This window comes from Protopterus annectens, chromosome 14.part0 (genome assembly GCF_019279795.1).
Source record: "Protopterus annectens isolate FY-2018-M chromosome 14.part0, PAN1.0, whole genome shotgun sequence".
NCBI lineage: Eukaryota > Metazoa > Chordata > Ceratodontiformes > Protopteridae > Protopterus > Protopterus annectens.
Genome location: NC_056748.1, coordinates 1,147,937,056 through 1,148,009,144, shown reverse-complemented (window position 1 = coordinate 1,148,009,144; position 72,089 = coordinate 1,147,937,056).

Below are 72,089 nucleotides of genomic sequence, written 5' to 3'. Positions count from 1 at the left end.
GCTACACCACCACCACCTCTTTTACTTAGGCGGTCAGATCGGAGAGATTGATATCCGGGGGGAAGGAATTCTGAGTCGGTTATGTGTGGTTTTAACCAGGTTTCAGAGATAGCTACTATGTCAAGTGAATTATGAGCCAGGCATGAAAGGGGGTAAGTTTATTAGCTAAGCTTTGGGAATTGATGGTGAGGAATTTGAGGTATTTACTAGATAGGTTTGTTGTTGGAGCTAAGGTTTTTTGTTTGAGAAATGCTTGGTCCAGGGTTGGGATGAATGTCGCATGCTAAGCAGAGGTAAAAGAGAAGGTGAATAAGTTTGTTAGGATTGTGTTTGGTTGGGAATGGATGGTAGGGGTGGGTTTAGGTTTGCAGAATTTAGTAGGGATATGGAAGAGTTTTAATGTTAATAGAAGGGTGGGGTGAAAGGGAGTTAAAGAGGCAGAGATATTGTGGAAGTGATTTGTAAGGTGGGGGTGTGGAGGTAGAGGTGGAGGGTGTAGGTGGAGGGTTGGTATAAGAGGTGGCATGGTACAGAGGAAATAAAATGAGGAGTAGGAGTAATGTAGGTGTAAGAATTGTAGTGGGAAAAGAGAGCATCGTGGATGTAGTCTGATTTGAAGTGAAAAGATGTTTAGGTCAGAGAGAGTTAGGTAGGGCTGGTGGGTGGGGAAGCAGAGTGCTGTATAAGGTGTAGTTGGTGGAGAGGGAGGTAGTTGAGGATAAATGGGAGGAGCAATATTGTGTGAAGATTGGGTGATGTAAGAGGGAGGGAGTATGGAATGACAACAAATGTAGGAGCACTGGGGGCTGGTGGGAATTGGGGGCAGGGTAGGGGAGTGGAATGAGCCCACATGGCAAACGGAGCGGGATAGAGCAACAGGGCAGAAGAGTCCAGCTGAAAACGTATCATCCACTGCAGGTTAGAGCAGAGGTAAGTAGGTAAAAGTACAGCAAGACTGAGTGGAAACAGATTAGAGTTTGAGCAACACAGGGGAAAAGAAAATTATAAGGGGAGTTATGTATCTTAGTTAGTTAGAAAGGATGGGGAGGTTACCAAGTGTAGGGAAAGTAGAGTAAAGTTAGGGAAGGGCTGTGGCTTTAGAAGTATTTAGAGGTAAAGCTGGATTTAAAATATTAATAGTGCCTTTTTTAGGCAAGGCTCAAATTCTAAACCTACCACCCTAGAAAACAAAAATGGGAAGAAACTAAGGGTAATGCTGCTCAATGCCAGAAGTCTAAATCTCAAAATGCACGCACTCGAGGCCCTTCTCAGTATGGAGAACATCGATGTTTGTGTTGTGACTGAAACCTGGTTCAAGGCTCCTGAGAGCACCCCGGCACTATCAGGTTTTACCTCATATCATGCGTTCCGGCCCCAAAACCCGGACCACACCACAAAAGGAGGGGGTGTATCCATATTCATCAAGGATACCCACACCTCCAGGTTGGTGGAAATGCACGAAGCATCGGAAACCATCCAGGTGCAATTAACCATAGGCAAAACTGCTCTACAATTTGTAGCATGCTACAGGCCACCCTCTCAAACTCAGGAACCCCACACAGCCTTCCTGAAGACACTGGAGGGTATAAATGTATCTCCAAACACCATTATATTGGGTGACTTCAACTACCCGAATATAGACTGGGAACATTAATCAAGCCCAAACTTTCTAGCCCAAAGGTTCCTGGAGTTCATAAATTTAAATGCCATGGAACAACTAGTCACCGTTCCCACAAGAGGAGAAAATATACTAGATCTCATCATCACAAACATGGGGACAAAATGCTCCACACCGGAAGTATATCCCTCATTGGTGAGATCAGATCATAAACTAATCTCACTGGATATCCACATCCCGCCCCCACCCCAAACAAAAAAGACCACAGTGAAGAACTTCTCTAAAGCAAACTTCACACTACTCAAGACTGGTGTGGTATCTTTCAAGGCCCCCGAACCGGAGGAAACCACAACCCAAGCCGCGGAAGCCCTTACAAATGCCTTCTACAAACACCTCCAGGACTGCATGGATCAGGCAATCCCTAATAAAACCAAGACTCTTTCCACCAAGGGCAAACGTCCAGTCTGGTGGACCCCAGCCATAAACAAACTTTACAATAAGAGGAGAAAGCTGTTACATGATAGAGCAAAATCCATAAAAGAGAAGACACCTTTGATCATTATTAGTAAAAAAATACGAGCACTCATAAAATCATCCAAGGCCAACTTTGAGAGAAAAATTGCCATAGATTCAAAAGACAATCATAAGGCCTTCTTCAGCTATGTTAGAAACCTGGGTGGAAACTCCCAGATATGCTCAGAATTAGTCCAAAATGATACGAAAATCACTGAACCCACAGACATTGCCAACATACTGGCAGACAGGTTCAGTGCAAACTTCACCCCTCCCCCTCAAAAGGAGAGATAACTATCCCAGCGGAGTGCAGCCTCCCAGACATCTCCAATGCGCAGGTGAAAGCTGCTCTCTCTAAAGCTAAAAACACAGCATCAATGGGACCGGATGGTGTCCCCGACTGTGTGCTACACGAACTCAATGAGGAACTAAACCCGCACATAAGGCAGCTGTTTAATCTTAGCCTTACCACAGGATACGTGCCCAAGGAGTGGCGTACAGCAACGGTGGTCCCACTCCACAAAGGCGGTGCCTCTACGGACCCTGGTAATTACCGCCCCATAAGCTTAACAAGCCTGGTCTGCAAAGCTATGGAGAGGATCATAATGGAACTCATAAACAAAGACATAGGAGACTTGCAGACATTGGACCCGACCCAGTTTGGCTTTGTCAAGGGCAGATCATGCCTTTTGAACTTGGTTGACTTCTTCGAAACAGTCACCAAGGCCATTGATGAGGGAAAGGCAGTCCATACAGCCTACCTTGACCTTGCAAAAGCTTTCGACACAATACCCCACTCGGTTATTATAGAGAAACTTACCAGCTTAAATGTAAACCCATATGTCACAAGATGGGTTGCAAACTGGCTAAAGGACAGAACCCACAGGGTTAGAGTAGCTGGCGCCATGTCAGACTCCAAGCCGGTCACACGTGATGTCCCACAGGGCTCAGTCCTTGGCCCCCTGTTGTTCGGCATCTACTTCTCAGAAGTACAGGCTAACATAGGAGGACTATGGCTGACAAAGTTTGCAGATGACTGCAAACTGGGAGCCATAGTGGAAAGTACATCGGACACAATATCCTTCAGAGGGGTCTCACGGAAACTGATAGCTGGTGCCAGAGCCATGGCCTGAAGTTAAATGCCAAAAAATGTATAGTCATACCCTTCGGGAAAAACAAAGTAACCCCAAGCTACCATATAGGTGGCAATCCACTAGGCACAGAAGAGGTTATCAGGGACCTGGGGACCCAGGTTGACAGTGGCCTTTCTTTTGACACTCACATTGCTAAAGTGGTTAGAAAATTACATTGCCCACCTGATCATGAAAGGATTCACATCCAGATCAAGTGAGGTCATTGTTCCCCTGTACTCTTCACTTATCAAACCAATGATCAAGTACAATGCCCCATTCGGGATGTATCTCACCCGACACCTGCAGCAATTGGAGAGACCCCAAAAGTTCCTCACCAAAAGGATAAAGGGACTCCAAAATCTGTCATATGCTGCCAGACTGAAGAAACTCCAGCTCTATTCAGTCGCATACCGCCTGCTCAGAGGTGACCTGTGCCTGACATACAAGGCCATGTCCAACCCGGAATTAATGGACATGCTCCACCTCAAAAAATCCAAATCTACCAGATCCACTAGAGCAAGCGACTTAAACCTTAGCACGGATATAAATAGGACATGCTGGAGGAATAGATTTGTCACCCAGAGACTCCCTATGTTGTGGAATAAAATCCCGGTCCATGTGAGGGAGAGCACCTCGCTGGCTCTGTTCAAGAGAAATCTTGACCGGTGGATGGGAGATCGTAGGTTTACCCCGGGAATCATCTCTGTGTCACTGCTGGACAGAGGCACAACAAACTAATGGGCACAGTATTTTTTAACATAAGGGGTGGCGTAAGCCACAGAAACTCTGGGCTAGGCTTATAAATGCCTTAGGGCAGATAGCCTAGTATAAACCTATGAACCTATGAATTAGAGCAGGCAAAAGGTGGAATGGTGCTGCCACCTAGTGGAGAAAGGAGAAATGGCAGGCTGAGTAGGATAGGGAGAAAAATAGAGCAAATGGGCAAGTCTCTAAGGTAAAGAAAGAAGATAGAAGTAAAAATAAAGTAATGAGGATAAGTCTCCAATGGGATAAGAGGCTGGAGGTCAGCAAGTACCAATGGGAGAGGGGAGTTTTAGCGGTCTGCGGTAGGCTGCTGAGTCACACACGCTGAGGGACAGGCTAACAAATAAGGATGTTTAGATAATAGAGTTTGGTGTAAGGCTACATACATTTACTGAGAAAAATAGGTAAGGGAGTCCACACTGAGGTTCTTTTCTGGTAAGCCCAGACTAGTGAGCAGGAAGAGTCCACGTAAACAGACTGAGCTTTTGCAGGATGTAGTCTGTATATTCAGGAGGTAGAGAGGGACCTTCAGGAGTGGAGTACTGTAAAGAGAGACGGTAAAACAAACAAAATGTAAGTATTAAGGGAGAAGAGAGGAAGAGGAGGAATGTACGTAATAGACAGTAGGAGTTAGTGTAGATATGGAGGGATGTATGGAAGAAGGTAAGGATAGATCTAGAAGAAGGGTATATTTTTGGGAGAGTTTAAACTGAAGGGAAAGACAGAGTAAAACAGCTGTTGAAGGAGAATGCAGGAGAAGACGGAGAGATGCAGCATACAAAGTCTTATGTTACTATGTTACTACTATCATCTAGTACAAGCCCAAGTTAAATGCAGTTATACAATTCAGATGTTTGGTGAAGGAAGCAGAGAATGCAGTTGTACAATATCAATTACAGGCAAACTGATAAATTTAAAACAAAATATTGTACCTCTACAAATTATTTAAAATGATGCCTAGACAATTCTATATATGGGGGTGTATTATGAATTGTATGTGAATACAGAATTAATACAGTCAGAGCAAAGCTATACCATAAACTGAGGGCATGAACAAACATTAATTCAGGCAGACAAAGTAAGAAAAATTCATAGCAAAATCTATCAGACGTGTAGAATAAAATGACCAGGCATTATATAATTATCAACTGTTTAATAAAGGACTATGAAATATATAACTATTAGCTAAATAATGTGACTAGGCACTGTATAACTATTAGCTAAGTAGTAAATGACTAGCTATTAGTTAAATAAAATGATTAGGCTCCATATTAAAGATACCTCAAATGGAGAAATGTATCAAGAACTGTAGGAGAAACACATCATTACAGACAGAGCATATAAAAGTATAAACTGCAAATAACTATTTGCTGTGCAAGAAAGAGGACCAGGCACTATGATAAAGATATGACCGTAGAATCAGGTGGTCCGAGTGTGGAAGTATGCAGTCAGTTGCTTAGTGTTTAATTGCAAATGTTTGGATGGTGTTCTGTGCTACAATGTAACTGGAGTAACGATAATGGGAGCGTTAGCTATGAATGCGTTACTCTGAGCGCCTGAGGGGGCGTTCTTGATAAAAAGAAATCAAAAGCAGGTTCTGGTGTAATTACAGACAATGCCTTTTGGGAAGGTGTTCTAAGTTAAAATATAAAAAAACAACAGCAGGCCTATTGGGATGGTGTTCTAAGTTAAAATATAAAAAATAACATCAGACTATGAAAAAATGTTTCAAAATGCGCTTGGGGGCCATTCGTGGTATCAGAAGGAAAAAGAGTTAATATAGTACGCTTAGGTGGAAGGCGTTCCTAGTTTAGAAATATAAAAATACCCACCAGGCTTAGGAGTTGGTTTCTGTAAATGCCTTAGAAGGTGGTCTTTGTAGTATAAGGAATAAATGTAGGCTGCAGTATGAGCTACGGATAACGCCTTTAGGAAGACTTAATTTAAGAGGCGGGTGTTGGAGTATATAATGATATATATAATGTTAGCTAGTATGATACCCATCATATATAATATTAGATAGCCTGATACCCAACAGATATAATTTTAGATAGCCTTATACCCAACATATATAATGTTAGCCTGATACCCAGCATATATAATGTTAGCATGATATCCAACATATATATATATATATATATATATATATATATATATATATATATATATATATAATGTTAGCCTGATACCCAACATATGTAATGTTAGATAGCCTGATACCCAACATATATAATGTTAGCCTGATACCCAACATATATAATGTTAGATAGCCTGATACCCAACATATATAACGTTAGCATGATACCCAACATATATAATGTTAGCCTGATACCCAACATATATAATGTTAGTCTGATACCCAACATATATAATGTTAGCCTGATACCCAACATATATAATGTTAGCCTGATACCCAACATATATAATGTTAGCCTGATACCCAACATATATAATGTTAGATAGCCTGATACCCAACATATATAATGTTAGATAGCCTGATACCCAACATATATAACGTTTGCATGATACCCAACATATATATATAATGTTAGCCTGATACCCAGCATATCTAATATTAGATAGCCTGATACCCAGCATATATAATGTTAGATAGCATGATACCCAGCATATATAATGTTAGATAGCATGATACCCAAGATATATAATGTTAGATAGCCTGATACCCAGCAGTATGCTGCAAGATACCAGAAGGCAGTAAGCCAAGGTGACCCAACAGCCCGGTTTGGAAGCCTATATCCTGGAATCCCCAAATATTGTCTTTGAGATGTAGAAATGTCCTGGTTTAGTCTGAATGGTCCTGACATATCATATACAAAAAAAATACTGTTTTTGTTTTTGTGCATTCTTCTTTAAGAACAGTCAAGTCGCATATACCTGTCGCATCCCGTCAGTGGATGCATTGTCGCGCAGACATCTCCATTCCACCTTTGCGCAATTTTAAAGACAAGAAGACATTCCGTTCTTGTGTTGCTGTGTGAATCTCTGTAGAGGTAAGCTTACAAGCATACATCTAAAGTGTACAGATTTTCACATAATGTCAGAATTTTGGCCTCATATTATTGGTCTGCTTTCCAAAAAATTTTATTTATTTTTTTGGCATACTGAAAATATTTAGTAAAATGACTGTTAGCTGGCATAATATATTGACAAATGGAGCTGCACACACAACCTTTGCATTCTTTTGATTTGTTTTAGATGAGACAGAGATTTTTTCCATCCCAAATTGAAGCTCTAAATCTCACACACACCTCCTTATGAAACAAACACAATGCCATTGATTATTCAGGTTATTCTCTTGAACTGTGGAGGTTTCTAACAGCAGCAGCAGCCATCACCAGTCTACAAAGCCAGACACGTACACATACCCCATAGTTTGGCATTGCATAGTGCAGTGAGATTTATATTTTGTTGACTTTTAATAATTTCCATTCCTTATATGGTTGTCTGTATATGCTATTCTGCAATTTAATTAGAACAAGGACATGACGCTATACATTTTATTGTAAAAACATATGCTTTAACAACCCACTCAAGTTTCAGAGACTATTGCAATATTACCAGCATATCAATTTTTAAAGTTTGTTTGTGTCTTTCGGCTTTTCCCGGTTAGGGGTAACATAGGCAATTTATTCTTCAAGGGCAACAGGCACTTTATTTGTGGATGAAACAATGAAATATAAAGTTGCTTGCTGTCAGCAACCTCTTTATTAGTTACAGATGTCTTTAATGTGGAATTATTTAAATGCCTTTTTTTCTTCTGCAAAGATGTGCATATTTAATCATATTGGTAATTTGTAATGACAGAAGTTCTAGTAGACTTTTAGCATGGAAATGTTCTGAATTGGGTAGTTGTGTCATTATTGGTTCATACATTTTGTTTCATTGCTTAATGGAAAAATGTTCAAAACAATAAATTTAAAACACGCTCACGCATGAAATCTGAGCAGTGATGTTGCAAAGAACTGGACATCCCTCCAAAATTGATGAAAAGGCAAGATGAAACTGGTCAGGGAAGATGCCAAGAGACCTCACTAACACTGAAGGAGCTGCAGGAATTTCTGGCAAGTATTGTTTATGTACTACATGTGACAACAATCTCCCCTTTGTGTCTTTCAGCTTTTTCCCTGTTAGGGGTCGCCACAGCAGAACTCCGGTCCGCTAATAATGGGTAGTGGATTTTTACGTACCTGGTTACCAGCCCTGACGCACAACCTTCAACGAAGGCACGCCCCATTCACGTATGCCTCCACACAGAAGACGCTCTAGCTGAGAATCGAACGGGACAACGTCTTGTTATGCGGTGACAATGCTACCGCAGCACCACCACCTCAAGACACAGTCTCAGGACTCTAATCAAAAGTACACTGTATGGCTTAATAACATTTACTGCTATATGCATCTAAACTAATTAATGTTGTATCTGCCTAAAAGCAAAATAAGTGAAAGACTAGCAGTCTATTGCATTATACAGGTTTTTGAGTCAAACATGCACATCTAGTTGGGACCCCCTTTACAAAAGCCTTTTGCTGTCCCTACATCTTTTGTTTTGCCTAACCAAGTCTGGATTGTATTTGCCCTGAGACACCTCTCTTAACTACTTGCATTTTTCTATTTTCATTCCACCAAACTCTTAGCATCTTCCTTACCTCCTTCACAGTTTCACCGATTGTTTCTAGTGAAAATTCCACTGCTGGTGTCTAACCTGCTCTGTTCAGCCCTCGTTACCCTACCCTACCTTACTGTACCCCCAATAATCACCCACCCCCACATACTTTACTCTTATACCTCTCATAGTCACTCCCCCAACTCTCTCTCCAATCACCTTGACACCCCAATCCTTCTATCAGATACCTCACTCACTACCTGACTTCTACCATTTTCACCAGCCACTCTCCCTACATTACCCACACCCTACCTTTAACTATCAAATCGTGCTAGTTTTCTCATGCTTCACACTTCTGTTCCTTCCCCTCCTCTCCAACCTGACAACTACAGCACATACAGTGCTAATAAAATGCTCCTCCAAAGTTACCTCAGCCTCATCACAAGCTACTCCCAAATATCCCCACCCTTAATCTCTATTCCTTTATTCCATTATCACCACCCAGATATTTTCTGTACCAACCACTGCTACCAAAAATTAGTATATGTACCTAAATTTTCCAAAATTCCAAGAACTACTACACACTCCTTCAATCTCCTACACTTGTGTGTGGATATTCACCCAAATACTGGCCCCCAACCACAGCTTACAACCTAAACACTTAAAATTAATCACTTTTAACCTTAGGGGTATGCACAATAAACTAGCAATCTTTCATGCCTGATTAACACTGTACAATCCAGACATCCTTGCCATCACAGAGCCATGACTGAAACCTGGAATAAAAGATATTGAATTTTTATCCCCCCCAACAGTTACTGCACTGTTAGAGCAGACAGAGTGCATTAAAAAGCAGGCAGAATAGCCCTAATCTTCCCAAACACCCTCACAGTTATTTCCATGATAAAATAACTCCCAAGTTTAGCAATGCAGAAATCCTTATCACATTCCTAAAAATAAACACAGCTAAGAGCATATACATTGTTGCATTGGATATCCCTCCAGCAGAAAACATTCCCATTTTAGAAGATTTCCTATCCTGGATGTATGAAATAATACAAAACGAAACCATTACCTCAGTGATGTTAACACTGACTGTCAGACTATCTTCATACTTGGCCCAACTAAAAGCATATAAACCTCTGTGGCTTTATATAGTAAAAACAATACAAAACAATCCATCCTAGCTTGCATTTTAGTGTCTAACCCTATCACCTACCCCTGATTGGGTACACTCCCTGACCCCCTAAGTGACCATCTGCCTGCCAATGCCCATAGGACTATCACCCAACCCGTAAAGCAACACAAGTTCAAAACCATAAGCAACCTAGAAAAATTCAAAAAATTCAAAAAAAAAAAAATGTATTTTTAAAATATTTTAATTATTTTCTTTTTCACCTTTTTCCATATTATATACTTATATTTTTAGAATTTGTATAGCAATTATCTACTAAACTTTATGTAATTTCCTGCTATGACTATGCCTGTCTGCATGTATATCTCATGTTCTGACTCAATGTGTTAATAATTTTTACCTTGTACTGACTGTTTCTGTGAATTACTTGTAATATCGTTGGAGCTTTTCTCCCCGGGCCCCCACTGAAAATGGACATATATCCAGCTGGACTAGCCCGGTCAACAAATGTAAAATAAATAAAAATAAATGTATTCAATGACTCTCTGGAAGCTACTGACTGGGCTTTTCTAAAAAGTATTCTCAATGCACTAGCCCCACAATGAACCGAAATAATTGAGCATAACCATGTCCCGTGGCTCAGTAGGTCATGCAAGAGCCTAAGGAAAGGTAGATACAAAGCTCGGACAACTTGGCTAAAGACCAAAAATGACACTAATCAGCAAATATTCAGACAGGTCTGGAATCAAATAAAACAACAGATATCGTATGATGAAAAACTATATTAAACCCACATTCATGATTACCAAAAAAACAACCTAAATAATTTTGATCCCCCATATCATCACTCCTCAACCCTGGAAAACAAGACAATCCAAATCCATACCCAGACACACCCACCCCATTAAATCACCATCAAATTCAATACGTACTTTATAGAATCCAAAGCCAACCAAACTCTAAACCCAATTCATCAATCATAAACCACTACCCCAAATAAATCACCCAATAATAACCCTGACACACCCACAACACACTCACATAACCAACACCCCCTTTTTAACTGTAAACCCATTCCTTTATTGCTAATAAAAAACTGCTACGACAACTCAGACCCTGCTCTACTTCATCCGACACCCTCTCTCCAGAGTACGTAAAGCTGCCTGCAGATCCAATTGCATTCCCAGTTAGCATCCTAATTAATAGATCCATAGCTGAATCACATGTCCCCACCTTATGGAAAATGCCAAGTGTTGTCCCCATTCATAACAGAGGCAACTTTTGTCCCATCCCAGTCATGTTCCCCCTCTCCAAAATACTAGAAAAATACATACACCTCCAACTTCTTCACCACATCACACTTAACAGTTGTCTTGCTCACACATGACATGGCTTTAGACCTGATCACAGCACCTCAAAAGATATACTATCTTTTATGGACATTGTCAACAAAGCCCATGACACCAGTAAACTAGTATCTGCATTATTTGTAGACTTGTCAAAAGCATTTCATATGGTATCTCACTCAAAGCTCCTTGACCGACTTTCGAATATTGGATCGTCACCCCCCTCACATCAATGGTTCTCTAGCTATCTACCTCACAGCAACAGGAAAATGGCAGCGCACTGTCTCCTCTGATCTTATCACTCCCACAGGTGTACCTCAATGTTCACTCCTTGGAACACTTTATCAGTGCCTTCACGCAGCCTCTGGCAAAGGTACTTTACTACAATACACAGATGATTCCACAGCCACCTACAAATCAGGCACACTAACTCGCCTACAAGGTATAACACAACACGATATCAAATAACACACAACTGAACTACTAACCTAAAAAAAAACAAAAAGATGGAAACCACAGCAATTCTAACCTTATTTATTGACCACCAGGGTAGTGTTAAGCACTTTCATCCCCGAAGGGACTTCTTTATAACTACCTAAAATCCACTCACTCAGTTAAAATATATGTCATCAAGCATCACATGACTCCATTAATCAATTAACTACTTATACAATCCTTAAACGCATATAAATATTAAATATAACTTCATTTTATTAATAACATAAAATCTGTTAAATATATATATATATATATATATATATATATATATATATATATATATAAAAATGTATTTTAAAAGTGTATATATATATATATATATATATATATATATGTGTGTGTGTGTGTATATATACATATATACATACACACACACACACACACACACACACACACACATATATATATATATATATATATACATATATATATATACATACACACACATATAGAGAACCAAGACTGTTCCAGTTAAACCAACAAACTTTTTAATTTTAAAACGGGGATAATATAACAGGTCTCATTCAGACCTGGAGCCACTGTAACATTCAGCCTTATCTGCAAGAACAACTCTTTCAGTAATAAATGTTCCTCCATCACTAATCCCTTCGGATCCTTCCTAACATGTTTCGACACCACAAACTTAAAACCATCCTCTGGTTTATCATGGACATGTCTAAATAAGGCATTAGTATTTTTAGCCTTCCTAATATCCAAATCATGCTCGTAGATCCTCTCTTTTAGCCTTCTTGAGGTTTCCCCACATAGAAGGCCAAACATACCTCACAGCATGCTGCATACACCACCTAGCTAGATTTACAGATGAACCTTCCAGGAACAGTAAACCTGTGGCCATTAATGGCACAGTGTTCCCCAACCATTATAAAACTACACTGTTTACAATGCCCACATTTGGATATTCCCTTTTACTTTTCTGTTCGCCAACCAACCCGCTCTCAAGTATTTGTTTAAAACTTTATTTCCCTTATATACTATTTTGAGTTTACTGCCAAGCAGCTTACTCAACTGTCCATCTGCCATCAACACAACCCAGTTGTCACACATAGATTTAACCATGCTATTTACATCTAAAGAGTAAGTAATTATGAAGGGTTTATCAGTCCACAACATATGCTCTATCCTCACCATAGGGGAAGTATTTTGACTTCTCCCTTCAACACTACTTAATAGGGGATAGTAAAACCCACCCAAGAACTGAACCTATAGCAGCATACATGGATGGTCAGTGTAAAAAAGTGCTACAGAGTAAAAAGCAAATTTTAAGAGACTCCTGGCACTGCTTAGAAGCCTTGAGAAACTTGACTCTTGACACAGATTTTTCATTTGTTACCATAGATGTAATTAATTTATTCTCAGTAATCCTGCATAAGGAAGGGATAGAATTATTTAGAGAAGCTCTCATAAGTGTAGAAGGTATGCACACTGTGAAATGTAATTTGCTCACAGAACTTATTGAATAGGTGTTGGATAATTTTCTTTACTTTGAGGGTAACTAGTTTTGTCAAATTCCGGGAGTAGCAATGGGAGCCAAGTGTGCTCCCATTTATGCAAACCTAGTCCTTGCCATATGGGAGAGTAAATATGTATTTAAGTCAGCATTTATGAACAATGTAATAGTATGGTACAGATTTTTGGATGATAATACTACGTTTATGGAAGGGAAGTCGGGAAGAGATGAGCTCCTTCATCCAGTTTTTGAATAGCACTACAGGGTTTTTGAAATTTACGTGGACAATGAGCCAACAAACTATTAACTTTTTGGACATTACAACAACAACTTTATATAAAAATGATGTGACTGCTAGAATAGAATCAACATTATATAGAAAGGATACCTACTCAAACTCCCTTTTGGATTATAATAGCTGTCACCACCACACCAAAAAAAGTGTGGTCAAAGGACAAATAATGAGGGCTTCCAGGTTAGTGAGTGACCACTTAAAATTTGAAAATTAACTATACAAATTGATTGGGATGTTTAGAGAAAGAGGATATCACTTTAGACTGCTGTTAAAAGTTAGAAAGGAAGTCTAGGAAAAATAAAAAGATAGGTTTATGCCAATACTTAACACGTCACTGGGGTCAGTTACAACCCAGAAAGCAGAAAATCAATATCAGAGGAATTTAGTGTTACCGTATAACCAGGCGACAGAGTATGTGAGGGAAATTTTGAGCAAGAACTGGGAACTATTTTTTGATGAAGACAAAAAAAAGGTAGTGGCCCAAGGGCCTAAAATAATATAGTAAAGGCCGAAATATTAAAAATTAGTTGGAAAACCACATGGAAGGAAATCGAAAAAGACATCAGTCAAGGTTGTCGAAATGTAATGTGCAGGTATTGCAAATACATTAATAATGGCCCATATGTGGCCATGGAAAGCTACAATCCTAGTATGTTGTAATTGTAACACGGCAGTGGTGATTTACATTGCTACGTGCACTTCATGCTCTGCTTTCTATGTGGTTAAAACCACTAGGAAGTTGAAAGAAAGAATAGCTGAGCATGACATCAAAAATAGAGTGAGAACACATTATTTGTACACAGCCTGGCTTGTGAGAACTTTAAGAAGTTTATGTTCTTTGTGATTGATCGTATAGTTCCATCACACAAACGAGGTGATATAAAAACACACCTAGAAAAACTAGAGCTGAAATGGCAGCTGAGGTTAAATATCACTGAAAAACTAGGGCTTACTGATAATTGTTCTCTCAAAAGTGTTTTGAAACTTAGATCTGCGAAGCTTTAAAGTTTTCTGATTTTATATGTTTGTATTAAGGAATATGGTCATGTGTTTAGGGAAGGGGGCCATTTATATTACATTCACACTGGGGCTGCAGTACTAGGTAGAAACACTGTGTTATAAGCAGGTAGGATATATGTGTTATAAAGCACTCCAGTCTATATGGCAGGTATAGAAATAAGAACGTTTGAGTTTTGGTCAATGTTTTTAACATTTTATGTTGTTAACATAGGATTTGTACATTTCTGTAATGTTAAATATGTGGACAAATAAGTTTCAAGTATTTTTAATTATATCTAAATGGGCTATTACAGAACACTGTTTTACTCTGGCAAAGCCCAGTGCAAAGTTTGATGAAAGAGCTTAGTGTTAATAAATGCTGACTTGCTTGTACTTTTGGCGGTGGTCATTTTTTTCTTTTTTCTTTTTTGAGTTTGTATACACCCTTTGGGTGTTTTTTAAAGTGTTTTATTGTATTTGTCTGTTTCTTCAAGTCTTGGATAAAAGACTTGAGAGATGCTGAGTGCCCATGCAGGATATGGTGACTTGACGCCTTCAAACTTGCTATTAATTCTGAGACCATGGAACTTTACTAATTACTTAAATGTGGCGGGCTAGGATATGGTGACTTGACGCCTTCAGACTTGCTATTAATTCTGAGACCATGGAACTTTACTAATTACTTAAATGTGGCGGGCTAGGATATGGTGACTTGACGCCTTCAGACTTGCTATTAATTCTGAGACCATGGAACTTTACTAATTACTTAAATGTGACAGGCTAGTGTTTCCATTATTTTCTAGGACTGTGCATGGTGTGTATTTGGAACTGTGCTATTTACACAATCCAGGAAAATTAAGGAATTAATAGCTCATACTACTTTAAAAAAAAATGCATGCACTCTTTTACACACACGCATACACACACACACTACTTAAGGCAAAAGCTGTGTATATTTATATTTATTTTAGTAACATCGGTACTATCCTAGTTGCTATTGCTAGGCTTACTGGAATTGCAAACATAACACTAAGCTATGTGATTTACCAGAAAGTAGCAAAACAGAAAGGCACACAGCAGCTAAGAGGAAGGAATTTTTTCCCTACTTCATAAAATGTCATACAATTTCCTATTTCACTTAACCGCTTACATGTTCCCTGTTGCTAAAGGCAGGAAAGAAAGATGCAGCTGTTCATGTATCATAGCACTGAACAAGACACAAACATGCTAGAGTGACTCGTGCATACACGCACAGGCTCACTTGTTTGCTTTGTTTTTATAACTGGATTAGCAGCGACCCCTCTCAAAAAGTTACTCAACTTTTTTGTTTACTAACAACAGTGCTGGCTTTAGACTTACTTTAAGTACAACTGCAGTACTTTGGTTTATTTACTTTTTAAACAGGGCATCGGTCTTGTGGGAATTATTGGAACATCAAAAGGAGTAGCACGCAACTGGGAAAAAGAGTGAAGGTACTCTGTGTGGGCACGTACTCTGTGTGCAGGTACTCTGAGTGCAGGTACTCTGTGTGGGCACGTACTCTGTGTGCAGGTACTCTGAGTGGGCACGTACTCTGTGTGCAGGTACTCTGAGTGAAGGTACTCTGTGTGGGCACGTACTCTGTGTGCAGGTACTCTGAGTGGGCACGTACTCTGTGTGCAGGTACTCTGAGTGAAGGTACTCTGTGTGCAGGTACTCTGAGTGCAGGTACTGTGTCGGTGCCCTGTGCCAGTTGAGGTCTAGCTTGTCAGTGTCACTGTAATAATGCTACCTACTTCTCTTCACTATTCATGCCTTTAGGCTTCCTCTATTTGCTACAATTAATGCCTTGGTGAGCTCTCAGTCTTTCTACAAGCCCTGCCCACTGCTTTTTTCACCTTTCTCATCACATTTGCCACAGTCCTTAATACACTGCAGTATACCTTCAGGCTTGGGCTTACTGACCTTTCAGTCCATCCACCTTTATAACAAATGTCCCAAATAACTTGTCTATGCCAAGAATAAAGCTTACTATGCTTTTTATTATACTTTATGTCCAGTGGTGTATTATTCCAGTCTACCTCCATTCTCTATGGAAACCAGATTGCCATTCTTTCTCTCAAATAAACTCAACAGACTTAACAATACTCACTGTTTTCTCTTCTTTCTAAGCCTTAGCACTACTGTCCAAAAGGTCCTTTGTGAGCTTGTATACCTGCATCAGATTCCCATGCCTCTGCCTTTACACTATTGAAAATAATCCTAGTTTGGATGGCCTTTTTTCATAAGGCAGTATCTTCATGTCCATTATTATTTTGTAAATCTTCTCTGAATTTTGCCTAATCTATGCATCTATAATTTTGTGTATGGAAACCATAAGCAATTCCAGTACTTGCTTTTGGTCTAGTTCAACTTGTACATGCATTTCTCCTCACTTCGGCATTCCCAGATTTTATACGTTTCTTACATTCCTGGTTATCTTACCCTGTTCCCATTGCTGCAGTAGTCTAAGCTGTAAGGGTTATATCCTGCATAGGATACAACAATGTGCCAGCTTCCAAAATTTCAAGGTATCTTCACACACCCAAATCCTTAACCAGTCTGGTCTCCAAGTCCTTCAGAGCTTTCATGCCAGCTGAGAAAAAGTAAGCTAAGGCCTGAGAGACAATGTTAGAATAAAAAAGTTCCACATCCTGGCAACAACAAAAAAGAACGTACAAAAAAGAGGGGGGGGCAGGGAGGGAGCAGCTACTATAGCATTGATCATTTGAACATCTATTGTTATAGTAAGGTTGCTTAAAGAATGCGCTAGTTTTATTATTATGATCAGTGCTGGAGCAGCCAAAGAGACATGGGTAGATTATAATAACTTAAAAGGAGAAATAGAAGGGTGCAGAAGCCATGGAGAATGTCCTACACCTGGAGAGAGATTCTAGTTTAGAGTTCTCAGTAAATGAATGCACAGAGGATCCCGTTGCTACTTCTAGAATCCAGCCCTTTCCAAAAAGCCATGGATGAAGTCAAGGACCTTGTAGAATGAGCTTTGATACTGCCTGGAATAGCCGACCTCTGGTGGGAGTAACAAAGGATAATAGCCTGAAACAATCATTTGGAAATAGTTTGCTCTGATACAGTTTGTCCTTTTGTCTTACCTTCACAAGAAATGAAAAACTGATTAGAAGGTTTGAAAGATTTTGTTCTGCCATGATAGTACGTCAGTTGCCTGTGGACAACCAAGGTATGGAATATCCTTTCTTCCTCATTTTTAGGTTCTGGAAAGAAGACAGGAGGATGGATAGCTTGGCTTAAGGTAGACTTGAATATCACTATAGGCATAAAAGAATAAGTCCTCAAGGAAAATCCGTCTTTGTGGCATATGAGAGAAGGTTGATCTTGGAGTTTAGATGCTCTCTTTGCAGAGGTCAAAGCAATCAATAAAATTATTTTTTATGTTAAGAACCTCAAGTCAGCCACATTAACTGGATCAAATGGAGAAACTGTTGGCTTCTCTTTACACAAAGTTAAGATCCCAAGGAGGAGCCACTGTTTTTTTGGGAGGCTTCTTATGTAGACCCCATTGCAAATATGTTTTCTCATGAGACTGTATTGAAAGAAGGGGATCCATGAGCAAACATGCTGAAATGACTGAAAAAACCTTGATTGAGCATTAAGACAGGCCACCCCCTTATTTTGTGTGACTAAATCCAGTCTGTGAGGAAGCTTGTAGCATTTGCCCATGGCCAATTCCAAAAAAGGTGAGAACCACTGTTGCATAAGCCAGAAAGGAGTCAGCACAGTGATCTTTGAGAAGTCTTTCTTAATCTTTAGAAATACCCTGGAAATCTGTGGAAAGAGTGAAAAAGCATAAAGGAACACTCCTATCCAAGAAAAGAAAAAGCATCCGTCTTCCTGACTTTCTTACATGAAGTCCTGGAACAGAAATTTTCCAGTTGATTGTTTAGAGAGGAGACAAAAAGGTCTACATGAGGTGTTCCCCACAGATACATCAAATCTTGGAAGACTACCTGATTAAGTTTCCATTTGTGAGGATCAGCCCTTGTTCTGCATAGCTTGTCTGCCATGCAGTTTTGATCTGATGTTATGTAACGTGCCTTTAGTGTGAGACTGTGCTGTAACGCTATAGCCATGATAAAATGCTTGCCTCTGTAGGGTAAGATGTGGTTCCTTCTTTATGTACCACATCATTGATGTTATCTGTTATTACCTGAAGATGTTGCAGAAACAGATGATTCAAATAGTTATGTGCATTTATTAGAGTTGGCATATCTTTTATGTGTATATGCTTTGGTCTTTCTTTTTGTACCAAAGACCCTGCAGCTTTATGCCCTTTGAAATTGCACCTCAAGCAGTCTGATACATCCGTTGTGACTGACTGCTTTGGAGCAGGAGGGGAAAATGGGAAACCTGGATTCTGATAAATTTGTTGTCTCCACCACATAATCATATTTTTTTACAAATCATAAGACTGGAATTTAAAATGTCAGTGGTATTGATGCTGGGACCATATAGATTTCAGATACTACTGGATTTTTCTTATGTATAGTCTTGTAAGAGGTATTATGAGAATCACAGATGCCATGAAATCCAGAATCCTGAGGAATTCCCTCATTGAGATACAAGTCTGAGTTGAAACCCTGGGAAGAGATCTAAATACAGATCTTTGTGTGTCTGTGTATGAGTGAGTGAGCGAGCGAGCAAGAAACGCTCTTCGTACTGTGTGTCCAACAACATGCAGTCCAGAAAAACGATCCTAAGAAGGGGTCAGAAAATACTCTGAATGTTTTCTTGGAATCCAAGCTTGCATAGGAGATCCAAGAGAGAGATTCCTGTCACTTTGAAAAAGGCTCTGCAAAGATAAGCAAGTAATTTAGATATGGAAAAATGTGGATGCCCTGCAGTCTGCAACGTGTAATCGTAGGACTATGAGCACTGTTGGATCTGTGGATAGCCTGAAATATGAAAGCCAATCACAGTAGATTATAGATAAAATGTACTCCCTGGAGATAAATATAATATTCTAACCCTTAGCACTGTTTCAGAATAGTTCGCTTTTTGTTATCACATAAAGTGGCGGACTTTGTTTACTTGTATCTGAATGGTATCACACTGCTTATCTGAGGAAGAATCCAAAGTAGGAGTCCATATTTGATTACATTGCTTCTTACTTGGTTGAAATTAGTTTTCCCATCTGTACCATGAGTTGAAATTTTAAGCATTAGATTTCCAAACAGGTAATTTGCATGCAGTTGAATGTTGTTGATATATCTCTTAGAAGGAAAAGGGTGCCAGAATAAGGTTGATCAGCTTGTCACTTGTAACACAAAATTTTCTTACTGAGGATCTCCACTACTTGGTGTGCATTGTCTGTTGTGACCAATGGTTCTTTTTAGGAGAGAGATGATTGGGACTTACTTTGATCTGTGAATCTGTATTCAAAAATTATTTTGGTCTAGAGGGAAATGCAATTTATTTTTCTTCTTGAATTATGTTATCTGCTAATATCTTTTTGTATAATGTGTATATTATATTTATCATACAAAATTATTCTTAGTTGCACAAAAATGTAGCATTGTTCCAATTATACCAAGTAAGACTCCTTAGTTTTTGGAGTCCTTTAACTTCAAGGGTCATCCATGGGAATTGGCCACCTCTTGTGCACATGTTAATTATAGGAAATATTTTCCCTGCAGTTCTGTTGAAGTGGCCATAAACTTGTCATATTGGGAATCTGCATCAGCCTTATGGTATACCTTACCAGATTAACTGTCCATCTTCAGTAGTCTGACAGCTATGGCACCAGCAGTGGTGGGGTTTTACATCCCCTCAGATAGCTAAAATATAAGTGGTCACCGGGACTCCACTGAAAATGGGCTCTCGATCCCAGTGGACCTCCCCGGTCACCAAACTGGAATAAATAAATAATAAATAAGTAATAAAAGGGGGCATACCTGGAGCTTAAGACCTCTATTAGGGTTGGCATAGCCACATCATCATGGAGTGGGTGGTTCTGAGTACACGTGTTTGAGCTTGTGGGGATGTGAGACTATCACACAGAAGTCACAGATAGAGGCCGGTAAGGTAGCCATTGACTGTGCCAGTGAGGAACCAAACACTTTATTTAGGTTGTTGAGTAGAAGAACGTTGTTTCTGCTTCTGTAACAGTTTGTTGCTTAGAATAAACTTTTGATAGTGTTGGAACCATAGCCAGCCTTAGGCATAGGCCAACTAGGCAGCCCCTTAGGGCACTGCTCTAGCAGGGATGTTTTTCCAGTAATCTGGATGGTGTAGGTAGATCAGGATGTATTTAGGACACCACCAGCACCCACATATCACTCAATATTTCACACCAAAAGTTTTATAATTAGAAGCTCAAATGGATTACTTGGAGCATTAAATATCCAAGTATCTAGTACACTATAATGGCAGGCTTGTACACTGACATTCAGGCTTCAGACTTTTGGGTTTTATTACATATGGAACTACCTCTGAAACTGGTAACAGCCAGGGGGCCTTGACAAAATGGAGGAGTGATACAGGATATAGGTGGCTATTGACACAAATTAAAAGTAAAATGAAGGTAACAGAAGTAGGGCAGTATTTCATTACTTGCAGGTAATAAATGTCAGGAAATGTGATGAGCAGTGTAGAGTGACAGATAAAAAAAGCAAGAAATTCAGAAAGCTTTAAGGTAGATTTAAAATAGACATCATGCTGAAAGGGGAAAGATGGCATTGAAAGAAAAGTTTTTATAGTAAGACCAGGTAGAGCAACTGTTGGTGTGAAGGAATAAACAAAAAGTGAACCGTTGTGCATCCTACCAAGGAATATGATGGGAAGAAATGCACATTAACAGCATTATTACAGGGCAGGCATTGTAGGATAGAATAATGGCTTCTATGATGGGATAGAATGAAAATAAAGATCCTTATAGAGCTAATAGTTGGGCTACTGCTTTGACCTAAGATCAAACCATGATACAGGGATTATTTTCTGATGCCCCAGAAATGTCTTGTTTTAATCGATGCTTATGGGTGAGCAGGCAATGAATGTGGTCCTGATTATTTTATTTAATGAAACAATAAACATCGTAGCTGCTGAGTTCTGCACTATCTTTAAGAGTCTAATTCAGGGTTGTATCGTTCCAGGTAGAGGAAATTACAGTTAGTCCAAGATGGAGGAGACTAAAGCACGAAGGGGAGAATCAAGAGATCAGCTCCAGATATAAAATGCTGAATAGTACACAGTGAGATCAGCTCCAGATATAAAATGCTGAATAGTACACAGTGAAATCAGCTCCAGATATAAAATGCTGAATAGTACACAGTGAGATCAGCTCCAGATATAAAATGCTGAATAGTACACAGTGAAATCAGCTCCAGATATAAAATGCTGAATAGTACACAGTGAAATCAGCTCCAGATATAAAATGCTGAATAGTACACAGTGAAATCAGCTCCAGATATAAAATGCTGAATAGTACACAGTGAGATCAGCTCCAGATATAAAATGCTGAATAGTACACAGTGAGATCAGCTCCAGATATAAAATGCTGAATAGTACACAGTGAAATCAGCTCCAGATATAAAATGCTGAATAGTACACAGTGAAATCAGCTCCAGATATAAAATGCTGAATAGTACACAGTGAGATCAGCTCCAGATATAAAATGCTGAATAGTACACAGTGAAATCAGCTCCAGATATAAAATGCTGAATAGTACACAGTGAAATCAGCTCCAGATATAAAATGCTGAATAGTACACAGTGAAATCAGCTCCAGATATAAAATGCTGAATAGTACACAGTGAGATCAGCTCCAGATATAAAATGCTGAATAGTACACAGTGAAATCAGCTCCAGATATAAAATGCTGAATAGTACACAGTGAAATCAGCTCCAGATATAAAATGCTGAATAGTACACCGTGAAATCAGCTCCAGATATAAAATGCTGAATAGTACACAGTGAAATCAGCTCCAGATATAAAATGCTGAATAGTACACAGTGAGATCAGCTCCAGATATAAAATGCTGAATAGTACACAGTGAGATCAGCTCCAGATATAAAATGCTGAATAGTACACAGTGAAATCAGCTCCAGATATAAAATGCTGAATAGTACACAGTGAAATCAGCTCCAGATATAAAATGCTGAATAGTACACAGTGAAATCAGCTCCAGATATAAAATGCTGAATAGTACACAGTGAAATCAGCTCCAGATATAAAATGCTGAATAGTACACAGTGAAATCAGCTCCAGATATAAAATGCTGAATAGTACACCGTGAAATCAGCTCCAGATATAAAATGCTGAATAGTACACCGTGAAATCAGCTCCAGATATAAAATGCTGAATAGTACACAGTGAAATCAGCTCCAGATATAAAATGCTGAATAGTACACAGTGAAATCAGCTCCAGATATAAAATGCTGAATAGTACACAGTGAAATCAGCTCCAGATATAAAATGCTGAATAGTACACCGTGAAATCAGCTCCAGATATAAAATGCTGAATAGTACACAGTGAAATCAGCTCCAGATATAAAATGCTGAATAGTACAGAGTGAAATCAGCTCCAGATATAAAATGCTGAATAGTACACAGTGAAATCAGCTCCAGATATAAAATGCTGAATAGTACACAGTGAAATCAGCTCCAGATATAAAATGCTGAATAGTACACAGTGAAATCAGCCCGCAGATATATAATGCTGAATAGTACACAGTGAAATCCGTATCAAAAATGCAATGTTTGTCATGGAGATCCTTTACTGGGGAGCTATTTGTAAGGTGATGAGAGAGAGCTGCACTGCCCGAAGCGGTACTGCCCCAGAAACAGCCTACAATGAGAGTAGAAGAGGAGCCCAGCTTAGAAGAAGTAAGAGCAGCACTAAGGAAAATGAAGTCAGGGAAAGCAGCAGGCTCAGATGAGGTCGCAGCAGATATGATAAAGATGCTGGGTGAGCTAGGGGAGAAGTGGCTCCTGAGGGTACTAATTGCAGTGTGGAGAGAAAGGTGTATCCCAGATGACTGGAGAATAAGCATACTCGTGCCAGTGTACAAGAACAAAGGGGACATCCACAACTGTGGACAGTACAGAGGCATCAAACTCCTACCACATTGCATGAAAGTTCTGGAGAGGGTAATTGATAAACGGATACACAGAATAGTAGAATGTAAGATAGGAGATGAACAGTTCGGATTCAGATCAGGATGCAGCACAATTGACCCGATGTTTGCATTGAGACAGATACTTGAGAAGAAACTAGAGAAGAGGAGAGAGTCAAACTGGGCTTTCCTAGACTTGGAGAGAGCATATGACAAGGTCCCAAGAAAGCTGATGTGGGCAGTACTGCGGTGGTTTGAAGTCCCAGAAACATTGGTAGAATTAGTACAGGCTATGTACAAGGACCCAGTGACTCAAGTACAAACAGTGTTTGGCCCCACTGAGGGGTTCCCAGTGGGAGTGGGTGTACACCAGGGTTCAGCTCTGAGCCCACTGCTGTTCATACTGGTAATGGACTACATCAGCAAACAGGTTGGAGGGGTCAGAGCAACAAAGCTGCTGTATGCAGACGATGTGGCAGTACAGGCAAACTCTGATCTAGAACTTCAGCAAAGGATAGGAGAATGGAATGCAAATCTGAAGGCACACGGGATGAAACTAAGCACAGATAAGACAGTGGTAATGGCAGCAGATTGGGGAAATCAGAAGAAGCTGAGAATAGAGATAGATGGGAAGATAGTGGAACAGGTAAACAGCTTCAAGTATCTGGGAGGGGTGGTTGAGGAGAAGGGTAGTTTGAATGAAGAGGTCAAAGCTAGAATCAGAGGGGCTGCAGCCAACTGGCATAGAGTATCAGGTGTAGTATATGACAGAAGAATGCCAAAGAAGCTGAAAAGTAAGGTGTACAAGACAGTGGTGCAACCAGTACTACTGTATGGTACAGAAACCTGGGCAGTAAAGGCAGAACAGTTGAAGAAGCTAGAGGTGATGGAAATGAAGTGCCTGAGAAAGGTGGTAGGATGCACACTGCGGGACAGGCGAAGAAATGAGGACATAAGAGCAGAAGCCAAAGTAGCTCCAATTGCAGAAAAGATCAGAGAGAACAGATTACGGTGGTTTGGGCACATGTGTAGTAAAGCAGAAGACAATCTGGTGAGGAAGATTTGGGACAGACAGGAAGAAGGTAAGAGGAAGCAAGGGCGTCCAGCAAAGAGGTGGATGGATTATGTAAAAGATCACCTGCGACAGTCAGGCATGAGCATTGAAGAAGGCAGAAGTGTGGCACTGAATCGAGAGAGTTGGCTACAATTAATACGATACCCCGACCCCATGTAAATGGAAAAAGGGGATGATGGTGAGAGATAGCTGCAAATATAGTGCAGACAGTAGTTGCAGGACATCAAGAAAAACATTTTGAGCAAAGGAAAGAGGAATATGAGCGCAAAAAGAAAAAAAAACTAAGAAAACTACTGAAGAGAGTAAGAAATGGAATTAGACATGGTTAGGCAGAGCTAGCAGGCATAATGGATTTCATATAAGAAAGTGAACAGCAACTTGTGAAATTCAACAACTGCAAATCACCATCTACCTTAAATGCAGACATTTATTTTCAGTGGAAGTACAACTGTTCTGTGATGCCTAATTACTCAAAGTCTGGTTTCATAAGTAGAACATCGGTATCAACTTGTCAAAAAATGATACTGTTATGTGTTAGCATTTTTGATGGATTTGATGGAGGTTGTCGTGAAAAGACAACTGATGTTATGTCAGACTTGCAGTGGCCGCACTTTGGCTTGATTAGAATAATTTATTTTGGATTTCTTGGGACACTGTCTTTATCAGGAGTGTGTCTAGTTGGTAGAGTGTTCTGATAAACACCTTGTATTTTGTTTTATGAATTTCTGGAATGAATATGAATATTGAATAGATTACTTTTCTGAGGTCGGCGGTCACTTGATGCATTTATAGCTGTGGTGTTATTTTTATCAGACAGATTTCAGTGACTTGCTTTTAGAGAAGTAGGGAACAATTGCAATCATATAATCCTTTTCATTAAATTATATTTTTAAAATTAATAAAGTGGATTCTCTTCTTCAGTACAAATGGGCATTGACACTTCATACAACCAGTTATTTGTATCATGCTGCATAAGTTATTCAGATTGCCAATTCCTGCACCGCAGTGTTTGCACCTGTCTCTAGCTTTGTTTCCACTGCTCTGTGTGCTAATTTGTTTTTCTTTCATTTCACAGTGATGTAGTTAACTTGCATGTGGTATCGCTTGTGTACGTATTTCACCGGTGTCTTTTAATTAATTATGTTTCTCCCCATTGTCTGCCAACCATCAGCCCGTCCTTCCTCAGGAGCCATCCTACAGGCATCCATCAGTGGTTTTGCACTTAGATAACTAGCCATTCTCCCTGATGGCTGAAATGACTATCTGCATCCTAAAGGCTATTTTGGGCCCTCTCATGACACAGGCATTCTCTTTCTCTCTCACACACACACCTCCCTGTGAACATACCTCTTAACTATCACTGATTTTTGCTTCATATTTCTGCATTGCCAATCATAACTTTGTTAATTTCTTGGTAAATTACTGAGGACTGCAATCGGTCAATAATGCCAGAAATTAAGGTTTCATATTTATTAGTGTTCGGAAAATCCATGTTGTTCTATTAATATTTTAAAAGAACTAATATTTAAAAATGTCCCTAATTTTGAGTCTTTGTCCCAACCCATTTAGAGGCATAACTATGAATGCTATCATTGGTGGCTTAATGCACCAAGTCCATATTTCTTAGTCCACTCACCATTGTTGTTGTGCAAGCTCCAATTCGACTGGGAGTTATTTGGTTGACCAGGGCTACCATTTCCTTCTTTACAGGTGAGGCACTGTAGGCTGCGCACTCCCACCTTACCCTGACTGGCTGTTCCCATGCTGAAGATGCTAGCTGAACTGAGGTCATCTGGGTCATAGACAGGGCGTTGTCTCAGTATGGCACAGAACGTGGACCTGTTGGTGTTTTTATGCTATTTCATTCTATGGCAGTCAATTTGTACAGTTGGAGAGCTACTCTCCTAACAGACGCAGCTTCCTTGGTAACATAATGTTTTAATGAGATAAAACCTGAAGGATTCCTGTATTATTTTTTTTTTATTTTCTGAAGCGTCATGAAAGTGAATGAAAGAACATATTCAAATGTTATCCTATGAAAGAAAAGCAAGCTACAAATCTTGCTAGAGACAAGCCAATTATCTTTAAAACAGAAACAAGTAAATAGTCTACCTTGATGAATTCTTGAAGTAACCTCTCTCAAATAAACACCCAGGCAGACACACCCACACATAGTCATATATTATATTTATTTTCTTTGCTCTCATTCAGCTGTGATATTTGGTAAATTATTTCTTATCTTTTGGAAATAAGATGCTGCATATTTGTACCTGATGCCAATACTAAGTACCTTCCCTTTTTTCCTGCACTTAACCATGTAAGTGCAATGGTATATGCAGACCATTTTCGTTCATGATCTGGTTCACTAGGGTGATAATCAAATACAAGACATACATGGATAATTTAGGGGAGCCAATTTCCCATTATGCTTCTCAGAACTGAGTGGAAACTATTTCCTAGGGAAAACCCATATGGACATAGGGAGAACATACAGACTCCACATGGGGGTGTAAGTGAAGGTATGAACTGAAGCCTGTACTTTTCATTTATGACTCATTTTCAGTCATAGAGCCACTGTACTGTGAAAGCTTCAAGAAGAAACCTTACAGTCTTGAAGCTGTGTTGTTCATTCATTCATCAGTACCTAGTAAAGGTTTTCATTCCGTATAATTTTTGAAACCGTATCAGTGTACATAATCTGTGTTTTGTTTCTTCCTGTCTTCAGACATTCATTATAACTATTTTACACACAAGTATGTATGATGTCTGTCTCGTACATAAACAGTCTTTCCTTTATCAATTACGTCTTACTTCCCAAATAGCAAACTTGTGATGATCAGCTCTGTAGTTGAATGTACTGTTCTAAATGCGTCTCATTTTTAACAGTATTTTCCCTGCTCTTTAAGTAAAGTCATTGCCATACATGAGAGGGACTTTGTCACAGTCTTCTCTCCGCAGAGAACTGCCTGGTGATCAGCTTGACATGGATTTAGTTCATATTTTTCAAGAAATTGAATTCAAGAGCAAATTATCCTTAAGGAGAGCGAAAAAATCTATCACTCTGAAGAGAGATAAGCTGTGAAAGCCAGTCAGTTTGGACTGATCCCTTCACTGATTCAGTGTATGTAATTTGACAGATAACTCAAAAAAGTGAGGGGAAGGGACAGGCAAAGATGGAGAGAAAATGTGCAACAGTTAACAGGAACGCTGCATTTGAGGAACGTAATATCATACAGCAAGCATACATAAAACTTAAAAAAGATTTTAATAAACCTCAAAGGCAGAGACAGACGTGTAGCAGAGATTGCATGCATTATTTTAGACATGATTGTCTAACTTATCCCTCTGATATTTTGTCTCTGAATTAGTTTATAACCTTTTCAGGGAATGACTACCCATGATCAGTTCATGATGCCAGAACTTATTACACAGTAGAAATAGAAATACCTACAAATTGATAATGAAACCCGAGGAAGATGAAATATTTAAGAAACATGCTGGCACACCTCTAGCAGCAAACTACTACAGGTTCATAGGTTGTAGGTGTTTACTAGGCTAATGACCACAGGGACCTTTTTAAGCCTAGCTCTGGATCCCAAATCTCTGACAAGTTCTGATACCCTGGATAAGTGTAAGCAGGGGTTTGGGAGATGAAACATTTACAAACAGGGACCTGGAAGATGAACCATTTACAAAGGTGCCTGTGTCCATTAGCGACATAGGTGCCAAACCATGCTATCCAGAAATGCATTATACCTCTACAAAAGCACATCAGTCACAACGCACTGCTAGGCCCATAAATGGCAATGAGGCTGTAAAGAAAAAATTGTCAGAGCCTTCTAGAACACTCTCCAAATTATTCCAGCCTCCAACACAGAGGACAAAACCATTTCCTTCTCCACTCACACGTGCTAAAAATCTACATACCTTACCAGAGAGTCATTAGGAAAATACACCTAAGCCAGTGAGAAATGCTAAATATGCTTCCACACAGGGAAATATTTTATTTTTAGGTAACTTTATACTGAGGCATGCAAATTCCATACTCATCAGCAGTACCATAGCAAGGATGGGGTGACAGGGGCAACTAATCTGGGTGCAAAGAGTGAACGGGGCCACCATCAGCCAATCCTGGTTGCTCTTTAACACATACCAACTTTTAAAAGTTGATATTGCATTTGCAGTCATACCTGAGCCCTGTAGTGCACCCTATGTGGTCTAAACTGTAGCACGTCCTTGCTACATTATACCAAGCAGTTTGCTACAATTTAAAGCATTTCTTATTTTTTTTAACTAAAATTTGAGTTCTGTAGTGTTCTATGAAGATTATTAAACTGTAGCAACAGCTTGCTACATTATACCAAACAGTTTTTTTTACAGTTTAAAACAAATAGTATACTGGACCATCACAGGGAGCTGGTTGTGCCAGCTATGCCTCTGCTCACTAGAATTTACCAAAAGAGGGTGCTTGGCCATTGGCAGGATCAATGACGTCACCAGGACCATAAGAGCCCTTAAGCCAGACAAACATGACCACAGCCTAGATCTGATCCATGTCGGAGAGAATGACTTGAGAAGCTGCACCGAAAGTGAAATGCAAAGAGACGTTGATGGAACTTGCTATTCATGTGCCAGAGTGACATGCCGAGAGACATTGATGGAACTTGCTATGCATGTGCCAGACTGACATGTAGACGCACATTGATGGAACATGCTATGCATGTGCCAGAGTGACATGCAGAGAGACATTGATGGAACTTGCTATGCATGTGCCAGAGTGACATGCAGAGAGAGACTGACGGAACTTGGTAAGCATGTGCCAGAGTGACATGCAGAGAGACATAGATGGAACTTGCTATGCATGTGCCAGACTGACATGCAGAGAGACATTGATGGAATTAGCTGTGCATGTGCCAGAGTGACATGCAGAGAGAGAGAGACTGATGGAACTTGGTAAGCATGTGCCAGAGTGACATGCAGAGAGACACTGATGGAACTTGCTATGCATGTGCCAGAGTGACATGCCAGAGAGACATTGATGGAACTTGCTATGCATGTGCCAGAGTTACATGCAGAGAGGCATTGATGGAACTTGCTATGCATGTGCCAGACTGACATAGAGAGAGACATTGATGGAACTTGCTATGCATGTGCCAGACTGACATGCAGAAAGACACTGGTGGAACTTGCTATGCATGTGCCAGAGTGACATGCAGAGACACATTGATGGAACTTGCTGTGCATGTGCCAGAGTGACATGCAGCGAGACATTGATGGAACTTGCTATGCATGTGCCAGAGTGACATGCAGCGAGACATTGATGGAACTTGCTATGCATGTGCCAGAGTGACATGCAGAGAGACACTGATGGAACTTGCTATGCATGTGCCAGACCGACATGCAGAGAGACATTGATGGAACTTGCTATGCATGTGCCAGACTGATATGCAGAGAGACGTTGATGGAACTTGCTATGCGTGTGCCAGAGTGGCATGCAGAGCGAGACTGATGGAACTTTCTGTGCTTGTGCCAGAGTGACATGCAGAGTCACATTGATGAAACTTGCAATGCACATGCCAGATTAACATGCAGAGAGACATTGATGGAACTTGCTATGCATGTGCCAGAGTGACCTGCAGAGAGATACTGATGGTACTTGCTATGCATGTGCCAGAGTGACATGCAGAGAGACACTGATGGCACTTGTTATGCATGTGCCAGAGTGACATACAGAGAGACACTGATGGAACTTGCTATGCATATGCCAGAGTGACATGCAGAGAGACATTGATGGAACTTGCTATGCATGTGCCAGAGTGAATTGCATAGAGACACTGATGGAACTTGCTGTGCATGTGCCAGAGTGACATGCAGAGAGACACTGATGGAACTTGCTATGCATGTGCCAGAGTGACATGCAGAGAGACACTGATGGAACTTGCTGTGCATGTGCCAGAGTGACATGCAGAGAGACATTGATGGAACTTGCTATGCATGTGCCAGAGTGACTTTCAGAGAGACATTTATGGAACTTGCTATGCATGTGCCAGAGTGACATGCAGAGAGACCCTGATGAAACTTGCTGTGCATGTGCCAGAGTGACATGCTGAGAGACCCTGATGGAACTTGCTATGCATGTGCCAGAGTGACATGCAGAGAGATTGTGATGGAACTTGCTATGCATGTGTTAGTAGCAAGGATGACACTGATTTTGATTAGTATTTTGTGTTCATCTAGAATGATGCCAAGACAAGGTAATTGGTAGCTGGCGTCATTCTAAAGGGAAACAGTATTTATCATCCCAGGATGAAATGGTAGATAAGTCTTTCTGTTTTACCAGGGGGATAGATTATCTCTCTTATACAAGGTTTCATCATACTTTCTACATTTTTTCTCCTCCCTTAGTGCCTTTTTTTAGGCAGAGTCCCACTAGTGGACATTCCTACATAACAAAATCAGAGTCTGTTTTGGACAGCATCATGGTTGCAATACTCAGTGTCAGTAATTCATCTACAAAGATGCCAGAATATCCAACCCTTCTGCAGTTCAGTCAAGTCCATATTTGGGATGTTGATGAGACATAGTTTCAATTCAATGATAACACTCCTATATCAGAGTTTAGAACCCATCACACCTTCTGGTGTTTTAATGACTGCTGTGTGTGTGTGTGTGTGGTGGGGGGTTAATCTATAGCAGAGACACCCTTACCTCAAATCAAATTACTCCTGGTTCAAACTTGAGATATGAATTACCCTTGATATGTCCAACCATTTCTTCACCAATGGCTGGAGATCCCCATATTTGCCCCCCGGAGGTCAAGGAAATTACCTCAACACCATTCAGTTTGTAAAAAATCAAACCAAATATATTACCCACACATTGGCTGGAATAATTTGATTGCTATAAAAAGATATGCTGAGCAGTTCCTAGTTTTTTTTAATATGAATACTTGCCCGATAAATGCTTTAATATTCTTGACCTGGTCTTTCCCAACCTAGCCTGCTCTTGCAACTTGTCCCGCATCTCTTCATCCCTAGTTAAATCTGACCAGAAATCAGTCGTTTTCTCTCTCTTAGGTCCAGTCGTAACACTCAACATCCAAGTTTAAGACCACCGTAAGGAACTTAATAAACTTGTGGAAGGCCCTTGCAAAGTTACCAACAGTCCTCCACAAATGGAGCCATCTGTAAGGGTATCACATTCACCACCAAATTTTACCAGAATCTAATCAGCTGTATAGAAACATCAGTAGCCATCCACCTTAAATATAATGGTAAATTCAGAATAACCCCCTCTGATAGAAAATTTCAAATAAAAAATATTTATTATAAAAAAATGAAAATAAGGATAAGCTACAAGAAATCTGCACTGCCCTTCCTGAAGACTGCACTGAAGTATTGTAGCAATGAACTTAACTGGATGATTAGAAAATGTAAAGCTGTATAAGCTTACATTTACTACAGACACCAAAGGAAGCTGCAAATCTGTGTTTATGTAAGAAAATTAACAAATGCCCAACAGTTCACTGACTTCATTCATAACCATAATTATATGAAACATTCTGATCCCAAGCATATAACCAATATATTAGCAGACAAATTTAGTGCTAATTAATGTCCCTGTGTACACATTGTTGTTCCCACTGTATTTCAAAATTTAGCTGCTCCAGGAATTCACCTTGGAATAAGTCTTGGAATCCCTGTCAAAGACTACACATGTTTGTGTGGGACAAGGTAACACTCCCATATAATGGCAAATACATATGCAATCTGAAAGTCTAGTTCACTTGTTCAACTTTTGCCTGTCTACAAGGTTTGGGTCTAATGTTTAGAGAACAGCTACTGTGCCTTCCATACACAAGGGTAGGCTGTCTGCAGACCCAGAGAATTATAAGCCCATTAGGCCCTCCAGCCTTATATGGAAAGCTCTGGAATGCATCGTGACAGAACTATTTTATGCAGACATCAGCAACATAACTGATCCACATCCTATTCAGTCTCGTTTTGTGATGGGCAGTTGTTTGTCACAAACTTAGTAAACTTCCTTAAAAAATGGTTACAGTGACTGTAGACACAGGAGTCGCTCTCTACACACTGCTTATCTCAACCTGGCCAAGGCTTTTGACATTATCCTCCATTGTGGTATCACAAAAAATCTAGACAACCTTAATGTAAACCCAAGCATTAGCTGCACAAATCCCAATTGTCAAAGCTGCTTTCACCCTTTCTGAATGTAAAATTGTAACTACTGGGTTGCCATAAGAGATTACTGCAGGGCATTATATATGTTATTTATCAATATCCTATAAGTGTAGATAGTTAGGTTTGCTAACAGCAGCAATCAGAGCACTGTTACCTGTCTCCATTCACTGATACTAAACAACTCCATCAAGGACTTGAATATGAAAATACCTGATTTACTGTAAACAGTCTCAATCCAAATGCAAAGAAAGTGCAACCTAATGATGCTCAGCCAAAAAGCTGCTCCCACGTTATGTCTTCAGAAATAAGGTGCCATGTGACAATATATACTTACATGGACAGTTCTCTATCATTTGATCATTGTGTTTGAGGCAAGTCAGAAAATCCTTCAATCTGACCCCGTTAATTCCCCAAGGGAATATCTTCAAGATCCAAAGAAGTCATCCTACTGCTGTCCACTTCACTTAGCAGTTGCATCATTGGATGAACTGCCCTCTTTGTAAAGTACAAGCATATTGCTCAATTAGAAGGCCCAAAGATTTCTAACCAAGATATGTAAAGACCTTAAGTCCTTCAGCTACCCCTGATCTGCATGTTTCTCCTTATACTAAGTAACCTACTAATTGCTCAGAGGAAACTGGTGTCTTGCTTTTTGAGCCACAAAATCCCAATTTTATTTGAACTCTTATTTCTTTGCAAAACCAGTGGTTCTATAAACATCTGCTCCAGGGAGCTAAATCTGCACTAACAGTTAAGCAAGACTGGCTGGAGGGGTTGGTTTATTACAAGACTATGGAATATGTTACCACTACAGGTCCAAGAAAGTACTGGCTTGGCAAATTTTAAGGCTACTCTTGATGACTGGACGGGGAGATAACATTTTCACCAGGGTTAACACGTACAACCTTGCTCAGTTTCGGAGGTGTGCACTATTAAGTGTATATACTGCATGAAAAAATGTCTGTCTGCTTAAACGTGTATATGGCTAAGCATCATATTGTGCCCATGATCACCAGCCTAGCATTGTTCTTATATTGTTGCTTTAGCTTATTTACATTGCTGTATTTTGCATTTAACTGTGGATTATGACAACAGCAGAATTATACATCATGATTTAATTTATTTATCTTTTCCATAATGCAGAAACCTGACATACATCAAAGGCATTTCATATTGATCGCCTCTAGCTACCTCAGCTGCACTCCCTTTACTGCCCAGGCAACTGTCTATGCAGAAGCTCTGGACACAGCACTGTTTTATACACCCTACTTCAGCTTTTTTGGCCCATTTCTGTCACACACTACCAGATGACTCCAGTATCTGTGATTCTAGCTTTGATCTCCTTATTCAGACTTTCCTTCTCCTTAATTATGCTTGTCACATACTCAGAGATGTAAAACGATTCCTCTATTTTCCCTTCCATCTCAATTTCCAGCTGTTTCTGATTTCTCCCCATTTGCAGTCATGGCGACTGTTTGTCAGTATGCAGTTTCATCCCACGTGCTTTCAGTTTTGCACTTCGGTTCACAGGTGTGTAGTAGGCTAATGGCCCTGGAGCCTTTACAAGCCTAGCCCATACAAGTGCCCTGGCATCGTGCCGCCCGATGTTAGGTTGCAGTACTCTATCCTTTACTGAAGGTCCAGAGAGATGTATGCCGCATCATATGCTTGTAGCAGCTTTATAGGTTCATTGGTTAGTACTAAGCTAACTGCCCTTGCGAGCCATTTTAAACTTAGCCAATTATCCCTTGTGAGACTCAAACCCTGCACCTTGTGTTTGTAAGGCAAACACCTTAACCATTAGGCCACCTTTATTGATGTTTCTCACTGACATGTTTACTAATGAAGTCCATCACCAGTATGAACAGGAGTGGGCTAAGAACTGAATCCTGATGCTGAACCAGCCCCACTAGGAATCCATCTTCGAGTCTGAATACTGTTTGTACTTGTGCCCCTGGGTCCTTGTACATAGCCTGCTCTGATGTATTCAGCGTTTCTGGGACCTCAAACCATTGCATGACTGCCCAAATCAGCTTTCTTTGGGCCTTGTCATATGCTTTCTCCATGTCTGGGCATGCCCGGTTGGACTACTACTTCTTCTCTACCTTCTTCTCCACTGTGCGCCTCACTGCAAACATCAGGTCAGTAGGGCTGCATCCTGACCTGAACATTGAAGTGCTCATCTGTCATCTTACTGTGTATATCTCTGTGTATTCGTTTATCTATTAGCCTCTCCACTACTGTCATACTTTCTGATTAGAATCTGAAACCTCTGTACTGCCCTCCTTTGTGAATGGTCACTTTTTCTCATACACTGCTATTTCTATTCTGAGTCACCCAACTTCTTGATCATATCATGCTGTGACTTCATCAGATTTTGCTGTTTTTGTCTCTCTATTTTCTGTTATGCTGCTCTTCTGGTAGGGTGGGATCCTCTTCCCCTCTCATTGTAGGCTGAGCTTGGGGCAGTGCAGCTTGTCTGAGGTTTTCATTTACGTATGCATTCATTCAGTTTGGTAACTAGGGTAGATCACTGATCCAGATGAACCTATTTCAGTCTCAGCTTGGATAAATACAAATTACACTAGGCATGAAAGTTGCAAAGAAATATTTATAAAATAGGCAAGAAAGTTACAAAGAAATATTTATAAATGATAGTCATTCAGGCATTATTGGAAGTATTCCTTCCCTTTACCTTTGATCACCTTTTGACTGATTAGCTGATTTTTGCTGGCCTCCCTTATCAAAACTGTCTGACTGTTTTCTTTATATTTCTGTCTTTGCCTTGTGGCTTGACAAAAATTCTTTATGCTATCTGCTAAGTTACTTTCCAGAAGATGGTAGAACTTCTATGAAGCTTTAAATTCCAAAAGACAAAAGGACTCCCAAACGGTCAGGTTCTCCAGTATAAAGAACTATTTATTCAGGAAATGGGGTTCATAAATGCTTTCACAGTCTATGCTGCTTCATCAGATTCTGATAATACTTTTTACCAACATCTCAAATAAATATAAAAATTCTAATTACTTATTGATCACATGACTTAATAGTAATTGACACTTAAACCAACTGTTACAAAAAATTATATAATAAAACTACAACATATTTATAAAAACTTTTACATTTAAAAACACATTACCCAACTAAAGGTCTAGACTTTAACTTAGGCTTTATAGGTATAAACTCGTTTAACCCATGTCCATAGGCACCTCTTAACCTTATTATCCACTTAGCTTCTAGTTGCTCAGTGCCATTCCTAATGTCACCACCCCTTATACTTTCATGGATCCTGCCTATAGCCATAAATTTAAATACATGTTCATAACTTGTTGCTTGTTCATGCTTAGCTAGGGCACTAATTTTACTACCATTCTTAATATAATAAATATGTTCTCTAATTCTTTCCTTAAAGGACCTGAAGGCCTTACCTACATAAAATTTAGAGCACTGCGTGCAGCTAAGTATACTATGTGTTCAGTTCACAAGTAGCGTAAACATTAAAATAATATGCTTTTCTTTGATCTGGGTGCTCAAATTGTGCCATAGTATCAATATACTCACCACTATGCCACAGGGCATAGTAGCCTTAATCTTATATTCTCTTTTCTTGTGTACTGGATAATAAAGTTGCTTCTTTAAAGATTTCATATTTTAAATAGAAAAATAGAGCTCAGTGCCACCCTTAAAAGTAAAATTGACACGTTAAAATAAAATAGGCATATTTCCAGCAAACACCTCACTAAAAACCCATCACTTAGAGGTTTACATGTGCTAGAACTTCTTCTCCACCTTGTAGACTAAAAACGCAAGATAGTCAACAACTTTATTAATTTTCCTAAAAAATGTCCATCATTGAAAAATATGCTCCAGCTATACCCCAGTTCTAAACTACTGCAGTCAAGCAATAAATATCCCCTCTCTATGTCCGAAACAAGCAGCTCAGCTGTGCGTTTCTTTATTCTCCCACCAAATCACTAAAAATGGGAACTCTATCCTGTACAAATAAAGCAGACAGACAAAGACACACCTTCAAGTTGGTACTAAAACAGTCTCTCAGAAAAATTGTCTACGCTACTTATCAGTTCTCGGCTAGAGTTATTTTTTTGGCCACACATGCAAACTTTTCTCCAAATACTTATTTTTTCTACTTTACACTGTCTCCATTGGGCCAGAAAGATACTCATTTAACCAAAGTGAGCAACTTTGTTTACATAAATTATATCAATTTCAGGCTCTAAGTTACAAAATTTAATCTCTTCTTTTTAATTATATCAACAACTATCTCACTGTCCACCCGGTCGCAGTTTCATCACTCTCTCCTCATCTGTCCAAAACATGCTCCTTATAGAAGTCAGATTATCCCCACCCAGCCTATCTTCTTTTCATAATTACTTCACTTCTCAGTATAAATTTGTTGATATTTTCATAGTTGCCCTGCTAATTACATCTCATACTACTATTATTATTAGTCCCCTACCTAATATCTCCATAGATAAGCTGCATGTTTCCATTATTTTAATTGCTAGAAATTACAGGTAATATTACGGTATCTTTTCACTGCTCTCTCTCTTTGCTATATACAAATCGGTCTCGATTTCTAATAAATGCCCAGTGCTATATGTGCCTATTCAAGCTATGTACATGCTCTGTTTCTTAATGATGCTTATATAAGGTATATTAATTTTTTCTCAGGTATGTACACTTACTATATTTTGTATTCCTTGTGATATTGTGTAAAAACTGATATTAAGTATGGAGCTTTTCTCTCCAGACCTCCACTGAAAAAGTGTTTTATCCCCGTTGAACTTCCCCAGAAAATGAAAAAAGATAAATGTGGCTGCATTCATTTTAATAAATGCAACTATGCTGAAAAGATGAGGTGCACCAGGATAATCCAAGAAAAATGTTTTATTAGGATTAAGTGCTTTTATCTGTATTCATGCCAAATCAGACTTCATTTGAGTCTGTTAAAAACAGTTCCAAGTGCTCTGTTTAAAGCAATTCAAATGATCACATGACAGATGACCCCTCTTTCTTAAAGACTAATACATGTTAAAATATATGCACATCTACTGTCACTCATGAATGTAAATATACAGATGTATATGTAGAAATCATTTGAATTATATTAAAATGAATATTAATGATAAAACATTATATAAGGATAGAAAATGTATACATACAAAAATACTTTTTTTGCAACAATAACCAGCTCATGCTCTAAAGCAGTTGCCCATCCACACGTTGGCCAGAGCTGACCCTGCTCACCTTTTGAAATTAAACTAGATCAAGTACCTTGTTTTTAATTTTATAAGTTGGCTGCCTGCAACCTTACAGCTTTGGCAACAGATTGCATCATTAATACCAGGAGTATGAGTTGCATTCAGAAGTCGCTGTAACCTTACATCCTTATATTCTAATGGGTTTTCCCAACCCCTTCCTCTAGGAGAAATATCAACTTTGTGTAGAATCAAAAATAGAAATCCTTTTAAGTTCTCAGATTGAGTGGAATGTTTCTAATGTGCATTACTAACAACTTTCTTTTTATATCGTTTTGTTACTCGTATATCCTTTGCCTCAGCTGTCTATGTATATTACCCACATAGAAGGCATCTCAGAAGGTGCAGCTTGCTAAATAAACTATGACTTTACTTTTACAATTCCATACTTTAGGACAGTATATATTCCATGGCTGGTTGGCTAAATGACATATGGGGCTTCTTGACTATATTTTCGATATATATGTGCATTGCACTTTGACATTTTTCCCCTTAATAGAAGCCATTTAAGTCTGTCATTTCTTTACAAAAATCCCTTTCAAATGCATGCCTGTCTTATAGACAAATCTAGGGCTTATTCCTAAAATCTTAGTGCTGGCATGTCTCATTGCCTTCTTTTACTTTTTTTCTTATAATTTCTTTTACTTTGAATTTGCCCCACTATGCATACTTGGAAAAATCATAGTGTTAAAAATTGTTGATACTGTTTTGATTTAGTGTCCTTAGACTAACCTCAGTATTTCTTAATAAAGGGGGAACCTCTTTATTCCTACACTACACTGTTTTTATAGATACCCATTCTAAGAGTTTGTGTGGATAATCCCTTGCAATAAACATTTGCTTATTTTAGAAAGTTCTTAACTCATTTGCCTTGATAACCTAATCATTTGTCCTGTTATTAGGTTCTTTTTCTGCCACATAGGGTGGTTACTAGAAGAACATAGACATTGGAATAAGCTGGTTTTCTATATATTGAGGAACATAATTTCTTTTTTTCATGTCCATATACAATGTTACATCCAACTATTTCATTTTAGTCTTGGATGTATTGCATAGCATTTTAAAAAGGATGTGGCGGTATTTACTAAATATGCAAAAAATTCTGCTAAAGCTATTTCATCTCCTGACCATGTTAAAAAGATGTCATCCAAAAACAACGGCTATAATTCACAGTTGCGTTTGTAATGTGACTGAAATGCATAAGCCTTTCCCATTCACGTAGTACTACATTGGCAAATATTGGGGCTAATACAGCCCCCCATGGCTATGACAAAATACCCCTCAAAATAAAAACAGTTGTAATTCAGGACACACTACATAATTTGTTTAGGAAGTTTAATATAAACGTGTGCTAAAGTCTCATCACTATTGCTAGTTTCAGAAAATAATCTCATACCTATGTCTCTTGGTATCACTGTGAATAGATTTTTGTACATTTCCTGTTACCAACATGCTATCATAGCCCATTCTGCTTTCTTAATGTGCTCTAGAAAATGTGAAAAGTCCCTTAAAACATATTCACTATGTCTAAGAAATTATTTTGTTTTTTTCTGTTTCTGATTCCTTGTTATCATCCAGAAAAAAGGTCATTGTCCAACTGCACTCATCCCTCATTAGACCCATTATAGAATACAACGCCCTGTTTGGTATGTACCTCTCAAGACATCTGCAACAACTGGAAAAGCTGCAGAAATACCTCACTAAAAGAATCACAGGTCTAAAGCAGATGCCCTATGCTGGACCGCCTTAAAAAACTCTAGCTATACTCTGTTGCATATCATCTACTCAGAGGCAGTCTCTGCTTAACATACAAGGCCATATCAAAACCAGAGCTGTTGGACATGCTACACTTAAGGAAATCCCAATCCCTCAGAGCCACATGCTCCAGGGATCTAAACCTTGTCATCACAATAAACAAAACATGCTGGAGGGATATATTCCTGACCCAGAGACTCCCCAAATTCTGGAATAGACTTCCCATACATGTCAAGCAGAGCGCCTCTTTGGCCCTCTTCAAAAGGAAACTTGATGATTGGATGGGAGAAAGGAAATTCACCCCGGGGATCACATCAGTTGCCCTGCTAGACAGGGGTAAAGGGAAGTAAATAGTGTGGGAAGAACTAGCCAGGGAATTGTTACGGCTAGGCTTGTATAGGCCCTAGGGCCAATAGCCTAGTATCAACCTATGAGTTGTGGAACTATCATTTTAATGTGTTCTTACTAGTTTTCACAAAGAATGGTCTTACCCCGAAGACTGATTTATTATTATTGCCCCCGAGTATGTAAGATTCTTTCTGTATTGAGAGTTTGGATTTTGATGGAGAACAATAATTCACTATTGTGACCTTAAAATGAGGCCACTGAGTAGTAGAATATCTCTGTTTTGGACTGGCTCCCCATTAAATTTATTAAGCAAATTGCAATGAGGAGTTAGAGGAATTGACAAAAAAATTTAATTAAGTATTTTATTCTTTGCCATTTCAGTGAGGTGTGAAGTGGTAATAATTTGCAGACTGTGCCCTTGTTTTGGGAAAAGTATATTTCTTGCCAAAGTCTGTTTAGTGTGTTCATCTGTATCAGCATAGCATTTTGGTTTTGATTTCTGTATGTAATGTTAATGAGTGGTCAAATATGAGGACAAGATATTTCTACTGGCTGACATTGGGCGCATGACTGTTTGGGTCTATTAGTGGTAGTTGAATAGTACTGTTATTTGGATGTAATGAGAATTTGTTTGAGTTTTCTGGTTAGTATATCATAGTATGTTCCATTCCACAGTTTTGTAAAACTGTCCTTGACCTACCTGATTCTAGCAGAAATATATAATCTACATATATAATTACATTCAGCATGGATGAGATTAACAATAGACCATTGATGAACAGTAATCATAATTTATTTGCAGTTTGTTAACAGGGAGTGTCCATTGGGCTGAGATGAGCCCTTTCTCAATGGAGCCCCGGGGAGAAAAGCTCCATGTGCAGACATATCAAACACAGCAAAAACAATAAAATCAATATCAAACAAAACAAAAAATCAACACAAAATCAATTAAAATCAATGTGAGGTAATATAGAATTTATACAAAGTAATTGTATAAGCAGGATCATCAGAAGTTAATACAATGTGTTACAAATCTGGATCTCCAAATACAAACAAAAAAGTCTCACAGTAGCCTCCGCTTCAACAGATAGTTTATTGAAGTAAAAAATAAAAACAGACTGTAAACAACCACTCTAGTGCAAACCGCTTTTCGTCCAGTGAAGTTACTGGACTTCTTCAGATACAAAAACACATATCAAATAGTCCCTTTTTATATTTAAACATTTCAACAATCATCTGTGTATTAGATTAATTAATCAATCAATTGCAGTTAACCCTTCCTATGCCTGTCAATTAAATGAATTGTAGCCAAGAGGTTCGTTAAAACCAAAAAGTTCATTAAATTTTTTTAAAAATTACATTTAATTCTACTGGTCTCCTATGCCACTTAAAAGTAACAGAGTAGTAGGATTTGTGATCGGATAAAATTATTATTATAATTGTATTATTTAAACAACCTATCAATTCCTAATAAATGTATACATAGAGTGGCTGTTTACAGTCTGCTTTTATTTTTTAATTTAATAAACTATCTGTTGAAGCGGAGGCTACTGTGAGCCATTTTTTGTGTATTTGGAGTTTTCGTTGCTCCGCAAATCTCTGATCTGTTGTTCTAGTCTAATATTTATAAAAATCAACTTTATGTATTGCAAGCAGTGTTACAGTATCTTTATAGTTCACAATAATAATAGGTTCTGAACAACCTTAGATGACCAAAATTCAGATTTTGAATGGATTAGAAATACTTATGATGTGTAAGGGTAGACGGGAGTAAAAGATAAGGGAAGTGAAGGAGGAAAGAGGTTTTGTATTAATGGAGTTATGGGTTAGATAAAAAGGGGGGAGTTGGAGGAGATTAGGAGAGATGGGAGCAGGAGCATTTTCAAGCAGAGCAGTGATGGAAGTGGAGTACAGTCTTAAAAGAGGAGAGGTTTTGGCTGCTTGGATATGGGGAGGAAGTGAATTCCATTTACTTGCTAGAGAAAATGACAGTAGAAGTTGCCCAGGAGTACGTAATGGTTTGTATACATTGAGGAGATAAAATAAGGATGGATGAGAGGGAGGGGCATAGTGATGGCTTAAAGATAAGCCTGTGAGCAGTAGAGAGCGGAATTTGCAGGAGATAGTTGGGGAGTTCCAGCCAATTCAGGGACTGTAAGGCAACACAATGGTGGGAGGAGGAGGAGGATTTGGAACTGGTGGCAAACTTGGTGATTTTGTTGTAACAGGTTGCCCATTTAGCCTTTAGTCTGCCTTGTAGATTGGTATGGATGGGGGCACTGTAGGTGACGGAGGAAATGAGGTAGGTGTTAGAGAGGGCAAGCTTGGATGAAGGGGTTAGGAAGCCATTATGACAATAAAGCATTCCAAGCTTCTGGTGAAATTTCTTGATGTTGGTTTGGTGGTGAATGTCAAATTCATCGATGTGAACACTAGGAGCTTAGTGTAGGGAACTACTTAAATAGGAGTCCTGTTTTGGTCTTACTATGGAAAAGGAGTGTTTGCCTATTTTAGTATTCTTAGTTGGGATAAAGATCATAATTTTGGTTTTAGATGCATTCAAAGCAGGGTGATTATTAAGCATCCAGGTCTCTGTGCTGTTAAAAGCAACTTGAGTTACATGCATGAGTTTGGGGAGAGAATCAACTGAGCAGATGATTGTAGAATCATCTGCATGTTGGACTAGTTTAGTGTTCGGGTTACAGTGATGAAATTCATTAATGAAGATGTTAAATAGTAAAGGTCCCAGGATAGAGCTTTGGTGGATGCCTGTCAGAGTGCCAAGGTAAGAAGAGGTGCAGTTATTCCACTTGATGGTTTGTTGCCTATTTCAGAGGTAACCGGAGAACCAATTGATGGAAGAGGAGGAGAGACTAAGTTGAGAGAGTTTAGACAGAAGTAGGCTACGGGAAATGGTATCAAAGGCCTTAGAAAGGTCTAGGAGTAGTGTGGCTATAATACTTGCCGAGTTGCAAGCTTGGTTGACATTATTGAGGAAGGATCGAAGGGCTGTGGTGGTACTATGTCCTGGTCTAAAACCATGCTGTGTTGGAATTATCAGATGGTTGTTTAAGAGGTAAGGTAATAGCTGCAGGTGAATACATTTTTCAAGAATTTTTGAGATAGGGGAAAGAATGGCTATGGGGCGAAAGTTGGAGATTTCTGTGTTGTTGGCCCCTTTGTGTAAGGGAGTAATGAAGGCTTTTTTCCAGAGGAGGAGTACATTAGGATTCTTGTATAGAGCGATTGACCTGAATACAGATGGGGAGAGCTACGCCATCAGCAGCCATCCTGAGGAAATTAGGTGGTAGGTTGTCTGGAGCATTAGAACATGGTTGTAGTTTTTGGAGGAGATTTTTATAGTATTGACAGGAATGAGTTTGAGGTTAAAGGGAGGTGGGTGGTTTGTACTGGAGGCAGAAGGAAATGAATGATGCGAGAGAGAAGTTGATGGAGGTAATGAGTTGTTATGAAAGGATGTGGTGAGACTGGCTTTAGAGTCTATGAAGGAGGAGTTATATTTAGGGGCTATGATATGATCATAGGAGCTAGGGTCAGGACAAGGGTTGACTTTTCTTCCAGGACTAAGGAGGGCTGATATACTTCTCCAAAATTTCTTGGGGTTGGATTTGTGATTATTTTGAAGGTTAGAGTAGTAGGATTTGTGATCGGAGGCAATTAGTTTTTTTAACTGTATTACGGAGATTGAATTCTGCAAGGGATCTAGGAGTTTTGTGTTTTAGGTAGTGTGTCCATTATTTATTGCAGATATGCATGAGGGTTATTGATTCTTTAGAAAGCCAGGGGGCAGTTTTGGATCTCACTGTTTTAGTTCTAGGTGGAGCTAAGTTATTAAGTATATTAATGAATGAAGTATTAAAGTAAGTCACAGTGTGGTCTAATGTAAGAGTTTTTAGAGGGTTCCAGTCCATTTGTTTTAAGCAGTCAGAGAAGGATTCTGGTTTGAAGTTAGTGAGGTTTTGGGTTAAGATATAATTATGTTTTAGGTGAAGGGCACAAAATGAGTGACGTATGAAGGTGGGAAGGTGATCACTCAGGGAATCGGGTAGGGTGCCACTATCACAAATATTGTTAGTATGGGAAACTAATATCCTGTCAAGGATGCTGCCAGATGAGCATTATTTCTTGGGCGCATAGTAGGAGAGTTTATTAATTGGGAGAAATTGTAAAGGTTCATGTTCTGGGACGTGTTGCCTGAGTGAGTAGAAATCCAGCTGATGTTAACATCCCCCAGTATAATTGAGTCATTACTTATATTAGATGAGAATCAAGAAAGGATATCTCCAAGTATGGGGGTGTTGTTACCAGCTGGGATGTATAGGGCAGCTATGACTATGTTTTTGTGTTTGCTGATTTTGATTCATTACTTATATTAGATGAGAATCAAGAAAGGATATCCTCAAGTATGGGGGTGTTGTTACCAGCTGGGATATATAGGGCAGCTATGACTATGTTTTTGTGGTGCTGATTGTGATTCATTACTTATATTAGATGAGAATCAAGAAAGGATATCTCCAAGTATGGGGGTGTTGTTACCGGGTGGAATATATAGGGCAGCTATGACTATGTTTTTGTGTTGCTGATTTTGATTCATTACTTATATTAGATGAGAATCAAGAAAGGATATCTTCAAGTATGGGGGTGTTGTTACCAGCTGGGATATATAGGGCAGCTATCACTATGTTTTTGTGTTGCTGATTTTGATTCATTACTTATATTAGATGAGAATCAAGAAAGGATATCTCCAAGTATGGGGGTGTTGTTACCAGGTGGGATATATAGGGCAGCTATGACTATGTTTTTGTGTTGCTGATTTTGATTCATTACTTATATTAGATGAGAATCAAGAAAAGATATCTTCAAGTATGGGGGTGTTGTTACCAGGTGGGATATATAGGGCAGCTATGACTATGTTTTTGTGTTGCTGATTTTGATTCATTACTTATATTAGATGAGAATCAAGAAAGGATATCTCCAAGTATGGGGGTGTTGTTACCGGGTGGGATATATAGGGCAGCTATGACTATGTTTTTGTGTTTGCTGATTTTGATTCATTACTTATATTAGATGAGAATCAAGAAAGGATATCTTCAAGTATGGGGGTGTTGTTACCAGGTGGAATATATAGGGCAGCTATGACTATGTTTTTGTGGTTGCTGATTTTGATTCATTACTTATATTAGATGAGAATCAAGAAAGGATATCTTCATGTATGGGGGTGTTGTTACCAGGTGGGATATATAGGGCAGCTATGACTATGTTTTTGTGGTGCTGAGTTTTAGGCTTGCCAGGGTTAATTCAGCTGGAGAGAATTGAGGTATAGGGTTTGTACCGAGTGTCAATGTTAGAGAAGAAGAAAAAAGTAGGGCTACTCCACCTCCTTTCTTTTGCATTCTGTCATGTCTTATGATTTGATAGTGGGAGGGGTGATTTCAGAGTCTTTAAGGTGTGGTTTGAGCCATGTTTCAGACAATGATACAATGTTACAATGTCAGGCTGGTTATGGATGAGCCAGGTGTGGAAGTTGGGTAATTTATTACAAAGACTTTGGGCATTGATGGTGGTTAGAAGGAGCGATTTGTGGAGAGAGGGTGAAGGTGTTGTGATTGCACTGGTATTGTGATTGGCAACGGGGCAAGGGTTTGGACAGATGTCTCCAGACAGGGGGATAGAGATTAATTCAAAAAGAAGGGATTAATGTTTTGTAGAGCTCCTAGAGCTGAAATTGAAAGTATGGGAGAGAAAGGGATATGGATTTAGAGGGATGGGGACTAAATTAGGTGTGACAAGAAGCTTTCTGCTAAAGTGGAGATAATCATAGGTATGGAAGAGATATGACAAAATGGAACCAGAGCAGTGGGGTTCTCTTGTGATTAGAGGTTATGTAGAAGGAAGGGTTATGATGAGTAGAGGTTATGTGGAAAGAAGGGTACTGAGAGATGTTGGGGAAGCAGGTAAGGTGGTATAGTAGGGAGAGGGGGGAGATGAGAAATATTGTGAGTATTGGATTTGTAGTTACAGAAAACATAGTTATTGTGGTGCAGTGTGGAGACAAGTTGTGATGCAAGGAGGGTGGATAATGGAAATTAAGTGGGTTGTGTTATATAGGTTAGATGTTACAATTGGTGTTGGGATTGCTAGAGGGGATGGGTGGGGTAATTTGAATGTGCGAGGGGAATAGTTAAGTAGGAGGTGGGTGTGGTTTGATATGATAGGTTGTGTCTGATGAGGGCGTGGCTTTATGGCTACAAATGTAGAAGTAGATGGTGTGGGTGGGAATTGTGGGTAGGGTAGAGGAGTGAGCCCATAGAGCAGAGCTGAGAAGGTGGAGTGGCCGAGAGAGATATTCAAGCCAACAAAAACTATCAGTAAAGAAACAAAGCTGCAAGCAAACACAAGCTGAGTGAAATGCCAAAAGATGAGTTAGGGGCTGAGTGTTACAAGAATGAAGTTAGGACAAATCAGGGGAACTACTGATGGGAGAGAAAGTCACAGAGAAATGCAGTTGACTGTGAGTGTAGCAGGAGAAGTATGGAAATAAAGTGCTGGGAATTGAGTAGAGGTGTGCTGCCATCTAGTGGCGTAACTATGAATAATTATATTGAGGAGAGTTCAGATTGAGTAGGGTAAAAATAGGTTATGGGGGGGATAAGAGCTGAGAGTTTGAGACTGCTTTAGAACTGCTGGTGTGCACACCATGGGAAGAACAGTGATGTTTGAAAAACAAAATTCAAGGTAAAACTTAAGGAACATAATCTCTGTAGGGTGTAGGCAGATGGATCAGAGGTAGTCTGGTGCATGCCCTTTGCAGTGGAATACTAGTCAGATCACCGAAGTGTAGACTTGGGGGGGGACATGCGGTAAGTATGCACGTGCAAGCTGTAAACAGAAGAAAGATTAGGTTAAAGAAGTAAAAAACAATGTAAAGCAAGAGCAGCTGAAATGGGGTAAAAAATAGCACTGGCTAGGGAAGTAGGAAAGACATGCAATGGGGATGCTACAGCGAGAAGTCATTGCTTTTTAAAACAGATGCAACACAGTTCAAAGCATAACTTGACAATGCATTCTAAGGATCTAATGCATAAAAAGGTATTAAAGAAATGCACAGTTCACCCAGATGCAAGTATTGTATAGTATAATAGTAACAGACCCAAAGCTCAGCCCTGGAAATACAACTGAGTAAAATAAAGCTTTCTATGAAAAAGTTAAGTCAACGAAGATCTGAAAAGTTCTTTTCAGTTAATTTTTTAACCATGCACCTGCATTGGTTAGAAAGTAAAGCTTTTCTAACTATTGTGGAAAGAGCACATGGTAGATGGTCATGAATGCCTTGGTCATTTGCATGAAAATCTCAGCTTGAAAGATGACTGTTGTTCATATTGTGATATATTGTACTTGTTATATCTGTAAGGTATGGTAATTCTACTGAAACATTTCTGAAAGCCATATGGGCCATCACACAGCAATTTCTTGTTAGTAATACTGTTTTTTTTTAATAAATTCTCTTTTCAAAAATTGTTGACAAAAGGGTAAATATTTGTCCATAGTCCTGATAGGAAGGAGGCCTTGAGTATGGGCCCAACAATTTCATGTTCGATTTGGGTGTACACAGTTATAATGGTCAGAAAAAGTTTGAAGTTCAAGATTATTTGAATGCTTTAATTCCGAGGCACTGCACAATAGCAAGACATTGAACAGTGAGTATTTTTTATTTAACATTTGTTTACCAGGAAAGTCCGAGTTAGAACAAAGCCAATTATCAGGGGAGAAATGCTGCAGATGCATGCCTTTGTAACATGGGAGGAAACTGGAGCACTCTGAGGAAACCGACAGGAACGCAGGGAGGACATGCAGACTCCGCACAGAAGGCACCCCAGCTGAGAATCGAACCGGAGAACCTCTTGCTGTGAGGCGACAACTTTAACCACTGCACCACTGCGCCATCCTAGTAATAATTTAATAGTAAGCCTATTAGTAAACCTAATAGTAATTTAAACAAGAATATTTTATTAACAAAATTAAATATATCTTCAAATAAGAGGTTTTTGGAGTTTGCAAATTAAAAACGTGAGCATTATTACAAAAATATTTGAAGTAAAGCAAAAATAAATGAGCACAAAAATGAATAGTGCTTATATCCCAAGTTGAAATGAATTTATAGAACAAAAAATCATGGAACAGATGTGCAGTCATCATGACACTCAGCCAGTTCCATCCATTATACGATATCATTTTTTAATTTAAATAGTTTCTTAAAATGTAGCCTATGCAATGGGTCCATCATGCTGCTGATACCAATAAACAGACTTTGAGATCAGAGTTCAAAGTTGTGTAGGTATTGAATTCTAATATTATTCATTGAAGGTATGTTCATGCACTTTAATAGGATTATCGTTCCAACTAGTGGGTGACATAACTATCTTGCTAGCACTAGGGTTCCTATTATATAATCGAAGATGCGTTCTTGATCGAACTTGAAAGCACGAAACAGCACAATAGCGAAATGGCATATTCTCTGTGCCTCCGTTACTTTGCTGTTTTCCTCACTGTAGTACGATCTCGGAGTTGGTATATTTAAATAGGGGGGTGGCAGGCGAAGCCCCCCACTTTATGTAATGTTTTCAAGTTTTTATTATTTATTTATTTTTTGTGTGTAATGTTTTAAAGTTTTTATTTATTTATTTTTTTATTTTTTTGTGGAACAGGAATTTTTCCCCTAGGAAAAAAATCGCTGTTCTAAGTGTTCGGGATTGTAAGCTTTCACTTACATGGGGTCGATAAATCAGCATTTGCTTTTTTAAGCATTCACTGATTTAATATAGACCCTAGCACTAGATGCTAAAGACCATGACACCAAAAACAACATTGTGTGCTTAACAAAATGCCTTCCTATCACCTGTGGAACATCTCATATAAGCATTGACATCCATAAGTACGCTCTACCTAGTACTTCAGGAAACTACTAACCTTCATTTGTCAGATACACTGATAATACAACGCATTTCTGATTAGCAGTTGAACCTCAACCTCTGCTTTATAACTAAGCTCTGAGGAAAGAACTCCCAGCACTAAATAGCTGCCAGACCATTTATTGTTGTTGCATTATCTTCCAGCAACTTGAGTACTATATCAACAGACAGCTGCAGTGGTTTTGTAGTAAAAGAGGATGATATAAGTAATCCTGTATGACGCAAACTGAATTTATCCCCTAGTGGTTTTGTCCAAATTACCTAGATGTGCTTCTGTTTCTTCAGCTGTAAGCTGATTAAAATAGGACATTGGTTTGTAGGCTGTTAAGGGGTGCAGAGATGGAATTGTGAAGGTATCAGATGGGGGGGGGGTGTAAGGATATATGGCTTAACTTTTTTCTCTCTGTTTAAACCTGTGAATAGATACTTCAAGTTTCATGAAAGCTGGGAGTCATTTTGGAAAACATGGATGAAGAGAGTTAGCGATATTTCAGGTTAGCTCTCAAACTTTTTCTGCAGAAGTGTTTAGGGCTTGATGCCATGGACACTTGTTTCTGAGATCCATAGATTTGGATGAATGTCTTTAAACCCTGCATCATTGAACATAACATGATTTTTAAATTATCAAAGCTAACTTGGTGTGTTAAGTTTCAGGGACTAGAAGTAATTTCCTAGGAATGAGGGTAATAAACCTGCAGATCATGGTAAGAAGATTAGTGCCAGCTGTAGAAGTAAAGGTAGTCATGGGAATTTATGACTCAGGCTAGAGAGATGATGACATCTCTGGTGCGATTCTTATCACAGGCCAGAGCACATAGTTGCCCTATAGCAACCATTTATCTGCTTCTCCAGGTTTTTATTTTTATGATCTGTATGATGGGATAGGGAAAAGGGATTGTCAATTGCCCATCAAAGTTTGAAAATGCATTGTCAGTATTTTATAAGTTGACCACTGTGTCCACTTCAGCCTCAGGTCAGCAGAACAACTCAAAGCCCCAGCTGAGTACCAAATAGCATAGATTTGAGTTTGGCTATGTTTCTGATGTTGACTTTTCCTTCATCTAACTACAAATGACATCACTTGAATGAAGCAACTATCTGCTCTTTAAAGTTGAAACCAAGGAATGAGTCATATACAAGATAATCCATTGTATTCCTCATGAAGTATTTAAACAGTAAAGACACTGAATGCCCTTAGCTAGGAATAGGAGTGATTTTCCTGCTTAAATCTTCAGATGTTTGAACAGTTGCTTGTAAAGTTCAGCATTTTTGTATAATATACTTAACTTATGCAATGTAGTTCAGAGTCCAAAGTAATTAATACAGAGCTTAAATGTCTCAATGTATAATACACATTCAGTATCAGTAAACCTACCTGGGCAGGTATGTAATACCAGTTACAAACTAATGATTTAACTTTTTTATTAGGCTGGAAAAAAAAAGAACAGTGTGGTTTCTCAGTACAGTAACTACCCGAAGAGATCACCTTTAATTTGTTAAAACAGTACGTGCCTTGTATATCGGTGAAAGTGAGACACTCTGTAGAAGAATAAGTTGCCTGATATGTTAAGACAGATATTTTACATGTTCTGTTTCCAGTGCATTTTTATCTCTCAGAAAATTATAAATGTAGAATTTGTATACAACTCGTTGAATGATTTTATTGATGCATGCTTAGCAATTTTGTAGTAATTGTCTGTGTTTAAAACATGTTTCAGAAATGCCATGTCACCTGCATAGAATATTGAATTGTAATGCACATAGATACCACCCAAACACATGTGCATGCTCTCACCTAGCTAGTATATTTGGGTGTTTAATAGCAAAAGGTATGATAATATAAGTCCCAGATGAAGTCATCTGTAAAACGGGAGTGGGATAATAATGAATGCAATAAGATGAGGTGCAAGTGAGAACTATTAGACAATTAGAGTTGTTTCAGAAACTGTTGCGCACTGTACTGCTCCCTGCTGTGACTCTGCTTCTGTAATGCATGTGGAAAGGTTAACATTGATGTTGCTAGCAATTCATTGAAAAGAAACCATCTTCTGAACCCTTGAAAGAAGTTGACAAAACAAAAAATATATATAAATGCAAAGGATGCAAGCAGCACCGTGCAGGTGCTTAGAATTTCATCCTCATTAATTATTGCACTTTTATACAACTATTTTTTCCAGTAGAACAAAACGGGCAATTTAACAGTGTAGCAAGAGAATGTTTTCATGAAAATATGCAATTGTCCATCTGATATGCTTGTGATTAATGTTGCATTCCATTTGAAGTCATCTGTAGAAGCCATAAAGTTTCAAATCCCACATCAGTGGCTCGTTCAATTACTGTCATTCAAGCGCCACTGTCATAGCATATCAATCGCCTTTCTGTAATCTGTTGACCAGAATTGTACTCCACACTCTAGGGGGATCTACCACAGACTGCAGAAACTACATTATTAGATTGTCGTCTTTAGGAGTGAAATTTTATGAACACAACCAGGACCTGACTTGTTTTCTTAGCTGTGAATAAAGTACATCGTGTGCTTGTTTGTCTTTGTTATGATGCCAGTTATATACAAATTTTGAAATATTTGCAGTGGAAAATTCTACATGAAGTATGGAGAAACATAAATGACAGTGACACAAAAGGTCCAAGTAAACCATGTCCTCCTTTCCTTTGCATATCCGGTAACCTGTATTTTGGGAATGGGACTCTTCCAGGACTTATTCAGGAAAAGAAATGGAGTACCCATTGCGACTGATTTTCATCATCAGGAGGGAAGACTGTTAATGGCAGTTTCTATATGGGTGTCTGCAACAAAACAGTTTCATGGTATAATCCTTGCATAAAGATAAGACATTTCTGCACAGTGCTTATTCAGCATAGACTGGTGCTTGCATTCCAGAACACTGCATGCAGAAATTTATGGAAGAGAAAGCTGCTGTTAGTTTACTTTTTAAGCATATCTTATAGCTAAATGGGTAGATTTTTACTGATGCTTCCTGTCTTGTTGTGGTTCAGTCAGGTTACACTGTGAAAAGCCCCACAGTAAGACTAGAAGCTCCTAGGAAAAAAAAACAAAAAAAAACACTATGTTATTATGCATTGCCACCCATGCATGCTATACTATTATGTGTTTATATCTTGTTAACTTATAAATATACCAGTGTATAAGCTTTGGTGGGGGGTGCAGGGATGCATTTAATGTGTGCAAGGTCGTTTCACTGGGTATTACTGTAAAAAGAGCATTTATTATGTACTTCTCAGCTAACATATTTCTTAAAAAAAAATAGGATGGACAGCTGCTGTGTTAGCTCAGTGGCTGAAACATTTCTGGAATTGCAGTATATAGATGATATTGTTATAATAAATATGTAGTAGGCAAGTATTTACCATCGTGTTATAAAATCACATAGCTGTTTGCTTCATTTGTTTTATAACAAAACTGTAACAGGGCGATTGTAGAGTTGCACTCCACATATTATGGTAATAGTATTTTAGATGGTGATAAAGTGACTTGGAATGTCCATTTCTCATCTGTCAATCATGATGAGTAGTGGATTAAAATTATCCAACAGCTGTTGAAATTTAGGGCATGTCACTGGCTAATGTGCTTTGGACACAGTGGTGATATTGTACATCAATAGTGTGTACTTAGAGTGATATAGAAAATCATTAGTATATTCATTTTGTTTCCTGGTTTATTCATTTTAGAGCTGCAGGTAGCCTCACTTGTCAAGATGCAAGTTCACAATGGAGGAAGTAAGTTCAGATGGGACGACAGGGGTACTTTGCACCATGTCCGCATCGTACTACATTGTATTTTGTGTGTGGAAAGAAAATGGAGAATGTTGTAAAAACTTGTATAGACAAAGCAAAAACATGTAAACTTCATGCAGGATGTATCCCATGCAGGGAAGAAACCTGATAACCAGGACCTGTCAATCAGCAGTGTTAAATGTGGCAAAATGCGTAACCCCTCCCAAAATATTATTTAAAAATGAGCATCCTTTATATCAGCAAAATTAGAATAATTCCATCCAGAACAAATCACTCTATTTTACTCCTTATCTTGACCTATAAAAACATGTTGTGCATCATTGCAATGCTGTAGTGAGGTGTGCACTATCATTAGGTGAAACATGCCATACAACATAACTATGGCATATATTGTGTTAATTCATGCCATCCCTTATCTCACTTCTTAAAATGCTGTTCTGCATAGAACTGTGGTCTGTAGTAAGTCTGTTACAGCATATAAAGGTGTGAATTCACAGAATTTCACTCAGTTTGGCTCCTGCTTGCACTTGGTCTTAAGAATCAGTTGAAATAATCATACTTTGGCTGTCATTTAAAGTACCTGCTCTTTCTAGGCATGGCCGACTCACTTCATATAACAAAGAGCAGGGGTCAATATATTAATTATATTCTGCTGTGCACACAAGCTCATAACTTAATGACAGAATTTAGCAACCAGGCCTACTTACCTATTCTAAACTTTATGCTTTAAATCTATTTAATTATGATGGTCTATAACAGTAGTGATAATTGAAAAGTGGGAATAGAAATCAAACCAGAAGTAGATAAAAATCAGGCAGCAACTGAGTGCGCCAAAAAAGCAAAAAGAATATAAGGTGAAGGATGAGATTCGAAGACAGGAAATATGGAAAATGCATAAATACAGTTGCAAGTATAGAAAACTCTTGGAACATCCTCATGTTGATCAGGATCAAATGCAGGAATGGTTAGGGGAGGTGAATGTAAACCAAAAGACAAAAAATTTATATTGACAACTAAGATATATGTTGGTTTACAAAGTCCATTGAACATGTGGGAGAAACAGACACATGTAGGTTTTCTAAAACAGAAGGGTTCTGGCATGTAGGTTGTGAGACATTTCCCAGCGAGCTACTATGCATAAACCAAAATGCTGAAGCACCACTTCACAGTAGAGTGGTGCCAGGTGAAAAGCAGAAATGTTACAGCGTTACACCACTGAGTAAACTGGAATGTGCGACGATCCCTAACAAATGCTTCCTGCCTGTATTCTAACAGTAGATAGTGGTAGAATAGTGATCATTGAGGACGTATGAAGCACATGGAAACCGTACAAAGCTCCCAGAGCACCAAAACTAGCATGTGTTCTAATTAGTAATATGTTAGGGGATATAATAGCAGCTGCACATAGACACATCTATTTGCTGTTATTAATAAAGCATATTATGATAGATATAGACTTCCTAATATTAACACATACAGCGTTTTTTGATGAAATTAAGTTGATTACTAACTTGTTATACTCTGCATTACATGTTGTTCATCTGTTTTGTGGTACACCGTTGAAGTATTTATGACTATTGCACATGTATACACGTGCCTCCCCTCTCATGGACATATTATAGGTTCATAGGTTGTTGTTTGGCTATCGGCCCTAGGGCGTATGCAAGCGTAGCCATGACAATTCCCTGGATATTTCTTCCCACAATATTTACTTCCCTGGACCCCTTTATAGCAGGGTGACTAACGTGATCCCCGGGGTGAATTTCCTCTCTCTCATCCAGTCGTCAAGGTTCCTTTTGAAGAGGGCCAAGGAGGCGCTCTGCTTGACATGTATGGGCAGTCTATTCCAGAGTATGGGGAGTCTCTGGGTCAGGAACCTATCCCTCAAGCATGTTTTGTTCATTGTGATGACAAGATTTAGATCCCTGGAGCGTGTGGCTCTGAGGGATTGGGATTTCTTTAAGTGGAGCATGTGCAACAGCTCAGGGTTTGACATGGCCTCATGTGTTAAGCAGAGATCGCCTCTGAGTAGACGATATGCCACACAGTATAGCTGTAGTTTTTTTAGACGGTCAGCACAGGCCAAATGCTTTAGGCCTGTGATTCTTTTAGTGAGGTATTTCTGTGGCCTTTCCAGCTGTTGCAGATGTCTTGTGAGGTACATACCAAATGGGGCATTGTACTCTATAATGGTTCTAATGAGGGATGAGTACAGTGGGACAATGACCTCCTTTTTTCTGTATGAAAAGACCTTAGTGATGAGGTGTGCCACATAGAAGGATTTCCTGACTGTTGTGGCAATGTGGCTATAGAAGGCAAGACCACTGTCTAACTGTGTCCCTAAGTCTCTCATCACACTTTCAGTGTTTAGTGTACTGCCACCTATATGGTAATTCATGAGTACATGTTTTTTTCCCAAAGGGGATAACTATACATTTCTTGGCATTAAGCTTGAGCCCATGGCTCTGGTACCAAGCATCTGTTTCTGTAAGGCCCTTTTGTAGAATATCCACATCATTTGGGGATTCAATAATGGCTCCCAGTTTGCAGTCATCTGCGAACTTTGCTAGCTAGAGTCCCTTAGTGTTGGCCTGCACTTCAGAGAAGTAGATGCCAAACAAGAGTGGTCCCAGGACTGAACTCTGAGGTACTCCACTTGTCACTTGTCTGGAGCTGGATTTGGAGTCGGCTACTTTTACAGTTTGGGTTCTGTCAGTAAGCCAGTTGGCAACCCATCAAGTGACATATGGATTTATGCCCATCTTAGTAAGTTTATCTATAATTCCAGAGTGGGGTATGGTGCCGAAGGCCTTGGGGAGGTCCAGATAAGCTGTTTTAGGTGCTATTTTCTTATTACTTGTATATACCCAATACATTTGTATGTTACTAACTTACCTGTTTTGCCTCAATACCCAAATTCTGTTACATTTGCTGTGTTTAATAGTAATTTATATATTTGCCTATATGGCCTAGGTCATGGCTGAAGAGGCTGTGGACTAGTTAACTTACCTATTTAACAAAAGAAAATAAATACTTCCATATATTTGTATCATGCAAGGAAAGTAATGTTAAGAGTTAATATATTTATTTAATCCAATTTGGTAACCGAGTAGGTTGACCCTTTTCAGCCAAGTGTGTACAATGACAGAAAACAAAAACGATAAGAGGAAATAAGAAAGCGACTCGACATACCCGTGAATAATTAAAAACGAAAAGAGGAAATAAGAAAGCGACTCGACATACCCGTGAATAATTAAAAACGATAAGAGGAAATAAGAAAGCGACTCGACATACCCGTGAATAATTAAAAACGATAAGAGGAAATAAGAAAGCGACTCGACATACCCGTGAATAATTAAAAACGATAAGAGGAAATAAGAAAGCGACTCGACCTACCCGTGAATAATTAAAAACGATAAGAGGAAATAAGAAAGCGACTCGACATATCCGTGAATAATTAATATCTGCTACAAATGACGGGATCTCGGTACTAATGGATTCCCCCTGCATCTGCTTGAGACACTCAAGCTCGCACATGGCTGAACATGTAGAAACACATTAAAGCAAGCATTCATACTCACAGGTAGTACAAATATAGTACAAATGACTGATGCAGTTTTGTAAAACCAGGATGAAAATTTCCCTGTTCCTGTAAAAGAGGTACCCCATCTCCAAAACGTAATTATACTCATTCTGAGGTAATTTCATCTTTTTGAAAGAGTAATCATTGAGAAAAAATGTGTGAGATTGTAGACATATAGGCATGTTACTTATTTGTCTTAAGCAAAGACAATCTGAGCCGTTAAGTTGTGCTATCATTGTTGGTAATACAAATTAGCAGAGGCCTCCAAATGTTCCATTTCATTCTTCCGTAGCACTGGAAGTTCAAAGGTTAAATAAGGATTGCATTCATTCTCTCTCTCTCTCTCACGCACGCATGCACACACACACACACACACACACACACACACATATATATATATATATCATAAAAATATGTTACCATTCAATCAGAAATAGAAGTGATTAACAAGTGAATTTCTTTACATTGTCAGATGATCATACCAAATACTACTCTTGTACGTTTTATATGGTGCACCTAATAAAGTACTTTTAAAATGTTTGAAATCTGAGAAATCTACTGCACAACATTTTAAAATGTTTGAAGTCTGAGAAATCTACTGCTCAGCCATCACATTTTGACTTCTCCAGGTTTTCAGAAGCTTGTTGATGTTCTTAATGTAATGGTGTTGAAAATAGTGGACAATATCCCATTGACTTTGATGTCCAGATCACTTAAAATGGATTGAGCTTTACTTCTGAGAATCACAATTTTTCAAAATATGGTTAATTAATCAGAACCCTTTACTTAGTCTTTGCAAACCAAGAAATGTCCACAGACTGATGTAACATAAGAAACTCTCAAATTCAGAATGTATGCAGGTAAAGGCTGCGGAAACAGAGTTGGTGGGCTTCAAGTTATTTTCATTTACTATGAACTGTGTTTCACTGGAGGAAATTACCTTCTAATGTGTGCCTTTATCACATGCTGTAATTTTGTAATTAGTCACCGTGCAGTATTTTTATAATTGGTAAATATATTTATATATAAACTCATGCACTTGCTCATGTGTGTACATTTGCATGTTTAGATATATGTGTGAATAGTCTAATAATGTAATACAGTCAGTTCACAATTTGCAGTACATAATTTTAAAAATGAAACATCTGTATAAGGCTATAAATCACAGTGTAAAATTAAACCTCTCTTTCACTTTCCATTGACAAGATCCTGGTCTTAGTAATCTGTTCTGCAGTGTGACAGAAAATCAAAGCCTGCTGTCTGTTTTTGCTTTATCACCCAGACTTCTCCCAGCCTGTTACTTAATTAAAGGATAATCAGCCATCCCAGCTAATCATCCAATTTCAATACAAATTACTGAAGTTATTTGTTTCACTGCCTTTCTGTCATCTCAACACCTGTCAGCCACGTCACCAAAACCACATCAACTCATCGACACACACCTTACTCCTTATCTGGTAAAAGCCAAAACAACATTTCTGACATTCATTAATGTGTTTTCGACAATTATTTTCTCCCTTTTTTCATTTAGTGAATAACCTCTGGTGAGTCAAATGTTACAGATCGTTACACTTAACTGATATAGTTCATGTAGTGCTTTTAAATTGTTCATTAGCATCCAAATATAACAGTGCGGTAAATAAAACTATATACACTGGCTTAATTCTTGTGGAAGTTTTCAATGTGCTCTTGGCATTAAATTATTGAACGATGTTTATTATATGCAGCTGTGCAACCACAAATGTTATATCTAAAAATTATTAAAACTACAATAAAATAAAGCTGCTCAGGTACTTGGAAGGTCTGTTGTGCTAAGCTGCTAATTTGAATGCTCAGTATTGAAAGAAAGGGTATCTGATTTGTGCCATCAATGACCCATATTTGAAAAGGAGCTCAGGATGCTGCATAATCTGTGTGATGGATTACTGTGCATTATCCATCCTTAAAACAAAAGCCCTTCCATTCAAAAAAGCAAGCGAAAAGAAATATTATAAATAAAAATAAAATAAACACTGTAATTAATAAAATCAGTTCTAATAACACAGGTGTTCACAGCATTAACTCTGTTTTAGAGATGAATGTGTCAACTCTGTGTTATTAAAATTGTCTGAGTGAGAATTTGATGCAATGGTATAGACACGAGGTTCAGAGTTTGATTCTCACATGGGGTAATTGGCTAGGCTTAAAATGGCCCACAAGGACAGTTAGCCTAGTACTGAACTATGAACTGTGTCTGCTATTCATCCCAGGGAGCGTGCATAGATCTGTCAAAATGGCAGATATATGAGGGGGATGTCACAGAGTGGTACATACTCCTGCATTGTCACTACATGTTCCGGAAAGGAAGGAAAACTGGGTTGGCTACTCTTTCCAGAGGGGTAATCCATGGAACCCTATCAAACCAGGTATACCTTGATGGTTCCTCGGAATGGCTGTGGGAGTACTTTACCAACTTAACCTGTCATTATCCATGCAGGTTTTGGGTCAGTGCTAGCTTGATAGATGCCGTTCTTGGAAAATCAGACAAAAGAATAAGTAACTTTATCTGTAGACACACACACATATGTTAAATGAATCTAGATGGAAATTAAAAGACAGCTTTTTATTATTGTAGACCAGCTTTAAAACATTTATGCTGAGCTTTGTGATTTTATTTATAATACCCGAGTTGGAAATTATGTCAAATGCCTTGGCCAGGTCAAGGTAGGTGGTATGTGCTGTTTTACCTTCATCCGTGACCTTAATGACTTTCTCAATGAAATCCATCAGAATCAGTAAGGTCCAACCTGTCTTTGACAAAGCCAAATTAGGTTGGGTCCATTTTTGAAGGTTTACCATGTCATTATTTATCAGCTATATGTTTTTTTTTATTTATTGACATTTGACTACCTGGAAAGTCTGACTGGGTAGAAGCCCATTTTTAGCAGATAACCAGGGAGAAAAGCTCCAAATTATTGCAAAACATTTTAAGAACAATAATTGTACAATCTTTAAAAATAAAACAAAACACCTGCAGTTTAAATAATTATACCAAATTAGATATAATATAAAAACATTGGTTAAGAACTGATTCAAGTTATATGACAATTATTAAATATTTAGATACAGTTTTTAGAGACATTTTAGACACTTTGTAAAGAAATTAAAGGTAAATTAGTCTAATACAAACAGGAATTGGAATATGAAGTGAGGGGAAAACAGGTTTATGCTCTATTTACAAAGGAAGGCAGAGAAGAGCATTTGACAGCAGTAAGGAAGTGAAGAAAGGAGAGTAAGGAGGTATAAGGAATGAAAAGGTATTTGTTCACATTTACGGATATAGTTATCCTGGCTTTGAGAAAGAACAGAGCCAGATTTTAACTAGGAAGTCTTTCAGAGTGGTTTTGAAAGATGTGAGGTTAAATTACAACTGAGAGCAATCAGTTTATAGCCAGCACGAAGCAACTAACAAAGAGATGCAAATAAAACAAGTTGTCTGCCATTTTCTGAGACTAAATAACTTGCATATGTAGTATAGTCTACTGGTCAAACAAAAGGGGACAGTGACCAACTTAGAAAGTGGTCCTTAGAGGATACAAAAATTTCAGAGAGACTTTCAGTCAGAGAAGGTATGTATTTAACAGATTAGGTTAATACACAGTAAGAATCATTCATGATAAACGTGCTTACATTATACAATGACAAAATTCTCAGTGAACTTGAAGGTGTAGGGCCTTGCTGCAAAGCTCCTGCAGTATCGAGATCAGATGTAGTGACCACAGGCCATCATACAATGGAAAAATTCTCCATGAACTTGTAAGTGTAGGGCCTTAAGGTAGAGCTCCTGCAGTATTCCTTCCATGGCTTTACATACAAGACTAGTCAAACATATAGGTCTGTAATTTCACGGGTCAGTAGAGAGAGGACTGTTGCTGTCCTCTACTCTATAAAGATAAAGCCATTCCGGAGTGTGTGATTTAACAGAGACCCTAACAGGTCTGATAAGTCCTGATTTAAGATGTTTAAGAGGCAACCTGCCATATCATCTGGCTCCATTGAAGCCATGTTTCTAACTTTAAAAAATGCACTGACAACCTGTTCTTTGGTGATAATTGGTGGGCGAATGGTGGAGGATATTTCTTGCGGGAGAACTGGGGGGATGTGGATGTGAAATCTGAACTGAATTTGTCAGTCAGCAGATTTGTTGCATCTTTTGGCTTAGTATAGGGGATGCCATCTGTGATGATAGGAGGTACTGCCAGCCATGCCAGGAGAAATCTGACAATGGATTTGTAACATATGCCAACACAGCTAGCTGGAATTTTGTAAATAATTGTATGTCATTTGTATATCAAACTGATTTGTACAGATGCTTGTGCTGAAAATGTATTTGAAGTTTGCTTGTGTTAAAATGTATCAGCAGTGCACCCTGCTGGAACGAAAAGATATGTACATATATTATTGTAACTGAATTAAATGTATATGTTTTAATAGAGGATACTGGGACAGCAGAGGTTAACTAGCTAGCCTACTTAAAGAAAAATAAGGGAAATGTAAATGAGCTGTTAAACCACTAAAATGGCACCCACAGTGTTGAATAGCACCAGAGATGGTGGCTGTGGGAGAAGCCTTTATTCATTAGCTCAGTAAACAGAGGGGGAATCCCCAGGCACTGCCATAAAAAATTTAGATGTGTATTGTAGCAGTCTATGCTAAATTCCTGTCTTAGCTTCAAAGGGGGATACTGTGAGAACCTAGAGATAGGTAACCAGACGAGGTCATTCTACAAACCATCTTGGATATTTTATTTTACAGGGAGTAATCTCTGAGTATTGAGTATTCTTTTGGGAGGATCTTGACTAGAAAGACTGCTCATGTATTTAATTGTGCCTTCCTCTGTCAAGTAGGTTATTCGGAATAGTTATTCTCCTAGATTCAGTCAAGAATATAGTGAAGCTTAGTTTAGAGATTGTTTTTCTTTGTGTGTACGAATCTGCCCATCAGTGTTATTTTCAATATTGCCTGTGATTTTAACTCTGTGGTTTACTGTAAATATATATTCAGTGGTTTCATGCTCTTGTATTATGTATTATTAAATATGTTTAAAACTTTTATTGTGACTGATCCTTGTAGAAAGTATATAACCTTTGAGAATGCTTATATTTATTTGGTTATACTGTGTGGGCTACTCCAGAAGGACTTGCTGGCTTGGTCTACTACTACCATTTGTATTAATATTACACAGTATAATTGGACACCCATTGTTAAGGGCCTTAGAGTAGCTGATTATGGAGTGTTTGGTGGTGGTGGTAACTACCTTATACTCTGGGCAGTAGGGAATTTAGCAAGTGAATTTCTGCCAGACTTTCCCAGGTTTGTGTGTGTGTGTGTGTGTGTGTGTGTGTGTGTGTGTGTGTGTGTGTGTGTGTGTGTGTGTGTGTGTGTGTGTGTGTGTGTGTGTATATTAAAAATCCAGTCTCACCATGTGTGTGTGTCAGCTACTTGGAGCAGGGACACCAAGCACTGGGTTACAGAGAGGGTGCTGGAGGTCTTGGCTTGGACACTCAGCTGAGGACCTAACCCTACAGCTCTACCAGTGGGGAGTCTTATTAGAGACCAGGAAGGGGGGACAGATCTAGACCCTGGACTTACTGTGTTCCCTATATGCTCTTAAGAGAAATCATGCTTGATGCAGAGAGTTCTGCATCTGGAAATACTGAGTGTATCCATTTGTATTCCAAGTGCACATCCCTCTCCAGTGTCTGAGGTGAGAATTCAGCCTCCTTGATTACTGACCCACTGTGGGAACATCACACCATCTGCAACTAATTCTGCACATTGTTGGGGGTTGCCTTTAAAATTGTGGACACAAATGAAAAAAGACTTATGGTTATCCTTAGCTTTGGAGGCTATTTTTTACCTCAAAGTCTGCATTCAGAGACTTGATTAGTTCCCTGATTCACTTGTTTAGACTAATGAGGGAGTTTTTGCTCTGTTGTGCACATTTCCTCTTACTTCTTGACAGAATTGTCTTTCTTTTTTTTTTTCTATTAATACCAGGGTCCACCAGGCTGGCTTGCTTTGCAGTTTGACCTTGGTTTATTTTAATCTGGTGCTGCTGTTTCTATGCAGTTATTCATATGGTCATACAGGGCTTTTGTGCATGCCTCTGCATAGGCTTGTGTGTTGTCTTGATTTGGGGGGACTTGGAAACTAGCTATGACATCCCTTAATAGAGGGTGATTTACCTTAGAGAATAGTTGTTGGGGTTAGGTGGGGGGGGGCTAGTTTTCCCTTTATTTCAAGGGAGACCGCTTTGTGATCTGATCTTACCAGTTGAGGGCATCACATGGGTGGGGGAGTGCAATGCTTTCTCATATTTGTGAGTACCAGGACTAGGATATTTGTTTCCCATAGTGGGATTGCCCCAAGGCATTTGAATTTACAAAAGTCAAAAAAAATCTTTGGGACTGCATGTTAGTGGCAATGTATGCCTCCCAATTAGTGTAGGGATAGTTAAAAGAAAATAATTATAATTATATAAAGAAATATGTAATTATAATAAATCATTTATGAACACCGTTATGAGATCAGGAAGAAGAGTAGCAAAAATGACATCTCAACACATTATCGACTGTCCAGGTTAGGAGTTTAAATTTGTGGTGCTAAAACAACTTACTATGAACCCAAGGGGGAGACCATGGAGTCTGCTATTTGAAATGAAAGAGTTATATTGCTAGTTGAGGCTTAATGCAGACAGTATCCCAGGGCTCAATGAAGTTTCATCTATTGCCTGACTGTTAAAATGAAAAGCTTACAGGCAGTGAAACTCTAATTAAAAAAAAAAGACTTTATAACTTTTTCATTACTTGATTTTATGCATGAATTTTTAATGTTTATTTAGATTGGAATTCTTATGCTGATTTTTTATTAATGGTTTTAACAAAATATTACAGTGTCACTTTAAGAAATGAACTTTAGGCAGTCATGTGGCTGCTCACTATCTTTTAAATTTTCCATATACCGTGCAGTATCTGATGAAGTCTTTTATAATAACCAAGATGAAAATGCTTATTTGTTTTATAAAATAAATGGCAGTGTGTGTTTGCAGTGACCTACATACATCCATGTATCAGTTTATTCATTGGTTTATTTTCAGCTGTTTTTATCAGTTTGCTTGCATAATCTTGCAAATTCTGACCCCTGACAGGAAACTGACTTTAACTTTTTCCGTACCCAGCTTGGTAAGATGGACATCAGTGCCTCTTCCAATGGATTCCCCTATAACCATAATATTGGATTGTGGTATTTTTTGTCTTACAGGCTTTGTAGATGAGATGCAATGAGATGTGGCTTTATGTGTTATAATGGGGAATTGTCTTGTTTGTGTGCATGCAGAGTTTGAGGACTGTGTCTGTGAGGTCTTTAAGGTTTAGGTAACTTACATGTGAGCACCACAGCATATATGGGTCTATGTGTGTGGCCCTTTGTGGGTGCAGTGCATTGTGTATGAGTCTCTAACAGCCTGTTTGTTGCTTTTTATGTCTATATGTAAGTGTCTGGCCTCCAATGTCAGTGTCTAACTACAGCTGTCATACTGTATTTGTCCATTCGAGAATTAAGTGGCTGCCACTGTATATAAGGCAATTGTTACATTTTCCACAGGATGCGTGTGTCCACCAAGCTGGATGCAGAGATAACAGGAACGTGCCCATCCATGGCTGCAGATCCTAATGTATACTTGCAAAGGATAGTGTGTGTTTGTAACCAGATGAGGGAAGGGTGCTTACTTGGTATAAACTGCATCTAACATATCTAGGGATGCTGCCCAGTTCCCAAACCAAATGCTCCACGAGCAGTGATAGTCCTGGTGACTATAATAAGGTAAGGCAGAACTAAACAGTCCTACTTAAATGAGCAAATGCTGCTCACCACACAAATTACTTGCCGAACGAGTAACACAGGACTAAGGTAAAGTTCCGAGGTGTTTTTTCTAAGGAAATTTCAACCTCTGGTGATTGTGTATTTACAAGGCAAAAGCAAGTTTTACCTGACAGAGTGCATAATTTGACCTTCTTAACGTAAAATGACTGGTTTGGAGCCCATGTGTTAATTAAATACAAACAGATTAGTAATGCTAGCTAAGAAACACTAGATGCGATGTATTTCACTGCAGAGCAGCAACCCCTGCAGCAGTTTGAAAATGCAACTTTAAAGAAGTGCAAAGAAAAAAAAAACAATAAAAAGCAAGTAAACTTTCACAGTATAATAAGGAATGTTTATAGATGTTTACATCTGTACAGGGCACTGGCATGGTGAGCAGTTCTGTGCAGATGAGCAAAATTTATACCAGCACTGGAAATACAGATATCTAATGAGCCCCCGGCTAATAAATCAGCTACACTTACAGGCCTTTTGTGTGCTTCCCAACTCAGATAAACCAGGTAAACACCTACTGGAACTAGATGAATAATCCCAGTCTTTCTAATGTAAAAGCACAATAAAAGAGTATCCAGAGTGAAATGTTTCAACAAACAAACTTAAACTCAATGAAAGGCAATAAGTATTTCAGGATCACAACCGTGAACTTTTATAAGCTGTTAAAAGTGTGACTATTCAACAAAAGTACTTTGCTTTGTAGAAATGAGCCGAGCCACTCAGTCATGCAAAATTTATAAAGGCACTAAAACCAAGGTAAGCTGATCAATAAACCCTCTGGCCAATACAACAGATACATGCAGGATTCTCTAGTTTGTTTCCCCAATCTATACAGACCAGGTTACCACCCACTACCAGTGGAGTGTAAAAATACTCTACTTTATCCGACTCACTAGATAATGAATTCAGAGCAAGTAAATAAGTAGAACAGACAATAAGAGGCAAGATGCACTTCCCCCAAAATAAGTACAAGGAAAGGCAAATACAAATAAATCAACATCCGTGTAAAAAGAGAAAAACTTAAGAAGCTCAATTTACAATAAGGGTGAACAGCTAAGCAGACCAAGGAATGGGATGGTGGGTAGGAAAAAGAAAGTACAGTTGTGTACTCTTACCATAAATGTATATGTTCGAGTGTGTTCACTGTTGCAGTCATCACTGTTGGGTTCTTCCTGCTGGCAGGCAGCCCTCGATCAGCCAGAGTCCCAAAGTCTGGGTCTGACGTCTGCTGAGGTCACTCCTTCCCTGACGTCAGATCGACAGGGGTATAAAGGCCTCAGCCAACACCATTTTCCTCAGTTTTTCTTGCCCCAGATGTCAGGTGCCCAAAAACAAAAGGCCAATAGCTTAGTCAGAAGAATAAGCATGCATCAAACTAGAACATAACCAAAAATCACCAGCAAATATACCTCAGAGAAAGAGTAGTGCTAAGGAAACACAGACAGTACTCATAAAAACAGCAAAAGTGGGGATAGGAGGGATGGTAACCCAGACTGCAACAGTGAACACACTCGAACATCTACATTTATGGTAAGAGTACACAACTGTACTATGTTCATCGTGTTTCACTGTTGCAGTCATCACTGTTGGGTTGAATCCCAAAGCTAAGAAAGGGTGGCTGGAGATGGTACAGAAGGGGCGGCAACAAGGCCCTGCAGTACTGCAGAGGCAAAGCCTGCCCTAGCTTTAGAGTAGAGAGGGAGGTTGTAGTGCTTAGAAAAGGTAGGCACAGAACTCCAAGTAGCAGCTTCTAAGATTTCCTTGGTAGGAACTCCACTGAGGAAGGCTAGTAGCAGCTTCTAAGATTTCCTTGGTAGGAACTCCACTGAGGAAGGCTGCTGAAGTAGCAGCAGCTCTTGTAGAATGTGTCCTAATGTTAATAGGAACTGGTTTGCCATGAGGAGAGTAACAGAACCTGATGCAGTGAGCAATCCACTTAGAAATAGTTTATTTAGTGATTGCTTTTCCCTGTGATGTAGCAGCATAGGCTACAAACAATTGGTCAGTTTTCCTAAAAATCTTGGTCCTGTCCAGGTAAAAGCGAAGCTGCCTGTGTATGTCTAAAGAATGTAAAAGTTTCTCTCCTTCATTTTGAGGATTAGGATAGGAAGTAGGTAATGAATAGTCTGATTCAAGGCTACTTTAGAAATCACCTTAGGAATAAAAGTGGGGTTAGTCCTCAGGGAAACCCTGTCCTGATGAAAAATAATGAAGGGTTCCACAGCCATGAGTTCTTGCAATTCTGAAACTCTTCTGGAAGAGGTTATTGCTAAAAGAAGAGCGTTTTCCATGATAACAACTTTAAATCTGTGGTAGCCGCAGGTTCAAAAGGAGGCAGATTCAGCTTTTCCAAAACATAGTTGAGATCCCAAGTGAGAACTGGAGCTCTTCTAGGGGGCCTTATATTCTTTGCCCCCCTGAGATATTGTTTAAGTAACGGATGAGAAAAAATAGGAGGATCCATATTGTAGTGTGCAGAAATAGCCGAGGCATGTATTTTGATAGATGAAAAAGATAGGCCCTTATGCAACATCTCTGTTAGGTATTGTAAAATCAGAGGAATGTTTGGAAGTGTAGTATCAACACCCTGGGCCTGATTCCAGATGCAAAATCATTTCCATTTTCCTGCATAAGATTTCCTGGTGCTGGGCCTTCTAGCTTCAAGAATGACATCCATTACCTGTTTGGTAAGGGTAGAATTGCTTATAGCCCCTGGATCCGCCAGGCTGCTAGATTCAGAGTTTTGACATGGCTGTGCAGGATCTGGCCGTCTTGTTAAGACAGTAGATGTGGAATTTGTGGTAGAATCCAGGGCGTACCCTGAGCCAAGTTCATCGGGGATGAGTACCAGAATTGTCGAGGCCAGTTGGGAGCCAGTAGAATCATTTTTGGTTTGTCCTGTTTGATCTTCCGAAGTACCCTTGGTAGAAGAGGCAATGGAGGAAAAGCATACACTGAGAGGTTTTTCCAACTGAATGAGAGGGCATCCACCTTCCATGCCCGTTCGTGGTAGGACCTCGTGCAGAATGTTTGTAGTTGGTGATTTTGGGGGGGATGCAAAGAGATCTATGTCCGGGCACCCCCATGCCTCTGTTATCCTGAATATCTGAGCATCCAACATACATTCGTGTGGATCTGAGAGGTTTCTGCTTAGACTGTCTGCCAGAGAGTTGTCTTTTCCTGGCAGAAATTTAGCTTGTAAATCTACCTTGTAGGCCAGTGCTGTGTTCCACAGAGTCATGGCCAGTCTGCACAGGGGGTAAGAGTGGGAGCCTCCCTGCTTGTTTATGTACCACATCACTGTAGTGTTGTCTGTCTTTATCAATAATTGCCCCGGTAGAATAAGATCCTTGAAAGCTGTCAGAGCATTCTGTACAGCTAGCATTTCCTTCAAATTTATGTGCAGGTGCATTTGGTCCTCTGCCCAGGCACCCTGAAGACATTTCCCTTGCATGTGGGCTACCCATGCATAGTCCGAAGCATCCGTCGTTATCACTTGATTGGCTGGAGTGGGACAGAAAGGCTTTCTCTTGTTCTGGAGACAGGCCTCGGCCCACCAAAGAAATTCCCGCTGGAGGCAAGGCAAAATTGTGATCACTGTTTCCAAACTGTGGCAATGCTGAGACCATACACTCTTGAGGTACCACTGTATTTTCCTTGTATACAGTCTTGCATATGGTATTAGCAGAATGCAGGATGCCATGTAACCCAAGGCCTGCAGAATTTTTCTTGCAGTTAGCTGACTCTTTGAAGCCAGGTTTTTGAAAGAGGAAGCCAGTTGCACTTTTTTATCTGGTGTCAAGTAAGCCATCTGGGTTGTAGTGCTCAAAAGAGCACCCAGGAAAGTAATCTGTTGAGTGGGTACTAGGTTTGATTTCTTTAGGTTCACTGCAAACCCTAGACACCTGAGTAGATGCTGCACAAAAAACAGATGCTGAAGTAAAGTCTCCTTGTTGTCCACTTGAATGAGACAATCGTCCAGATAAGGGTATATTTGAATCCCCTTCTGTCTGCAGAATGCCATTACTGGTGCCAGGCACTTGGTAAAGACCCTGGGCGCAGTAGATAAGCCAAAGGGCAGCACAGAGAACTGGTAATGCTTCGAGCCCGCTTTGAATCTGAGATACCTTCTGCATTCCTGCCTTATAGGAATATATACAGGTAAGCTTCTTTCAAGTCCAAAGTCATCATCCAAGCGTTCTTGCTCAGCATAGGCAGCAGCTGCTGCAGAGTGAGCATTTTGAATTTTGGTATATCCAGAAAGGTGTTTAGTACGGAAAGGTCCAGGATTGGTCTCCATCTGTTTCCCTTCCTGGGAACCAAGAAAAGTCTTGAATAAAAACCTTGCCCTGTTTCTGTGTTTGGTACCAATACTATGGCCCTCATAGCCATGAGGGACTGAACTTGCTTCTGAGCCTCTGCCCATTGATGCTTTGGCAGGTCTGGCCATCCGTTCAGTTTTGGCAAGGTATGGAAATGAAACTTGTAACCTCTTAAGACGATATCCAGAACCCATTTGTCTTGGGTTATGCGGCTCCAATTGTGATGAAAAAGAGAAATTTTTCCTCCCAAAGGCGCTTCTAAGAGAGGAGCCCCTGGAGCTAATAAGGGAGAGTCATAAAGACTGTTTCCTGTAAGGTTGTGACCTATCTTCTCCACCCTTGGGAGAAGGGGCACTCCACTGCTTGGGTCTGAAAGAGGTCTGTGCCTGTCCTCTTCCTCTGGAACGCCTGTATCTGCCTCTCTGGGGTCTGTCCGAGGCCGGAAAGGACCAAGGCTTAGCTGGCCAGTTCCTGCTAAATCTAGGTGGTTGCACCTGTAGAAAATCTTTAACCATCTGCATAAATTTGGCCTTAGCTTCTTTAATAACTTCTCGGCTTTGGCCCCAAACAAAACATTGTGCTGTAGAGGGGCATCCAACAGTTTGGCCCTAACCTGATCTGGCAAACTTTGCTCCCTTAACCAAGCATGCCTTCTAATAACTGAGCCAGTTGCTGCAGCCCTGCAAGAAGCTTCCAAAGAATCAAAACCACAGTGCAGGGTATGTTTACTCACCTGCTCAATGGCATGCAATAAATCCTGCAACTCTTTATTTTCTGCACAACCAGAAACAGCTGACATCTTTTGTTTCAACACAGACAAAAGGTATTGCTGATATTTCAACATATGAAATTGACAATTCAAAGCTCTAATAGACAACATAGCAGAAGTATAAACTTTTTTGCCCCATCTTTCCAAGGCTGTGGACTCTCTGTCAGAGGGAATGGGGTTCTTGGCAGAGGCCGCTTTAACACCCTTAGGGCCCTGAGAAATAGTTTCTGGATCAGCTGAAGGATTTTTAAAAAGGAATTTGTGATAATCTGGAACCCTATAATACCTATCAGGTTTGACAGGAGCAGGAGGAAAGAAATCAGGAGAGAGGGGCCTATGATGGGGGAGAAGAAAATCTCTAAGCCTTCTCTTGGATTCAGAGTATTCCTGCCCTTCCCAGTGGAAATGCTCTCTCATGTCATGCAAGGTTTCCCCAAAAGAATAATCTTCAGGAGTAGAAGCTGAAGGAAGGTAGTCTTCAGCATCAGAATCCTCATAAGGAGGGAAGGAATAATCCTGCTGAGAGGAAGAAGCAGAAGAAATAGAAACTTGATCTGATGAATCATAATCTGGCTCTTGCCTAGGCATTTTGTCAGGAGGGGGATGGGAACCCCTGATCATAGTCAACAGGTCTTCTGCCATTTTAAGCATCTGTCCTTGAGGTCTAGGGCCCTGAACTGAAGAGGCATGTGCTTGTTTCTTTGTCTTTGCTGGAGCCTTAGTCTGTGTCTTTGTCTTTGACTGTAAAACTGAAGCCATCTTTACATGAAGCTGTGTAGGCCTGAAAACCCCCTCAGAAGCCGGTGCCTGCACAGCGGCTCTGGACCCATCTGAGGGGGCATTATCCGAAGGTCCGGTCCCTTGGAATTCTGAAGGCCTCATCGGCTCCTCGTGGGAGTCGGTACAGGCAAGCGGTTCAAAAGTGGCGGATGACAGGGGCTGCGAAAACGTGTCACTGACGACCGACGAACCGGCAACTGGCTCTGGTAGAGAAATGTCATCCGTTTTGGACCTCGGAGGCCTGTCTTTATCTTTGCGCCGTATATATGCTCCGGCCGGATAAGAATCCGACGACATGTTGTAGTTAAATCTTATCCCAAAATAATGGAAGGCAAAATTGTACCTGCGCTTAATAGTGCGTTGGTTAAATCTAGCACAAAACCTACAACTAGCTACGTCATGGTCAGGGCCTACGCAAGGTATACAGTATGAATGAAAATGCTTATGAGGTATTTGCTTCCTACAAGAAATACAATTATTAACTTTTTCTGACATCGGTCTGGAGCAAGAAAAAAGTTTCCCCAACTGGGTACTTAGCTTTAAGAAGAAGTCGTCTTCAGATAAATCACCAAAAGTGAAAAGGAGTCGGCCGACCAGCACTTGCGAACTGCTTCGCTTCGGGTACCACGCGGCAAGAAAGACTGTGGAAAATGGCGTCGGCTGAGGCCTTTATACCCCTGGTGCTCTGACGCCAGGGAAGGAGTGACCTCAACCGACGTCGGACCCAGACTTTGGGACTCTGGCTGTTCGAGGGCTGCCTGCCAGCAGGAAGAACCCAACAGTGATGACTGCAACAGTGAAACACGATGAACATCCAGCAGGAAGTCACCAAAAGTGCTTGTAGTTTTTTTCCAGACCTTGAGCCTTGTCAAAAAAGACAAGGCCACAAATATACTCTGTGTATTTAAGTGTCACTCAAGAAACAAATTAACAAATGGAAAACAAAACGCATGTCAAATGTCATCCTGAGTAATTTGTGTGTGTCTGTAACATAGAACAAAAAAAAAAAACAGGCCAAGCAAATTTTTCAAAACAGAAAACAAAATGAAACAGGAAAACACAAAGTAGCTCTATTATTTTAAGCAAATCACAGACAAAAAGGATATTACTATTCTCACCAACAGGGAGTCACCAGCAGTGCTTGCAGTGTTCTCTCTCTACAGACTAGGGCTATTAATACTAATGAGCAAAATAAAACTTCTAAGAAGACTGTGCTTTCTATGTTTAACAAAAATGCATGGTTTATACTCTATAGGCTTTTTTTCTCTCCCAGCTATACTACCAAATGGAAAAGAATATACACTGACTGATTTTGATTCTTAAGGTCAACTTGTAAGTAAAACATGATTCTATATATATTGTGATATGCAATGTAAATATATAGAAACTGCTTAAATATTCATGTATTCTGCAATGTGCATCATTTAAGATACCATGTGCTCTTTGAAAACCTTTATACTATTTGTACACTGTTATTCTGCATGTAATCGTAATAATTTTATAAAAAAATCTGAGGAATTCTTCCTGAGACACTGCTGAAAAGAGGTTTAGCTAAAGCCTGTCATACTTTCCTGATAAAGGCAAAATAAAGTAAATAGTGCTGAGCATGGATGTGTAGGTTGTGGGTGGCGAGACAGTTAGCATTATTGATAAAACTTAGTATGTCTGAGTTATGCGACTTTGTTGTTAGCTTGGAAAAATGCTTTGCTGGTAGCCAAGTTTCTAATTATGTGCCAAAATTGCTTGAACTGTAAATGTTTGCAGCTTTGTTTGTAATTATGTAGATTCTTATTTC